Source organism: Chrysemys picta, chromosome 1, assembly GCF_011386835.1.
Source record: "Chrysemys picta bellii isolate R12L10 chromosome 1, ASM1138683v2, whole genome shotgun sequence".
Taxonomy (NCBI): Eukaryota; Metazoa; Chordata; order Testudines; family Emydidae; genus Chrysemys; species Chrysemys picta.
In genome coordinates this window covers 142,062,205-142,133,526 of record NC_088791.1, presented here as the reverse complement: position 1 = coordinate 142,133,526, position 71,322 = coordinate 142,062,205, and the positions used below count along the sequence as shown (strand labels likewise).

Sequence of the window (71,322 nt, the reverse complement as noted above, 5' to 3'; positions counted from 1 at the left end):
GATGAGGTTCAACAAGGACAAGTGCAGAGTCCTGCACTTAGGACGGAAGAATCCCATGCACTGCTACAGACTAGGGACCGAATGGCTAGGTAGCAGTTCTGCAGAAAAGGACCTAAGGGTCACAGTGGACGAAAAGCTGGATATGAGTCAACAGTGTGCTCTTGTTGCCAAGAAGGCTAACGGCATTTTTGGGCTGTATAAGTAGGGGCATTGCCAGCAGATCGAGGAACGTGATCGTTCCCCTTTATTCGACATTGGTGAGGCCTCATCTGGAGTACTGTGTCCAGTTTGGGGCCCCACACTACAAGAAGGATGTGGAAAAATTGGAAAGAGTCCAGCGGAGGGCAACAAAAATGATTAGGGGTCTGGAGCACATGACTTATGAGGAGAGGCTGAGGGAACTGGGATTGTTTAGTCTGCAGAAGAGAAGAATGAGAGGGGATCTGATAGCAGCCTTCAACTACCTGAAGGGGGGTTCCAAAGAGGATGGAGCTCGGCTGTTCTCAGTGGTGGCAGATGACAGAACAAGGAGCAATGGTCTCAAGTTGCAGTGGGGAAGGTGCAGGTTGGATATTAGGAAACACTATTTCACTAGGAGGGTGGTGAAGCACTGCGTTACCTAGGGAGGTGGTGGAGTCTCCTTCCTTGGAGGTTTTTAAGGCCTGGCTTGACAAAGCCCTGGCTGGGATGATTTAGTTGGGAATTGGTCCTGCTTTGAGCAGGGGGTTGGACTAGATGACCTCCTGAGGTCCCTTCCAACCCTGATATTCTATGATTCTATGATTATATGATAGGGGATGAATTTCCTCTTGGAGGAAAAGCCCCTCAGGCAGGCTTGATCTGGGCGTGGGGGAAGGGGAGACAGCTTTGAGCTGGGCAAGCATTACTTTCCCAGGCATACTTTCCATAGGGGTTGGAAGCTCCCAGAGCCTCCATGGGAGGGGGCTGGGCAGCATCCGGGCTTGGGGAGGCTGCTCATTTGCAGCTGGGGCTGGAGTGAAGCCCCTCTGGACAGGTAAAGAAGGGGGAGGGGGAGAGTTGTGAGCCCCAGCCCAATTTCACTCAAAAGACACAAGGAAGAACTTTTCTTAAAGGAGCCATGTCCTTTGGTTTGTCCCCCTGCCTAGCACTAAGGGGGTCTGCAGCTGGTTTCTCCTGGCTGAAGGGGGAGCACAGGTCCTGGGGGAAACACCAGGGTGGGCTGAGACTAGCTGGCTCAGTCCTTGAGAAAGCCCCTGGCCCATACACTCCCCAGCAGTCCCCTGGAGCCAGCCCAGAAGCTGCCTGCCCGTCTCCCCCCAGCCCCCTGCCAAGAGGCTGCCCACCCCTCTGCAGCTAGCCCAGAAGCTGCTGTGCCCTGGCTGCTGGTCCCCCCCAGCCCAGCTCCCTCTACCCTGAAAATCAGAAAGACTCACTCACCTCTGCCTGCAGTCTCTGAGCTGCAGTAGGGGCAGGGGAAACAGCTGATGGGCAGGACTTTGTGCCAAACAGCTGATTGGCTGCAGCCAGCCAAAGAGCTGATGAGGGCTGCTGCAGCATGCTAAATAGCTAATTGGCAGTTGCCAACAGCTGATCTCCCCGGGCGTGCTAAGCAGCCTCCTCCTTGTCCTCCTCCCCGCTCCGAGCCTCCAGCGGGGGCGGGGGGGAGGAGCAGCCTTCCCAGATGGAGCTCAGGCATGATTAGGGTGTGCCTGGGCACACCCGGCACACCCTGTGCGCACGCCTATGCTTTTTACTAGGATATAGAGAATCCCCATTAATAGATTCTTCCCTATGGGATGTCTCTGTCTGAACCACCTGTATTTGCTCCATTGCACCTGTCAGCTTTCTCCCACCCCTTAGTTTAAAAATGCTTTTAGGACCTTTTTAAATTTACTTGCCAGCAATCTGATTCTGTTTTGGTTTAAGTGGAGCCCATCCTTCCTGTATAGGCTCCTTCTTCCCCAGAAGGTTCCCTAGTTCCTATTAAACATAAAACACTCCTTCCTACACCATAGTCTCACTCAGACATTGAGAATCTGCAATTCTGCCTGTTTAAGAGGCCCTCCATGTGGAACTGGAATATTTTCAGAGAATGCTACCATGGAGGTTCTAGACTTTAATCTCTTACATAGCAGCCTAAATTTGACCTCCAGGACCTCTCTCCTACCTTTCCCTATGTCGCTGGTACCTACATGTACCATGACCACTGACTCCTCCTCAGCACTGCCCATAAGTCTGTCTAGATGTCTTGAGAAATCCACAACCTTCACATCCAACAGGCAATTCACCATGTGATTCTACTGGTCATCACAAACATAGTTAACTCTCTTCCTAATCTCTTTCTAATGATTAAATCCCCCATTACTATTACCTGTCTCTTCCTAGTAACTGGGATTCCCTTCACTGGAGAGGTATCCTCAGTGCAAAAGGATACCATGATATCTTCTAGAAGGAGGGTCCCAACTATGGGATCATTTCCCTCCTCTCCAGTTTGATGTTATCCTTCCCCAACAACACAGAGGCTGTCAGAGTGGGATTGGGAGCATTCTACTGTGTCCTGGAAAGTCTCATTTCTGCTCCTCTCTGTCTCCCTTAGCTCTTCTGTTATGAGAGAAGTGAACTTAGCGTAACCTGCAGCCATCTTGTGTACTCAGCCACCATAAGCTGGAAACAAGAAAACTGCAGAGTCAGAAAAGAATTGGCCTTGCTGAGGCAGATTAAAACAGTACCTGCAGCTGCAGAGTGTTACCAACAAGGATGCATACAGTGAAGTGAGAGATTTATGGGAATGGAAGAGAGTGTGGATACCTGACCTTGAGTCTCTTTAAGTATCTTACTGTGTGTCTGTAATTATATTTTTTTTGCTGAAGTTGTTTTCCTGAAAAGGAGAATAATGAATTATTATTTGCTCTTGGTAGGGTAATTGTTTCAGCCCATGAGGGATTTCTTTGAGTTATGTTTTGATTTGAGTTAAATATAAAAGAGATTAGTTAGAGCAGTGGTCTCCAAACTTTTTTGATCGTGCACCCCATCAGTAAAAAAATTTTGATCATGAACCCCCTGCTCCCGGCTGAACTGTCAAAGCAAAAAACCCCACTTTGGAGACCGCTGAACTAGATAACAAGGGACAAAGAATGTAGAAATGAGGTAAAGAGCAAGTCAAAACATGATCAGTGTGTGGATGTACAGTAAAGGCAATACGATGTGTAATGTATATAAAGGAAGACGATTTCTGTGTAACTTTGGAGCTGTACTTTCTTTGCCCTGCACCCATCCTCCCTACATTTGAGTCAGACCAACTAAGTGTAGCACTGTTGTATGTAACTTGCCATTTGTATAGACAATATTTTTGTTAGTATAATTCTTATGGGGAAATTGGATCAGCTTAACATAGTTTCACTTAAAGTTGCATTTTTCAGGAACATAACTACAACGTTAAGTGAGGAGTTACTGTATCAGTCATAATTTGGGGTCAGTTAATGTTGCATTCTAGCTAAAGCACATGTTATTCAAAACAATTTTGGCTAGTGTCAAACTACCAATATTGAATTCTGACAGCAATATTTAATACATTGGTTATTGTCCATTCTAAAAAACAGCATCTACAAAAAACAAAACAACTACTGGTGTATCACAAATCAATGCAAACCTAAAGATCACTGCACCCATCTTTTTATGCCAGGAATATTGTTGACATCGCAACTCCAGTGGCCACAATAATTCAGGCCAATCCAATTGATCAAAGAAGCTAGCCACCTCTGTCTCCCGCTCTGAGAAGCTTATCAGATGGTAACAACCAGCAGTAAGGGCAACCTAGAACTTGGCTGGACAGTACTGTGCAGTAAATTTATATATGAAGGCCTCATTTGTTATGTCATTATTCCAAATTTCTGTTTTACTCCTCATGTACATAAAATTGTGAAATATATTGTAATAGTGCCTATTTCAGTTTTTTTAAATGGTTTTAAAACTACACCCCTCAATCAAAGTCCCAGACCTAACATTCCCAGGCCCACAATAGAGGACTAAAATCAATTAACTGAAAAGAATTGTCCACAGGTTGTATGAGGGAATGTGCAGACAGGGCCGGCTCCAGCAGCAAGCAGGTGCTTGGGGCGGCCAACGGAAAGGGTCGGCACGTCCGGCTCTTTGGCGGCAATTCGGTGGTGGGTCCCTCAGTCCCTCTCGGACATCATAAAGGTTGGGGTGTGGGAGGGGGTGCGGTGTGCAGGAAGGGGCTCAGGGCAAGGGATTGGGGCAGAGGAGGTATGCGGGGTGTATGAGGGGGCTCAGGGCAGGGGGTTGGGGTGCAGGAGGGATGCGGAGTGCAGGAAGGGGCTCAGGGCAGGGGGTTGGGGTGCAGGAGGGGTGCGGGGTGCAGCAGGGGGCTCAGGGCAGGGGGTTGGGGTACAGGAAGGGGTGCGGGGTACAGGCAGGGGGCTTAGGGAAGGGGGTTGGGGTACAGGAGGGTTGCGGGGTGTGACTGGGGGCTCAGGGCAGGGAGTTGGAGTATATGGGGGTGCAGGGTTAAGCAGGGGGCTCAGGGCAGGGAGTTGCGGTGCATGGGGGTGCAGGGTGCAGCAGGGGGCTGGGGTGCGAGGTGCAGGCAGGCGGCTTAGGGCAGGAAGCTGGGGTACAGGAGGGGTGCAGGGTGCGGCAGGGGGCTTAGGACAGGGAGTTGGGGGTGCAGGATGCAGCAGTGGGCTCAGGGCAGGGGGTTGGGGTGTGAAGTGCAGGCAGGGGGCTTAGGGCAGGGAGTTGGGGTGCATGGGGTGCAGGGTGCAGCAGGGGGCTTAGGGCAGGGAGTTGGGGTGCAGGAGGGGTGCAGGGTACAGGCAAGGGGCTCTGGCCCGGCGCCGCTTACGTGCAGCGGCGCGCTCCCTGCCTGCCTGTCCTGGTCCCACGCCACACCGCTTACCATGTCCCTGCATGGCCCGGGGGGGGGGGCACAGGGCTCCGCGTGCTGCCCTTGCCACGCCTCCAGGTACCTCCCATGAAGCTCCCATTGGCCGCGGTTCCCCGTTCCCGGCCAATGGGAGCTACGGGGGGCGGTGCTTGGAGCAACACACGGAGCCCTCTGCCCCCCCCCCCCCCCGGGACTCCAGGGACGTAGTGCCAGCCACTTCTGAGAGCTGCGCGGGATCTGCAGCACCACAGGGGACAAATCCCGTGGGCCAGATCCAAAGTCCTGAGGGGCTGGATCTGGCCCGCAGGCATTTGGGTGTGCCTGGGCACACCCGGCACACCCTGTGCGCATGCCTATGAATGTGGTAGAGAGAGAGAGAGACATCCTGGAGCATTGGGCCTGGTAGAAGGTCTGAGGCTTCATTGACAATAAACTTGGCCAGCCCCTTTGCCACCAAACCGTGCCTGTGGTCTTCCTTTATAAGTAACATCAAAGTCTGCTGAATGAAAATGCTGCACTATCTACTAACAACATTGCAGATCCAAGAACAGAAGCACTGAACAGCCTGAACAATGTCACTAAGGCCTTCAGCACTTAACATTAGGTAGTACTCTCGAGGTCTGCTAAACCAGCTATCTGTACAGAGCTGGACAGCACACAGAAAGAACACAAACATGCAAGCCAACTGACAACACCGTGGGCACAATGATGGAGATGATATGCTAGGGACCATGTCTTTGAGATAATATGGGACCAATTGCCACATTGGAGGCATTTGTCTCGATAACAAAGGGTCATGCCAGGTTGGGATGGACCAGGATTGGGGCAATGGTAAGGGTCGTCTTGAGACAGACTAATGCTTGTTAGGCCTCTGGAGACCAGGTGAAGGTGGTTCTTCTGGAGAAGCACTATTAATAGGGCAATTTGGCATGAAAATCTGGAGATGAAGCATCTATAAAAGTTAGTGAACCCCAGGAAGCATTGTAGCTTCTTGCCGTTTTTTGTGGGGGTGCACAACTCCATACTAGATCCACCTTCTTGGGGTCCATTCAGAGCCCACCGGTGGACAGGATGTAACTCAGGAACTCCATGAAGCCCTGGTCAAAACTCACTTTCCCAGCTTTGATACAAACCATGTTGGTGGAGCCATTCCAGGGCCGACTGACCGGACGTGCTGGGGGTGTTGCTCAGGATCCTCAGAAAAGATGAGGATGACATCTAGGTAGACTATGATGTACAAGTGTAGGATGTCAAGGAAGACCTTATTCATGAAGTTCTGGAATGTTGCAGGGGCATTTGTGAGACCAAATGGCATTCATAGTGGCCGTACTGGGTTCAAAAAACCTGAATCAGGTTGCAGGTCAATTTTCATGAATACCTGGGTTGATCATACAGTAGTTCTGGAATGAGTGTAATGAGTGGAAGCGGGTATTGATTCCTGATGGTAAACTGATTGAGGGCTTGGTAGTCCATGCATAGGTGCAGGGTTCCATCTTTCTTTGTAACTAACAGAACTGGGACCCTGGCAGCAGAGGTAGACAGATGTATAAAACCCTTGGCCAAATTTTCCTGGAGATAGGAATGCAGGGCAGCCAGCTCAGTTCCAACATCACATAGATACAGCCAAACAGCATCCTAGCCCCTGGTTGCAGCTCAATCCCAGCATGGTGGTAGGGTGCCAGCATTCTTCTTCTCAAAGACATCACCATAGATGCTGTACTGGGGAGGGCGGTGTTGAAGTAAACTCTGATCGTTTTCCCACCTGACTCACAGCCAGGGACAGGGGGGTGCACCTTTTTCTTGTGTTCATCAGATGGTGTGCAGGCAGACTTGCTCACAGAACTTGGAGTAGAAGCTAAGCAGGTGCTCATGCCAAAGGATTTGCAGATCATGAGCCACCAGCCATGAAATGCTAAGGATTATAGGGAAGAGTGATGGGTGGATTATCCTGAGCTGAAGACCTCCCTGATGGTCCTGAATGACAAGTTCCAGAGGCACTTTTTCCTGGATCACTGGCCCTGATGACAGGAGTGAGCCATCTTTAGTTTTCACTAGGTGAGGGACAATGTTTGGTTGAACCAGAATACCGAGGGCTTGGGCTGTATCAGCTCTATGAAGTGGTCTGCTGCCCTGGAATCCACCAGTGCCCACTGTGGCAGAATTTGGTAAGGCTCCCCTGGAACACAAAGGCAGACCTAGACTTTAAGGTGGGTGAAGGGTTCACCATGCCGAGGGCATGTCTTGGTAAGGAATAGCAGGGCCGCCCAGAGGATTCAGGGGGCCTGGGGTCTTCGGTGGCAGGGGGCCCCCGCTGCCAAATTGCCGCTGAAGACCCGGCACTTCGGCAGCGGGTCCCGGGGCCTGGGGCAAATTGCGGCCCTGAGGAGTAGGGGGGCATTATTTCAGGGCTCACCCTGACCAACTCCTTCTACTGGGTTTGGGTGTGGTTGTTTCCCAAATTGCATAGTACTAGACCTCAGGGTGGCCAGTTGGCAAGAGCATGGCTGGATCCTCCACAGTAAAAACACAGCCAGTGGTGGCAGTGACGCTTTTTCCCCTCAGAGTGGTCGCTATACAGCTGCATGCATTCAGGGTCCGGGTTGGAGATCCATGCTGTTCCGTGGGCACTTCCTGGATTGCCCTGTCGGTTTATATAGTGTAGAGAGCCAATCAGGAGCCAGGAAGCTGCTGCCTGACAGACTACTGGCAGGCTAGTGGCAAGTGCAGCATGGTGAGAACTTGGATTCCATTTACAAAGACCCTGTGCAAACTCACTTCCTCTGTGCACATCCCATCTGCTCAGGCTATGGGCAGAGATTTGACCTAAGGGCAATAAAGATAATGTTTCATGTCTCAGAAGTAGCAACCCCAAACTCCCACTGAAATCAGTGGGAGTTAAGAGCATTTAGCACCTTTCAGGATATGGCTCCATATGCAAGGAATAAATAACATCATTCTTACCACCTAATGTCCTCTTCCCTTCTTATTTCTAACCTTTTATGGTCCCTCTTTTGCCATCTCTTTTTCTGTCACTTTTTTTATTACTATTTTGCTCATATTCCTCCACTGGTATTTCACATTTGATAAAAAAATCACCATTATTAATATTTAATTTAATTAATAATTAATTCTCAGGTTTCATTACTTGACATGCTCCCTGCTTGGAGAGAGTGAGCTGAACCAGCCCTTCTTTGGAATGTGGACTTCACAACCTGCAGCTTATGGAAATAATCATTTTTTCATGTAATCTAATGTATGCCTCACTTCTTATTCCTATATATATATATTTGGAGAGGCAAGAGACGGGCACAGGCATTTCCTTACTGATGTAAGTATGCTATAAACTTGGTCCCCTGGACATTTCTTTCTCCTGTTCCTCTTCCTCACCAGCAAATATCTTCTCTTTGGAATGATTTTATGTCCTAGGCGCACCCAGGCAATATTCAAGGTAGCTCCTTGTGACTTATGTCTTCACCTAACTTGTCTCCTGAGTTTCTAAACTCTTTTGCTGACTTCCTTAAATTACAGATCCACAGGAGGCCTTGTGGCTAACCCTGGACCCATCCTGGACCACAGTATCAACTAAAACATCAGCTCAGATGTCTAACTGGGACATCTCCCATGTAGAAGTAGCATACTATGGGCCAGGTCCAGAGCTGGTTCACCTCTTCCCATGGAATTACCAGGGGGAAGGGGCTCAGGGTGAGGAAAACTCTACAAAGGTCCCCAACAGAGTCCTCCCAAAATCTTTCCATGAAGGGGACAGGATTTGACACCACAAACATATGTGAAGAATGAGCCTTCATAGATTCATAGAGTCCAAGGCCCGAAGGGACCATTGTGATCATCTAGTCTGACCTCCTCTATAACACAGGCCACAGAACTTCCCTGAAATAATTTCTAGACAATATATTTCTAATTAGTAGAGCACATCTGTGACATTGAGCCAGAAAGGGTTAAGCAACTAGCAGGCTAAATAACCCAAATTCAACCTTTAAAAACATCATAGAAAAGTGTATGAATGTTAATTAGGGCCATTCCATGTTAGATAGACTAGAGCTTTGAAATGCAAACCTATACTGTTAGAGAATTAAAGGTAATACTAATTGTATGTGTTTACTTAGATCTTGTTAGCTGTTAACCATGTAAACAAACAGTTCCTGTCTGTTACTATGTTTATTGATTCAGAGATCAAAAGGGAATATTAATATTTAGATGAAACTTGGGTGTAATAATTTCGTTGTCTAGATCTCTCTTTGAAGTTTGTAGTAAACTGTCTACGCACTGCTTAATGGATAATTACCTTATACCAATGAATGCAAATAGTTACCTGTATATGCTTAGGAGGTCTACTTGAAAGCTAGGATAATCGCCTGTTGTTTACCCAAGGACTGCACGCTGTCAAGAGGCTGCTAAACAACCATAAAAAGAACTCTAGGGCCCTGATCCTTTCAGCTCAGATCTGCTTAAGTTTCATCAGGGGAAGTTTGAGATGCAAGACTGTGGTCTCCAGTCTCATCTAGATCACTCTGATAGTGGACATGGAACTGTAACCTATGGACTAATTCTGAAAGGACTTTTTGCAACTCTAAAGTTCACCATCTCTATAATGAAACTGACCCAAGAATTCTGTTCACATCTGTATGTATAATGATCTTTTAACCAATACTTTCTCTCTCTTTTCTTTTTTAATAAATTTTAGTTTAGTTAATAAGAATTGGCTGCAAGCGTGTATTTCATAGAATCATAGAATCATAGAATATCAGAGTTGGAAGGGACCTCAAGAGGTCATCTAGTCCAACCCCCTGCTCAAAGCAGGACCAATTCCCAACTAAATCATCCCAGCCAGGGCTTTGTCAAGCCGGGCCTTAAAAACCTCCAAGGAAGGAGACTCCACCACCTCCCTAGGTAACGCATTCCAGTGTTTCACCACCCTCCTAGTGAAATAGTTTTTCCTGATATCCAACCTGGACCTCCCCCACTGCAACTTGAGACCATTGCTCCTTGTTCTGTCGTCTGCCACCACTGAGAACAGCCGAGCTCCATCCTCTTTGGAACCCCCCTTCAGGTAGTTGAAGGCTGCTATCAAATCCCCCCTCATTCTTCTCTTCTGGAGACTAAACAATCCCAGTTCCCTCAGCCTCTCCTCATAAGTCATGTGTTCCAGACCCCTAATCATTTTTGTTGCCCTCCGCTGGACTCTTTCTAATTTTTCCACATCCTTCTTGTAGTGTGGGGCCCAAAACTGGACACAGTATTCCAGATGAGGCCTCACCAATGTCGAATAAAGGGGAACGATCACGTCCCTCGATCTGCTGGCAATGCCCCTACTTATACAGCCCAAAATGCCGTTAGCCTTCTTGGCAACAAGAGCACACTGTTGACTCATATCCAGCTTCTCGTCCACTGTGACCCCTAGGTCCTTTTCTGCAGAACTGCTACCAAGCCATTCGGTCCCTAGTCTGTAGCAGTGCATGGGATTCTTCCGTCCTAAGTGCAGGACTCTGCACTTGTCCTTGTTGAACCTCATCAGGTTTTTTTCGGCCCAATCTTCTAATTTGTCTAGGTCCCTCTGTATCCGATCCCTACCCTCTAGTGTATCTACCACGCCTCCTAGTTTAGTGTCATCTGCAAACTTGCTGAGAGTGCAGTCCACACCATCCTCCAGATCATTAATAAAGATATTAAACAAAACCGGCCCCAGGACCGACCCTTGGGGCACTCCGCTTGAAACCGGCTGCCAACTAGACATGGAGCCATTGATCACTACCCGTTGAGCCCGACGATCTAGCCAGCTTTCTATCCACCTTACAGTCCATTCATCCAGCCCATACTTCTTTAACTTGGCGGCAAGAATACTGTGGGAGACCGTATCAAAAGCTTTGCTAAAGTCAAGGAATAACACATCCACTGCTTTCCCCTCATCCACAGAGCCAGTTATCTCATCATAGAAGGCAATTAGGTTAGTCAGGCACGACTTCCCCTTCGTGAATCCATGCTGACTGTTCCTGATCACTTTCCTCTCCTCTAAATGTTTCATAATTGATTCCTTGAGGACCTGCTCCATGATTTTTCCAGGGACTGAGGTGAGGCTGACTGGCCTGTAGTTCCCCGGATCCTCCTTCTTCCCTTTTTTTAAAGATGGGCACTACATTAGCCTTTTTCCAGTCATCTGGGACCTCCTCCGATCGCCATGAGTTTTCAAAAATAATGGCTAATGGCTCTGCAATCTCACCCGCCAACTCCTTTAGCACCCTCGGATGCAGCGCATCTGGCCCCATGGACTTGTGCACGTCCAGTTTTTCTAAATAGTCCCGAACCACTTATTTCTCCACAGAGGGTTGGTCACCTTCTCCCCATGCTGTACTGCCCAGTGCAGCAGTCTGGGAGCTGACCTTGTTCGTGAAGACAGAGGCAAAAAAATCATTGAGTACATTAGCTTTTTCCACATCCTCGGTCACTAGGTTGCCTCCCTCATTCAGTAAGGGGCCCACACTTTCCTTGATTTTCTTCTTGTTGCTAACATACCTGAAGAAACCCTTCTTGTTACTCTTAACATCTCTTGCTAACTGCAACTCCAAGTGTGATTTGGCCTTCCCGATTTCACTCCTGCATGCCTGAGCAATATTTTTATACTCCTCCCTGGTCATTTGTCCAATCTTCCACTTCTTGTAAGCTTCTTTTTTGCGTTTAAGATCAGCAAGGATTTCACTGTTTAGCCAAGCTGGTCGCCTGCCATATTTACTATTCTTTCTACACATCGGGATGGTTTGTTCCTGCAACCTCAATAAGGATTCTTTAAAATACAGCCAGCTCTCCTGGACCCCTTTGCCCTTCATGTTATTCTCCCAGGGGATCCTGCCCATCTGTTCCCTGAGGGAGTCAAAGTCTGCTTTTCTGATGTCCAGGGTCCGTATTCTAATGGCTAATGGCTCTGCAATCTCACCCGCCAACTCCTTTAGCACCCTCGGATGCAGTATTTGGGTAAGATCTGAAATATTCATTAACCTGGTGGGTAATGTGTCTGATCCTTTGAAATTGCTAGAACTTTTTTATATGATGAACAGGATTTTCAGTAATCCCCTCATCATATTTGATTTGGCACTCTAGGTGGGAGCTCAAGGTTGGGTTGCTTTAAGGGAACTATATTTCTGGCTTCTGGGTAACCAGTAAGGTATTGTGGAAGCTGTTTTGTTGTAAGCTTGGTGAATCTAAGTATTAGAATAACCTCCATTTGGGGGGGATTGTCTGCCCCATTCTTTGCAGTTTGCCCTGATTGCCCATCTCAGAGTGGCCCCCCCTGGAACCCCCGTCACAACACCTATGTTTCTTTGTACTGGCTCAAAGTTCCCTGGTTCCTCCCTCCCCAGTTCCTGGCATCACAGCTCCATTGGAACTGCATTCCCATGACCTCTCATGCCTGAGACTGCCTCTGTGGACAGTTGTAGAAAGATGTGGGAGGAGGAGCCCCTGTAGTGCAATTCCAAAGAGCTGTGATTATCCTAGCCTAGATTAATTTTTCTGACTAACCTCCATGATCTGGAGGGGTCATGATGAAGCCCCATCTCCAGATACACCTACTCAAACCTGTCCTGCGATCCCCACCCCACCCCATGCATGCAAGGAGTGTAACCTTCTGCCAGGAGGAGTCAGCAGCAACAAAGGCCAGGTTCAATATCTTGGGGTTCCTCTTAATAATATAACACAGAACCAGCTCAAGCCCTCACCGGGTAATCTGGGAAAATGTCACACGACCCGTGGGCACCTCTAAGAGACAATACTTCCCCACTCCCAAGCACTGAGTCTGTGTTAACAAACGAGAATATTTATTAAAAGGGAAACGGAACCCAGCATTAGTTTGTTAAAATGCCACAACCACATTCAAAAGCATGTGACCATAAGCAAACCCAACCCCACAATGTGTTGGGTAGGGTCCTTTGCCTCAGTTTCCAATCTTGTGTGTGAAAGTCCAACAAATGATTTAACACATCACTCCCCTCTCCCTCTGCTGCACCCCACTCACAGTTGCTGTCCTTGGTTAGCAAAGACCCAGAGTTCAGAGGTGTGGTCACAGGGGTTCACCTCCCACCCCCTGCAGGGAGGGGGATCAAACAATGCCTCTGCTGCTCCTTCTGCAACTGGCTCACAGCTGCCACTGTCTCTCTACCACTGCTAGCCACTGCCACTATGCTGCCACTGGCCACCACTGCTTGCTGCTATCCTGATGTCACCGTCTGAGGTTCCACCACTTAACATGGCTCTTAGTGAATTCAGCAGAGAATGGGGAACCTCACAGTCAGTGAAGTCTCTGTGTTGTCTTTCACAGTCCCCATGCAAGGACTAAGGATTAGCTTCTAGACCCATTCAGCAGTGATGTCAGCACCAGGAATCACCAACCAGAAACAAGGGCTTTTAATTGAGTCTAATTAGCTCTGCTATTAACCACTAGAGAGGGGCAGGTCAAAGAGTGTCTAGAACTCTTTAGGTAGAGACCACACCCACCCGGAGGAACACCTGTCCCCACCCACTCTCAGCTTCCCTGGAATTTGGCATCCCTTCACTTTGCTTAGCAAGTGAGGTTCAGTTCAGGATGACCCCCTTAATCAGGGCAGGCCAAGCACAGTTCTACTGCCCTTTACTCAGACAGTAAGCATGACAACATTTCATTACCTCTGCATTCAAATACTAGAGTGATTTGTAATCTAAAACCAGCCAAAATTGATCATTTTGGCAAAGCATCATGCTGCACCTAGGCATGTCTATGAAAACACAGTCTGCTCTTTAAGTCTTTTCCCCCAGAGCGTCACTAGATGTCAGGGGAGAGCTCATTCAGACTCTGCTTACAGGAGGAAGAACAGTTCATGGAGGAATATGCTTTAGATCTAGCATAGATTAATAGAAGATTAGGTTGGAAGAGACTTCAAAGCAGGACCAACCCCAAATAAATCATCCCAGCCAGTGCTTTGTCAAGCCGGGACTTAAAAACCTCTAAGGATGGAGATTCCAGTGCTTCACCACCCTCCTAGTGAAATAGTGTTTCTTAATATCCAACCTAGACCACCCCCACTGCAACTTGAGACTGCTCCTTGTTCTGTCATCTGCCACAACTTTGAACAGCCTAGCTCCATCCTCTTTGGAACCACCCTTCAGGTATTTGAAGGTTGCTATCAAATCCTCCCTCACTCTTCTCTTCTGCAGACTAAATAAACCCAGTTCCCTCAGCCTCTCCTCGTAAGTCATGTGCCCCAGCACCCTAATCATTTCCATTGCCCTCCACTGGACTCACTCCAATTTCTCCACACCCTTCCTGGAGTAGGGGGGCCCAAACTGGACGCAGTACTCCAGATGTGGCCTCACCAGTGCCGAATAGAGGGGAATAATCTCTTCCCTTGATCTGCTGGTAATGCTCCTACTAATGCAGCCCAATATGCCGTTAGCGTTCTTAGCAACCAGGGCACACTCTTGACTCATATCCAGCTTCTTGTCCATGGTAATCCAGGTCCTTTTCTGCAGAACTGCTGCTTAGCCAGTCAGTCCCCAGCCTGTATCAGTGCATGGGATTCTTCCGTCCTAGCAGATCTGTATTTTAAGCAGATTTGGCTGTATTTTAAAGAGTCCTTATTTAGGTTGTAGGAACAAAGCATTCCGATGTGTAGAAAGAATAGTAAATATGGCAGGCGACCAGCTTGGCTTAACAGTGAAATCCTTGCTGATCTTAAACACAAAAAAGAACCTTACAAGAAGTGGAAGACTGGACAAATGACCAGGGAGGAGTATAAAAATATTGCTCAAGCATGCAGGAGTGAAATCAGGAAGGCCAAATCACACTTGGAGTTGCAGCTAGCAAGGGATGTTAAGAGTAACAAGAAGGGTTTCTTCAGGTATGTTAGCAACAAGAAGAAGATCAAGGAAAGTGTGGGCCCCTTACTGCATGAGGGAGGCAACCTAGTGACAGAGGATGTGGAAAAAGCTAACGTACTCAATACATTTTTTGCCTCTGTCTTCATGAACAAGGTCAGCTCCCAGACTACTGCACTGGGCAGCACAGTATGGGGAGGTGGTGACCAGCCCTCTGTGGAGAAAGAAGTGGTTCAGGACTATTTAGAAAAGCTGGACGAGCACTAACCCATGGGGCTGGATGCACTGCATCCGAGGGTGCTAAAGGAGTTGGCGGATGTGATTGCAGAGCCATTGGCCATTATCTTTGAAAACTCATGGCAATTGGGGGAGGTCCTGGATGACTGGAAAAAGGCTAATGTAGTGCCCATCTTTAAAAAAGGGGAGAGGGAGGTTTCAGGGAACTACAGGCCAGTCAGCCTCACCTCAGTCCCTGGAAAAATCATGGAGCAGGTCCTGAACGAATCAATTCTGAAGCACTTAGAGGAGAGGAAAGTGATCAGGAACAGTCAGCATGGATTCACCAAGGGCAAGGAAAGCTGGCTAGATCATAGGGCTCAATGAGTAGTGATCAATGGCTCCATGTCTAGTTGGCAGCCGGTATCAAGCAGAGTGCCCCAAGGGTCAATCCTAGGGCCGGTTTTGTTCAATATCTTCATTAATGATCTGGAGGATGGCGTGGACTGCACCCTCAGCAGGTTTGCAGATGACACTAAACTGGGAGGAGTGGTAGTACACTGGAGGATAGGGATAGGATACAGAGGGACCTAGACAAATTAGAGGATTGGGCCAAAAGAAATCTGATGAGGTTCAACAAGGACAAGAACAGAGTCCTGCACTTAGGATGGAAGAATCCCATTCACGGCTACAGACTAGGGACCGAATGGCTAGGCAGCAGTTCTGCAGAAAAGGACCTAGGGGTTACAATGGACGAGAAGCTGGATATGAGTCAACAGTGTGCCCTTGTTGCCAAGAAGGCTAACAGCATTTTGGGCTGTATAAGTAGGGGCATTACTAGCAGATTGAGGGACGTGATCTTTCCCCTCTATTCGGCATTGGTGAGGCCTCATCTGGAGTACTGTGTCCAGTTTGGGGCCCCACACTACAAGAAGGATGTGGAAAAATTGGAAAGAGTCCAGCGGAGGGCAACAAAAATGATTAGGGGGCTGGAGCACATGAATGATGAGGAGAGGCTGAGGGAACTGGGAACTTTAGTCTGCAGACGAGAAGAATGAGGCGGGATTTGATAGCTGCTTTCAACTACCTGAAAGTGGGTTACAAAGAGGATGGAGCTAGACTGTTCTCAGTGGTAGCAGATGACAGAACAAGGAGTAATGATCTCAAGTTGTAGTGGGGGAGGTTTAGGTTGGATATTAGGAAAAACGTTTTCACTAGGGGGATGGTGAAGCACTGGAATGGGTTACCTAGGGAGGTGGTGGAATCTCCTTCCTTAGAGGTTTTTAAGGTCAGGCTTGACAAAGCCGTGGCTGGGATGATTTAGTTGGGGTTGCTCCTGCTTTGAGCAGGGGATTGGAGGTTCCTTCCAACCCTGACATTCTATGATCTGTCTCTGGCAAGCATGGGCCAGCTGAATGAGATGCCTTTCAGTGAGTGTGAAGGCTGCAGGGGGGAGTTTTCCCTCTCCAGCTCCCGTAGAAAATGTGATCAGTAATTGAAGACATCAGGCTGTCTCTTCAGCTCTGAGCTGTTAGAGCTGCAGAACCATAAACTGACCAGAAATTCTTCCGGAGTTCAGTCTCTAGAATCCTTCAGAATTCTGTTATAAAGGAACACAAAGTTATAGCCTGGTCCATAGTACAAGGATGGATGTGCATTAGTAATCAGGCTGTTGCATTCTCATCTGACCTGGTTATAGTAAATGCAAGCAAGCAGCACCCACACAGAAGCAGCTTTTCTCACCTTTAACTATGTGTAAATGATGTTTGTGTGTCTACATCCACCCCACTGTCTAAAAAGGGATGTCTCAGTGTATGCTGGGAAAATCTAGGTACAATCCCGTAGTGAGCATGGAGTGCACAGAGGACAGCACTAGCACCACATGGAGCAATGCACTCTGGGATGTCTTCCTACTCATGCAGCAGGGTAGGGCTGGTTGGGAAATGCCTTTTTTCCATTAAACATTCTGACAAAAACACAGTTCTTCAAAATGTAAAATTTTCCTTTGTGCTGAAAAGCTGTTATTGGCCAAAAAAGTTTTGATGAATAAATTTTGACCAGCTGCAGGGACAAGATAAAGGAGGATCAGCCAACTAGGTTTCACAGACAGTGTGTGTGTGTGGGGGGGTCCATTAAGACAGCAAAATAACAAAGTGATGAGCCATTTACAGGAAGACACATATGCCCCCTTCTATACCTGCTGTTCTTGCTTCTATCCCTTCTACATCTGTCCCCACTCCAGTCTGTCTTGGTCCCCCTCTACTGCTATCCCGCCTCACCCAGCTTCTCCCCTTCCCACCACACCCCTGTTGCTAACCCCTCTGCATTTCAATCATGTTCTTTCCTCCTTCTCTTCCTTGCTGCCAGGGTGCCAGAAGGGGGTCACTGAGTGCACAACAGAGACAGGATCCCTGGTCTCCAGCCCAGCATCTAGCCTCACAGCAGCCAGGAGGACCAATTGCAGAAAAAGTCCTGCTCAGCCCCAGGCTAAAGCATGCTCAGTGAGCTCTGGTGGGGAAGAAGGGTAAAAGAAGTTTTGGATAAGAATGCTGCCAGCCTCTACTCAGCAGGAGTGAGCCTCCCAGCCCAGGATGACAGACTTGGGATGATGGGGTTCGCACTAACTCTCTAAAAATAGCTGTGTAGACAGTTCTTTGAAGTTGCAGGCCAGGTTGAAGTTTGGGCTCTGAAGCCAAGCCCCTGTTCCTAGCCTTCAGAGCCTGAGCCGCAGCCCAAACTTCAGAGCGCTCTCTACAGAGCTATTTTTAGAGCACTAGCATGAGCCCTGCTAGACCAAGTCAGTCAACCCAGGCTGGGAGGCTCGCTTCTGTAAGCTGTGTAGACATACCCTAAGAAACCACATGTGCAAATGGTGGTTTCCAGAGGTGTTTAATTTGGGTGGATTTTCACAGGGCTAGCAAAGAACAAATCCTTCTCACTATATTGACCCCTTCCCCCCCTTTCCTGCTACCTAATTTCAAGTCCCTGCTTTAAAGCATGGAGGCTACTAATTTTACACCAGTGTAATGCCATTGTGTCACTCCTGATTTCCAACAGTACGAGAGCAGAATCAGGCCCCATTCAAGGTAAATTCAATAATGCCTGTAAAGTTCTTTGAGGTTCAGAGGTTCTATAGAAACACCAGTTGTTATAATTAGTAGTAGTAACTTCTATTGCTAAGTTTCCAAGGTCTCTGTAACTCTGACAGCAGCCTAAGGACCCCAGGCTGAAGGCTGACACAGAGCCAGATAACAATAAGTCAGGTTACTTCCCATAGCCAACGCTTTGCATGAGACATTGGCTGTGGTCACAAGCCACTACTTTGGGGGTGACTGCAGAGCCGAATGGCAGGAAGTCAAGAGAGTGTCCAGCACTCGCACTCTGCAGAGGTGATATAAGCCGCACTAACCGTGGTCTGGAGTCCCTGCTCACACATCTCTCCTGGGGCACTGTGAAGAATTAATTTGGATAATGATATCCACCTTGAGATTCCTCCTACTCTGCCTTCTCTCTGACGGAGACTTCATGGCAGAGGGTGAGTCTGCAGCTCTGATCAGCCAGTTACACTGAATGCAGTGCTTGCTAGGGAAGCATGTTGACTTCTCTGGTTTCCTTTCAGAAAAGGGGGAGTTATAATTTTAGGATGAAAAATTCCCATTGGGTGGGAAATGTGTCAGTTTGGAAGAGAGTGGCCTTGTCTGCATGAGAAAGCTGCCTGGGTTTAACTTAACATATGATTTAGTTAAACTGGTGCAAAGGGCTCTTATTTCAGTTTAAAAGTGGTTTATTTTAGTTAATCTTAAATCAACTCTGGTTGCTGAAAACCAAGAAAATGTCAGTTTTGGAACGTTTGTTGAGAACTCAAAAAAATTTGTAGCAAATTAAAAAAAAATGTAATAAAAAAGTTGATGGGGAAAAAACATTTCACAATTAACTCTACTGGACATACTCCAGTCTGAACACTGAACTGCCCTATTAAGCTTTTTATTGAAAACAAAGATGCATTCACTAAGGTTATGCTTCCTAATTCACTCAGTTCTAATTGCTTTTGATATTTTGACCTTTAAATAGTAGGGAATGTGCAGGGGTCCGGAAACTGTGTGGAAAATTGGAAAGAATTTTTTTAGGATATTATTATTTTGTAAAGATTCTATTTGTTACTTTTTTAAAATGGTTGCCTTTCCTCTTACAGAGAGGACAATATGATGGATTATATCACAGTTACAATTTTATGCTGGTCTTGTTTCTCTAACTTTTATTCACTTTTAAATCAGACAGTAATCCAACCCCTATCCTCTAACCATTTTCCCCGAGACAACTGCTGGCAGATTGTGTCTGACTCCTAATTCTGAAGCTGTAAACTCAAGGTGAATTAAATGGAATCCATTAGAATCATAGAACTGGAAGGGACCTCGAGAGGTCATCTAGTCCAGTCCCCTGCACTAAAGGCAGGACTAAATATTATCTAGACCATCCCTGACAGGTATTTGTCCAACCTGCTCTTAAAAATCCCCAATGATGGAGATTCTACAACCTCCCTAGGCAATTTATTCCAGTGCTTAACCACTCTGACAGTTAGGAAGCTTTTCCTAATGTCCAACCTAAACCGCTCTTGCTGCAATTTAAGCCCCTTGCTTCTTGTCCTATCCTCCGAGGTTAAAAAGAATAATTTTTCTCCTCCTCCTTGTAACAACCTTTTATATATTTGAAAGCTGTTATCATGTCCCCTCTCAGTCATCTCTTCTCCAGACTAAACAAACCCAGTTTTTTCAATCTTCCCTCATAGGTCATGTTTTCTAGACCTTTAATAATTTCTGTTGCTCTTCTCTGGACTTTCTCCAATTTGTCCACATCTTTCCTGAAATGTGGCGCCCAGAACTGGACACAATACTCCAGTTGAGGCCTAATCAGCATGGAGTAGAGGGGAAGAATTACTTCTCGTGTCTTGCTTACAATACTCCTGCTAATACATCCCAGAATGATGTTTGCTTTTTTTGCAACAGCGTTACACTGTTGACACATTTTTAGCTTATGATCCACTGTGATCCCCCAGATCCCTTTCCACAGTACTCCTTCCTTGACAGTCATTTCCCATTTTGTATGTGTGCAACTGATTGTTCCTTCCTAAGTGCAGTGCTTTGCATTTGTCCTTATTGAATTTCATCCTGTTTACTTCAGACCATTTCTCCAGCTTGTCCAAATCTTTTTGAATTTTAATCCTACCCTTCAAATCACTTGCAACCCTTCCCAGCTTGGTATCGTCCGCAAACTTTATAAGTATACTCTCTATGCCATTGTCTAAATCATTGATGAAGTTAAGTCTAAAATCAGAAAGAAACTCACATCCAGTGATTTGTTGGTTTTAAAGAACTAACTTTTGGACCTTAGAGATCCAGCATCAGTTTATACAGTATGTACTTAGATTGTTAAAAAATTACAGGATGACCCTACCTCCAAAATGTTTTATTTTTATCCTTTAAAAGATAAAAGAATCTGGTATGATTCCGATGGGTACAATATTCAGAAACAGCTTCAGATCATTGCAAAGGCTGCCAGAAAGAATGATTCCCCAGTTTCTATTAAGAAATTAGTTTATCCTCAGAAGGGAATATTAAAAAATGCTGAATAAGGAAAAATTGGAACACCCAAAATTGGAAGTAACCTGAATTTGCAATCACAGAGAAAAATTCATCTTTATTTTGGAAGTTGGTGGCAATGGGCTTTGACAAGACAGGAAGGGGATTTCATCCCAGCAGAAGTTGTACGGACAATTTGATTGGTGGGCCCCTGTGTGAGCAAAACTTTTTATTAATATAAAAAATACAGGAGTTTTCTCCTCAGATTGGTCCACAGGTATTATTGTTCCACTTTATAAAAACAGTGACAGAAATGATCCTGGGAATTACTGCCAGTTAGCCTCTTACATGTAGTTTTTAAAATTTACACTAGATATCTCCTGGGGTGAGTAGAATATTGGGCAGAGAACTGTAATTTATTTGCCCAGGAATAAACAGGCTATTTGCCAAGGAATAAGCCTGAATAGCCACTCTACCATTGCTAACTGCTTTGTCCTCTCATTGATTCACAAATATTGTTCCTTCAAGCAGGGAAAATGTTATGCAGCCTTTGTCGACCTGAAATTGGCTTTGGATTGACAGAGGTCATCTCTTGGAGAAACTTGCATGAGCTAGTATACTAGCTAAGCTATTTTATCTCCTGAGAGCCCTGCACAGCCAAACTTTTCATGATGGTTAATGGGACAAACATATAGATGTTGTAAAGAAGAAAGCCTTAAATTCTATACAAGCAGTGCTATGTTTCCCTGAGGTCTATGGGAGCAAATCTAATCACCCCAGTTGTAGCGTTTTCATGGCTAAAGTCTGTGCCCAAGTACTATATCGCATGGGAATTTGGGGCTGGAAGAGTCTTAGGGAGTCAGGGTTGAGCAAAACAGCATTTTAAAGAAAATGCTCCAAATTACACCCCTGCTGCTTTACCCAGGGCAAAGGTAGGGGAATGTGCTATTTCGACCAAAGCCTTTATATTAATTATTGGCTCTGCATTTGTCAAATGAATCTACAGTGCCTTCTAAGTTTATGTCTAGAGGAACAGCTCAAGAAGATACATATTCTAAAGTTCGCTTGGCTGTTTTCAAATTCACTGTTCTCTCCATTCTTTGGGCTTTTCAGAACTAGACTTAGGACTGTCGGCAAAAGTGTGGAAACTTTAATTAAGCTTAGAGCAAAAGATGCCTGCAAACAACTGGATGTGGCATTTGTTCATACAACAGATATGTCTCCTTGGCTTTTTCACTTAAAGAATATTTTTGATTAAAAGTATTTGCTCTGTAAAAAAACCAAAAGAAATTGTATTTTTCAATTCACCTAATACAAGTAGTGTACTGCAATCTCGTTATCATCAAAGTGAACTTCCAAATGTAGAATTATGTAAAAAACCTGCATTCAAAAATAAAAATGTACAATTTTACAGCCTGCAAGTCCACTCAGTCCTACTTCTTCTTCAGCCAATCGCTCAGACAAACAAGTTTGTTTACATTTGCAGGAGATAATGCTGCCCGCTTCTTGTTTACAATGTCACCTGAAAGTAAGAACAGGTGTTCTCATGGCACTGTAGTAGCCAGCATCAAAGATATGCACGTGCCAGATGTGCTAAAGATTCATATGTCCCTTCATGCTTCAACCACCATTCCAGAGGACATGCGCCCATGCTGAGGGATTCTGCTCGATAACAATCCAAAGCAGTGTGGACCAACGCATGTTCATTTTCATTATCTGAGTCAGATGCCACCAGCAGAAGGTTGATTTTCTTTTTTGGTGGTGCGGCTTCTGTAGTTTCCACATTGGAATGTTGCTCTTTTAAGAATTCTGAAAGCATGTTCCACACTTTGTACCGCTTAGATTTTGGAAGACACTTCTTAAACCTTGGGTCAAGTGCTGTAGCTATCTTTAGAAATCTCACATTGGCACCTTCTTTGCGTTTTGTCAAATCTGCAGTGAAATTGTTCTCAAAATGAACAACATGTGCTAGGTCATCATCCGAGTTTACTATAACATGAAAGATATGGCAGGATGCGGGTAAAACAGTCACAAATTTAATTAATGCATAATAATAATGTTTAGCATATCTGGCATGTAAATACCTACAAAAGTGCCATGTAAATGCCTGTTCTCACTTTCTGGTGACATTGTAAATAAGAATCAGGCAGCATTATCTCCTGTAAATGTAAACAAACTTGCTTGTCTTAGTGATTGGCTAAACAAGAAGTAGGACTGAGTGGGCTTGTAGGCTCTGAAGTTTTACACTGTTTTGTTTCTGAGTGCAGTTATGTAACAAAAATATCTACATTTGTAAGCTGAACTTGCATGACAAAGAGATTGCACTACAGTACTTGTATGAGGTGAATTGAAAAATATTATTTATTTTATCATTTTTACAGTGAAAATATTTATAATAAAAATAATATACACTTTGATTTCAATTACAACACAGAATACAATATATATGAAAATGTAGAAAAACATCCAAAATATTTAATAAATTTCAATTGGTATTCTATTGTTAACCGTGTGATTAAAACTGTGATTAATCACGATTAATTTTTTTGAGTTAATCATGTGAATTAACTGCGATTAATCGATAGCCCTATTATGTTCTTATACAAGAGATTTTTTACTTAATTTCAAAACACTTTACAGTAGTGGATAAACATAATTATCCCATTTGCCAGATGCACAGAGTGGTTAAGTGATTTGCCCAAAATCACACCTTGATGGGAATGGAACTGAGGTCTCCTGACCACCAGTTCTGTGCCACTGGAGCAATAGTTTGAGATGTATGTGAGCATAAAAGGATGGGAGTGCAAGACACCAAGTGATCACATAGTGGCAGCAGACAGTGAGGAAATGTGGCTGCCAGCCCTGAGAACTACTTCAGTTCAGGTCACCTATGTATAAACTGATAGGTCACTGGTACATAGGAGAGTGTGAGATTTCAGCCCTTAGGGTAGGTCTATATTTACCTCTTGGTCCGGCGGTAAGCAATCGATCTTCTGGGATCGATCCCAGAAGTGCTCACCGTCGACGGGGGACCCGCGTCTGGACCCGCGGTAAATTCAAACTAAGGTACTTCGACTTCAGCTACGTTATTCACATAGCTGAAGTTGTGTATCTTAGTTTGAAGTGGGGGGCTAGTGTGGACCAGGCCTTGGAGAGGAGCACATTGACTCCTCTCATTGCTTCTCTTCCCATAGGTATTTCTAGTGTGCGACTGGTAGGTGGGAACAACCCCTGCGCTGGGCGGCTGGAGTTGCTGCATGAAGGTACCTGGGGCACAGTGTGTGATAAGCACTGGGATGCTCACGACTCTGCGGTAGTGTGCAAACAACTGGGGTGTGGATCTGCATTGGAATCTCCATGGTTCAGCTTTGGACCAGGCTCTGGTCCTGTGTGGCTGGAGGCCACATTCTGCCGTGGTATTGAGCAATCTCTCTCACAGTGTCTGAACCATGGGATGGGGCAGAAGTCCTGCAGTCATGCTCAGGATGTTGGAGTAATATGCTCAGGATCAGGTAACTCCATTCTTTGCTATTAAACTCATATGGTTTAGTGCAGACAGCCATGAGACAATTCTCCTTCCAACTTGCTCACCCTCCAGGAACCACGAGTGCTGCTGTGGAGGCTGAGTCTGTTCCCTCCTATGGGTTAGAGCTCTGCACTGCCATGCAGAAGATACAGATTTGGGTCATCTGTGCCAGGTCTCTAGCTTTCCCTGGCCAGGGCCAATGGAGGTTGGGAGTGCCAAAGCAGATGGGCCTGGGGGACCTAGAGTTGGGCACTCTGAGCTGCCTTATGGGAGATCAGGATTCATTCAGCAATTCTAGCCTCCTGCTGTCCTCCTACAGCTGCAGCAGGTGTTGGGAGAGCTTAGAGGCTGAGTTGGCTGCCTCCTAGAGACACATGATGTTGGAGACCAGGGCTCAATTCCCAGTCCTGATCTCTCACTTCCCATGGAGAAAACACTGCAGCTGCTCCCTACTCTGACACAGGGCCAATATCAGTCTGCAGTACCTGTCCCCAACCTTGCCCTTTCTTCTGCAGATATCTCTGGTGTGCGCCTGGTAGGTGACCAAGGCCCCTGTGCGGGGCGTGTAGAGGTATTTCTCCAGGGCAGGTGGGGCACTGTGTGCAGCCTGGGCTGGAGCACCACATCCTCCTCCATCCTCTGTGGCAGTCTGGGCTGTGGACCACCTCTAGAGACATCATCTATGCCAGCATCAGTGTCAGGCCACTCATTGGCACTCCATGGCCTACTCTGTGGCCCTGCAGACCGCAACATCTCTCAGTGCAGCTCGTGGCTGTCGGACAGGAAGCTCCACGCTGATGCAAATGCCGTGGTGGTGGTCTGCTCAGACACAGGTGTGACACAAGGATTTGTCTTGATCCCACCCCAGAGCTCTGTGGTTGAGGAACCCCTTATTATCCTCAGTCCAAGGCAAAGCGGGCTTGGGGAGGGTAATGGGGGAGAAGGTCGGAATGAGTTCCTGAGTCCGATAGCCACAAAGAGGGGAACATAACCAGGATAGTAAACCCTTGTGGGGGGCATGTCCCTCTCCTTCCTGCCTCTCACCAGTGTCAGAAAGCCTATGGATTTAGTGTGTGGGTGCTGAGTGGTGCTGGTGGCCTGTGATCTACAAGTGGTCAGACTAGATGATCTGGTGGTCCTCTATGACTCTATGGGAGGACTCTAGGGTAGCAGAGTAAGCCTGGGAGAGGGGAATCTTTGGGGAAGGGATCTGAGAGCTGGGGGGTGGGGGAGTTGTGTGATTGGGAGAATGGCTCTAATATTGCTCTTCACAGCCCTGGAAACCCTGTGGTTTGGGTTCTTTGTATGAAGCGCCAGGAGGAGGAGGGAGTTTTAAAGGAGTGACGGCTGAGTTTGGGGACTGAAGGTTTGCCAGGGCTGAATTTTTGGATGCAAATTTTGAGTTGAGTGAGAAGAATTATGGGTGCAGTTGAAATTTGGGGTGAAGGTTCTAGTTTTGGAGTGACGGTTTTGGCTTAGTTTATTCTTGCTTCCACCCTGTCCCTGCTTTCTTAGATGGACTTTTCAAAGTGAAAATATTTATCCTGTGTTAGTGTGCATGGAATGCTAACTAATGGCCCTTGGGTTTGTCCTGCTGACTCCTGTTCCCCTTTATGTTTCCCCAGAGGATTTGTCAGTTGGTCCATCCCACCGCCATGTCTTCTACTTTTGGAGCTCCTGGATTTTCCGCCTGTTGATCGCCATGGCTGTGTTTGTGTCCATTCATCTTGGGACCCACCTGCTGCTTGTCTCCCAGAAACAAAATTAAGATCACAGTCAAAGCTCCTGGGGGGACTGGATGACTCAGAACACCCAGGGGATGGGATATGGAGCTTTTCATCTCTTGGTCCCCTGTTTCGCTGTAGCCTCAGGTCAAGAAGTCTGAGTAGTTCAGTATGATTACAGAATGGAATATGACTAAACCATTTTGCTTGGAATCATGGGAGCCTAGGTTAGTAGAGCTGCTCAGGGACTAGAATTTTTGCTCTGTGAAAAATTTTAAAATTTGTTCTCATTCTAAATCAGAATTTTCCACAGAACACAACGAGAATGTTTCATTTCAATAAAATCAAAAAGTTTTGTTCAAATTTTGACTTTTAAAACAAAATAAAATAAATTTTGATACAAAACACTGTTTTAAATTAAAAAGTCAAAACATTTCATGTAAAAGCATTTTTACATTTTATTAAAATGAAATTTTGTCCAAACTGACATGTTTCCACTGGAAGTTTCAATTTTGACAAAATAGCATTTTAAAATAGAAAAAATTCTAATGGAGAATTTTTGACCAACTCTAATCATGGGTAAATTCCCTCAGCAGCCATTAGATTCCTATAGGCCTGGGTACCATACTGTGACCGGGGTCCTAGTGGGGGCCAGCTGTGGTCACTCAATTAGGGTGAACTGCAAAGAATGGGGCACACAATCCCCAAAAAGCTGGTGGATATTCCAATACTTAGATTTACCAAGCCAGCATGAAACAGCTTCTTTATTATCCTACTGGTTACTCAGAAGTCCAAACAATACAGATCCCTTATAGTGACCCAACCTCAGGCCTCCATCAAGGTACCTAAGTCAAACATGATGATTTCTGAAAATCTTGTTTCATCAAATAAAAGAAAGGGTCCTACCAATCCCAAAGGATCAGACACATTACCTCCCAGGTTAATGAATGTTTCAGATCTTACCCAAATACACGCTACAACCAATTCTTATTAACTAAACTAAAATTTATTAAAAACCAAAAGAGCGAGAGAATGGTTAAAAGATCAATATACATACACACATGAGTTCAATCCACTGAGGTTTAGATTCATAGCAGAGATGACAGGTTTCAGAGTAGGAGCCGTGTTAGTCTGTATCCGCAAAAAGAACAGGAGTACTTGTGGCACCTTATTGACTAACAAATTTATTTGAGAATAAGGTTTTGAAGAAGTGGGCTGTAGCCCACGAAAGCTTATGCTCAAATAATTTTATTGCAGAGATGGTGAGCTTTATAGTTTCAAAGAGTTCCTTTAGAATTCAGTTCATAGGTTATAGTCCAATGTCCAAATATCATATTCAGGGCATACCAGCATAATTGAGACCTCAGTCTTGTGACTCAAACTTCCCCTAATGAAGCTTAAGCAGATCTGAGATTAACAGGATCAGGACCCAAGGGTCTTTTTAGACAGTGTTCTAGCATCCACTTGACCACACAGTCCTGGTTAAACAATAGACTTTTGATGTAACCTTTTGATTTCTAGATACCACCAGTAATTAGTTACACAAATTAACATAGGGCAATTTATCCATTAGGCAGTCTATCACAAACTTCAAAGAGACATATAGACAATGACATAATTGTACCCAAGAGACATCCAAATGTTAATATTCCCTTTTGATCTCTGAATCCATAGTTATAATGGCAGACAGGAACTGTCTGTTTATGGGTAGCATTTAAGATACACACCATTAATATTACTTCTAAAATATAGGTTTGCATTTCAAAGTTCTAGCCTATTTAGCATTAATGGCCCTAATTATAATTTGCATACTTTTCTAACATGACTTTAAAGGTGAGCTTTAGGTCATCCAGCCTGCAAGCTGTTTAACCCTTTCTAGCCATGCGTCACACATATCATTAGCAAATATGACGTTTCTGGGTTTGGTGAGGCCAGCTGGAGGAAGCAGAGAGTGAGAAAGGAGGGATGTAGTTTCTAAAGATAAAGAGGGCTACTCCAGGAAGCCAACGTGTTTTGTGTGTTTATCGTGATTAGTAGAAAAGACACAGGTTCTCAGAGCAAAGACTATTGCAGTTTTATTCACCATGGCCAGATATCCCAGTCTGCAGCATCACAACTCTAGCAGCCCAGAAGCATAAGAACTGGTGGCCTTGTAATTGTTATTCTAGCTAATTTAACTGCAAGTGCTGTTCTTTCTATGTTTAAATCAATGTTGACTCTTCCTAAATTAATTGCCTCTCCTACTGTGAGTTCCTTAGGAATATTATACTAAAAATTGATTTCCTTTTCCCCGTTTTCAATGTGTCTTTTCATTGTCAGTGGTGTCTTACTCTTTTGCTCTTTTTAATATTTTAACTTTATCAAAACTCCTCTTAGTCAAGTTCTTTCCAAATTAAACTGTTGTGCTGTTAATCTGTTAATCCTGACTCCTTTAAATCCCCCCTGGCATACATATGCACATGCAAACACATCTCTCATTTTTGTTGCCCTTCTCCAAGCCTGTTTTATTTCTACTATATCTGCTTTTTCTAAGAAGAGAGCAAGCCTGGATGAAGTATTCAAAGGGTATGACCCTAACTCCTTCCAAAGTCAATGGGAGGTTTGACAAGGAATTAAATGGGTGGAGGTTCCATTTTAAAGTGAGGATACATGCTACTGAGGCCTGGTTTTCAGTTTGCTCTTAAATGGACCAGCAGTTACATTGGTGTCATTTTGTAGGTCACCTCCATTGGCTGATCCTGAGAGCTGGTGAGCACCCTCAATTCCCATGCACTTCCATAGCAGTTGGGAACACTCAACAGCTCTCAGGAGGTGGTCAACATCTTGCAGAATTGGGCCCCAAATGAGTGACTTTCCCCTACAATTTTGCTGCACCCAGAAAAATTTTAAAAATCCAGTTGTTGAATCTCCACTTGCACTGTATGTATATGCAATTGTTCCTATTTTGCAAATGACAGAATCTCTGGGCCCAGTTCTCCTCTCAGTGACACCAGCATATCTGCTTTGACTTCAACAGAGTTATTCCAGATTTCCACCTGTATACTGCATATCCTTTGTTTCCTACAGCATCGTTTCTCAGAATGTCTCAATCCAGTTAGTTATACCGGAGTTATAGAAATATTGTTCTTGTCCTGCTTTCAACTTCCTGTGCATTTACTAATTTTTCAAAAATCTTTTCAAGGGAACAAGTGTTTCAAGAAAACAATTCTACTCTGAAAAGTGACTCCCTGTAAATGGCATCATGGGGCTTCTGGCCAGATGCAACTGTAATAAAATAACTGGAGAGTAGACACTACCTTTTAGGACTGTGGGTAGCTCGATTTTTAGCATATATTTGGGTAGATGGTATACTCTGGAGGACTAAAAATGAGGTTGCAAGGAAGGATTCCTGAGTTCTAATGCAGGTCTTATGACTGACTTGCTGGCCTTGGGCATGTCATTCACTTCTCTGCCTCAGTTTCCCTATATGTAAAAAGAGGATAATTATTCTTACTTACATCACAAGTATGTGTGTGTAGCTTGAAACCATGATGTCTTTAGTTTCTGTGTAATGTACCTTTAAATTTGTGAAATATGTGCATTACACAACAGCATCCATTTTGTATTTCGAGTGATTCCAGCCTATTATAAGGGAGATACATACACTGTGCTCTCCTTTGCAGGGATCTTATTTTTGTTCTACCGTGTTTTGTTTTCCCATAATCTAAAATAAAAGTCATTCAAGGTTTGCTTTTTTTAATAGCAAAGCAGCACCCCAGAGTAGTGTTGGCAGAATTTTATAGAATCATAGCTATCATAGAAATGTAGGGCTGAAAAGGACCTCAAGAGGTCATCAAGCCCAGCCCCATGCTCTGAGGCAGGGCCAAGTAAACCTAGAGCATCCCTGACAGGTGTCTGTCCAACTGTTCTTAAAAACCTCCAGTGATGGGGATCCTTTGGAAGCCTGTTCCAGAGTTCAACTATTGTGACAAAGTTCTGTCCTTAACTCCATGGGTCCTGCATTTCCTGACAGATTTTTGCTAGCCTCAGAGGCTCACTGTGACCCTCCACATAGCCCTTCTCTCTCTAGAGGCAAGGGTCACAGTCTACTGAGCCATTTTCATCATAAGCCAGCAAGGGAGGTGAGGAGAAACAACCCTCCCTCACAAAGTCTCTGTTGTCTCCCAGTATCAGTGATTAATCAGGGAGGGGAGCCCAGGCCCACCCTCTACTCCAGGCTCCAGCCCAGGGACCCTAAACTTAGCAGCTATGAAAGCTGACTTTTTGGAAATAGGGCATGTACAATTCCCTGGGCTACTTTCCCACAGCAGCCCCCACTCAATATCTTCTTCACAATTACCTCAGGGCCTCCTTCCTTGCACCTGATATGGATTCATACTACTTCAATCCTCCAACAACACAGCTCACTCCTGGCACCCACCCCACACTGACTAACTGAGAGGCTTTTAACTAGTTCCAGCCAGTCCTTAATTGGCTTCAGGTGTCCCAATCAATCTAGCTGTCTCTCCTGCCTTCTAGAGGATCTTAATTGGCCCCAGGTGTCTTGATTAACCTGGAGCAACTGCCATTTGGTTACTATGGTACCAGGGATTTGTTTAGCCTGGGGCTAACATACCTGTTCCTCACTACTTTACTGTAGCCATCTGGCCTTGCCCCATCACACTATCCTTATAGTTAAAAAGTTTTTTCCTAATATCTAACCTAAATCTTCCTTGCTGCATATTAAGCCCATTACTTCTTGTCCTACCTTCAGTGGACATGGAGAACAACTGATCACTATCATCTTTATAATAACCCTTAAGACATTTGAAGACTGATATCAGGTCCCCCGTCAGTCTTCTTTTCTAAGACTGAACATGCCCAGTTTTTTAACCTTTCCCCATAGGCCAGATTTTCTAAATCTTCTATTATTTTTGTTGTTCTCCTCTGGACTCTCTCCAATTTATCCACATCTTTCCTAAAGTGTGGCACCCAGAACTGGATGCAGGATTCCAGCTGAGGCCTCACCAGCCCATGTCGTACCTATGACACTCCCTTTAATTCACCCCAGACTATTAGCCCAGAGGTCCCCAAACTGTGGGGTGTGCCTCCCTAGGGGGGGCATGAAGGAACATCCAGGGGGGAGCAGTGGGGCCTGTGCCAGCCCCCATAGATTCCCTTATCCCTGGCCGCGTCCCACCTCCCCCAGAGCCGTGGCCCCGCTCTCGGCCCCTGCTTTGGGGAGGGTGGGGGAGGCAGGAAGGGGTTAAGGGGGTGCAACCCTCAAAAGTTTGGGAACTGCTGTATTAGCCTTTTTGCAGCTGCATCTCGTAATTAGTACCTGAACACAAACAGCACTATACAAGCTCTAAGTATTATGATTAGCTTGAGTCCTTATAACGTTTTGTGGAAAAAGTTTAAACTCACTATCACGTTTGTGAACTCACGTATACACAAACAAGAACTCACTAGATCTAGCCTGAAGTGATGTTATAATTAAGACAGATTCGCTCTCAGAAACCTTGCCCAATGCAGCAGTAAAACCAGGCATTAAAGTTCTCAGAAAGTGATGAAAGGCATTCTCGGTAGGCGGAATTATGCCCAGGGAAAATGACAATAACAAGAAGAGGTAGGTGCTTTACAATTTCTATCCAACACCTTCTCCTACTACCTGACCTTTGATCTCCTGCCTCTTGGCTTTCACCTCCAATCCTCTCTATTCTCCTGCCCTCCTTTTCCTGAGGCCCTGAATACCCTGATTTTTCCTCCCCATGATTATCCACCCCTGTTCTCTTCCTGGCTCTCATATATCTCCTGCTCTTTTCTCTCTGCATTACTTTCCTTCTTCCATTCCTCCTGTTTCCCCCCCTCCCCCATCCAGGATTACCCTCCAGTCCTTTCCCCTCTTTCCTGGCTTCCCATGATCTCCTCCCCGCCCCTTCTCCATTTTCACCCTTACTTTTGATTTCTCTCCTTTCCATGGATATCAGGCTCCCTGATCCAGCCTCTGCTTCTTTCATACAAACTCAGCTTCCTGGCCTAAGTGTGCTCTGGCTCCAGACTGGATTGGCCATTTCCTTCTCTTCAAAGGGCCCACAGAAATGACAATATTCCACCCTCCCTGCCCTAGTTCTATTGTAGGCTTGTCTGCCACCTCTTCTGCTATGAGCTGGACTATCCCATTATCCCTCCCTGGCTTGAATGCTAGAGTTCCCTTCCCCTTTTCCCTGCCCTGGTGGCTGAGCTTTCCTGCCATTTGAGCGTGGGCAGCCTCACAGGTTTTCTGTCCCCATTCATGGTTGGCGATGAAGAAGCAAGTGGAGGAATGAAAGTAGAAGAGATAGCATACATAAAGAGGGAGGAAAGGTATAGATAATGTGAGAAGCAGGGTGCCACCAGTGTGTGTCACTGAGTCTCCATCAGCACTTTCTGCCACGGATGGGCTCTGCCAACCATTGGCTGGTCAGAATGGAGTGACAAAAGCCCTGAATGGCATCCTCACTCCTAGTCTATGGGTGAGAGGTGAACTCACCCTGCCCATAGGGTCACCCTCCCAGCCTCCACAGTGTGACAGCCTCATGCTGTCTGTGTGCACCGACTCTCCTCACTCTCCCCACTCCTCCCTTCTCCAGCTGACAATGGGCTGGTCAGCACTCTTGCCAGCTCTCACAGTGTTTCGTGTTTTGCTCTATGTCTCAGCTCCTAGATTCAAGCAATTACTGGAAAATCTCAGCTTTCATATAAAAATAGAAGGAAGTTTCTAGCTTTCATGGTTGCAGAGAAAAGTTTGAAAATGTGAACCTAGTGACCCCGAAAGGCTCCAGAACCAGAAGACAAAGAAACCAACATTTAAAAACAAACAAGCAAACAAAAAACCCTCCTGTTTTTTATGGCAAACTCATGGTTTTGTGTGGTGGGAAGAGTACTGTTGTATTTCTGCTACCCAGTCCCTCATGCCAATGGGCACAATCCTTTCCCCTGACATGGACAGGCTACAGCATTGTAGCAGAGCAGAGAGCATTCTATGACATGGATTATATTAGCACAATTCAGACAACATGTGACACAGTTTATTTTGCTTGCAGGACAGCCCTGCACTGCATCCTGGGGGCCCAGGGAGGGGATGGGAGAGAAAAGGAATGCAAAGCCCACGTAAGAGTAGAGTTCTGTACAGGGAAGAGGAAGAAAGCCAGTATTGCCACTTCTACAACTCCTGTCACAACCACGGGCCTCAAGAGATCAGAGCTGTCCTCTGCAGCTCACAGATAAGAAATAAGTCAGCTGATAAATGGTCCTGTGACGTCCCCCCCGACACCTCTGCCTCCATCAGTGACACAAGAAAGTTTCTAGGGAAAAGCATTTTGTCTGCTCTTTCAGTAGCTGATAAGGTGTCTTCGAAGAAATTCATGAGTTAGCAACAAAAACAACTTCACGTACACAGCACCTTTCCCCCTGAAGGATCCCAAGCTATTTGCAGGCTATATAGACAGTACAGGCATCACTCCTCCATCACAGTCACACTACACAACAGTATAGGTGATGAAGTGCAGAAGAGTTCAATATCCAGTGGAAATATGAACAGTCGAGAGAGATACATGGAGTTTGGCAAGGACACGGGGCTTAACATCCCCTACTCTTGGAGAAAAAACGCCATTGAATCTTTAATGGCCAAGAGTCGCTTTATATCACAGCTAGATGACTCGTGGCACCTTCCTATCGAATTACTAATCACTCTCCCTGCAATCCAGTACCATGCTAGGGCACACTAGCTCCATTCTGGGGCACTGGGGTCAGTGCTGACTCAGAGGAGAGAGCACCCCGAACTGAGCCACCCATACGCTACAGCACAGCACCCTCTAGTGCCATGCTGGTCATTGCAGTGAGCACTGACAGAGGGATGAGTGGTCTCTGTTGAGGAAATGGCACTACTTCTTGAAGCACCCTAGATCTCCATGAAGGTCTCCTATCCTTAGCTTGTGAGATCTGAAACAGCTCACACTCACCCAAAATGGTCTAGAATGGTACCATGGAGAATACATAGCAGGGTCATAATAATAGAATTACATTTCTCCCACTGGTGGGGCATACATTAAAAAAAGCCTATCAGTGCCTAGCATCTAGTTAAGAAATTCACTTAAACAGGTTAACTCCTGTCTCATTCTCTCATTGATGTTATCCAATGTTGATTGCTGGCCAATTCACATTTCACAGTAATTTTAAAACCAAATGTGTTTGGGGCCTCATTTTCAGAGGGTCTGAGCTGCAACAGCTCCCAAGGACTTCCATCAAAATTGCAGGGCTTAAATTCTCATAGATTATTTCCCAGGGCCACCCCCACACACACATGCTATAAAAACTCCAGGGCCCATCAGGGATGGGGGCACATTTGGGGCTCTTGGCTTCAGCTCCTGGGCTTGGGGGAGCTCAGGGCTTCTGCCCAGCAATGGAGTAATGGGGCTAAAAGTTTCTGCCCTGCAGTTCAGCGGGGCTCTGGGTTTCACCTGTGGAGCAGAGTGTCTCAGGGCATTAGCCCCATGTGGGGTGGCACTGGGTCTCATGGCTTCAGCCCATTGAGAGACACTGGGCTTGGGGCTTTAGCCCTATTGAAGGTGCTGGGGCTCAGGGCTTCTGCCCCACGAGTTTAAAAATATTTACCAGAGCTCCACTCTGGACACCTCTGGCTGAATTTGAGCCCTGCAAAGTTGTAAATGTTCAGCAACTCTGAAAGCTGGACCCTGCTTCCTTTACTCTGTGTGTGTGTTTTAGATGGTTTTTGTTGGCATCTATTCCTCCATCTGAGCTTCCAACGTATTTATCAACATTTTGTTTTTCAAGGGTGTGGGTGAACTTCAAGGAAAGGAGATAAAATGTTCTTTAAAAGATAGTTAGGGCCTAAACAAGCATCAAAATTTCTGGGTCAGGAAAGCAGAATCTAGTTTGCTGAATAGCAGGAGAATTGATCCTATTTAGCAAACCAATTTATTTTAAATTGTATCATGCCCAAATCATTCTAGACACTTTACATACAAAAATGGAAATAAGATCTGTGCCTCAAAGAGCATACAAAGCCCAGCCCCTGCTAACTGAAGAGGAGAGAGGTAAATATTACTTTATGAGTACATTCCTTAGTTTTAGGAGGCTCTCAGGTACCTCAGTTACAGGAAGCATTTAAATAGCTAGCTAGATATGTAAACAGTCAGAATACGTTTTCTTCTATCCTCTATTGATGAACTGGGGGAAGAGACTTCAGAAGCAGACTGTATTTGCATAGACACACCTGAAAAGCAGAGAGACCTGCTTTGCCAAAGTAATCAATTTTGGCTGTTTTGGGTTAAAATTCATTTTAATCTTGGACCCAGGGATAATTAAATGTTATTATCCTGATTGTATGACGAAAGGGCAGCAGAACTTAATATGCCCTAATTAAGGGGGTCACCCTCACTTTAATCTCACTCTCTTACCTTATTCATTAAATAGGGAGTAGTGATGCCAAATCCAAGTGAAAGTTAGAGAGGACTGGAATGGGTGTTCCTAGCTGCTGATGTGACATTGTTTAAAAAGTCTGTACCAGTTGATACTCTCCTTCAGTGTCTAAAGACAGAGTTGATCAGACTCAAAGGAGAGTCCTTGTTTCTGCTTACTAATTAAGGACTAGAGGTAAAATCACTGATGGGAAGGTCTAGGGCAGCATTTCTCAAACTGGGGTCTCTGGACCCCTGGGGGTCTGTGAGGGCACTTCAGGGGGTTTGTGGGCCCCACTGATCAACTCCTCCCCCTAGTGCCTCCTGCACTCCGGAGAACAGCTGTTCAGTGGCATGCAGGAGGCACTGGTAGGTAGGGGGGTGGAAAAAGGCAGGGAAGAGGAGTAGCAGGGGTGGAGTGGGAGGTGGGGCCTGGGGCTGATTGGGGGGTCTGTGAAAATTTTAAAATTAAAATGGGGGTCCTTGGGTTGCTAAAGTTTGAGAACCGCTGGTCTAGGGGGTTGAACCTTAGACCTTGTGTAGGGACAGTATTGCACTGAAATACAACACAAAGGGTACAGCAGCAGCAGCAGTGAGGTTCCCCACTACCCAGTGAAATGGCTAAGAACTGGGCTAGGTTGAGGAACCATCACAGTTAGATGCAGAGGTGGCAGACAGCAGCATAGACAACAGTGGTAGCAGCGAGCAGCAGAAAAGGCATTGCTCAATGCCCCCCTCAGGGGCGGGAGCTGAACCCACATGAAAGCACCCCTGACCTCTGGGACTTTGCTGACTTTGGACAACTGACTGTGAGTGAGATGCAGCATGTTAAAGGGACATTTGTCTGTCAGGCTTTTACTCTACCCGGTGAGAAACTGAGGCAAAGGACATTGCCCAAGATATTGTGGGGCAGATGTTCACTTGTAGTTTGCATATTTTTGAATCATTATTATGGTATTTTCCAAAATTAATGCTGGGTCTCCTTTCCCTGGCAATAAAAGTTTTCTTTTGTTATTCACAGACTCCGTGCTTGCAAGAGGGGAAGTATTGCCTCTTAGAGGTGCCCAGGGGTGGTATTTAGTTTTACCAGATTTCTGGGTGGGGGCTCGAGGCATTTCTGTTTTGCAATATTAACAGGAACCTCTAGATATGGAACCTGGCCCTTGTTGCTGTCAACACCACCAGGTGTAAGCAGGGGTGCTGGAACAATTTGTATAGTGGGGGTGCTGAGAGTCATTTAGCCAAACTGTAAACTCTGTATATAATGGAAACCACTTCAAGCCAGTGGGTGCGGCAGCACCCCCAGGACCCCTAGTTCCAGCACCTATGGGTGCAAGGGTGACAGAGGGACAGAGTCAGAGAGCAAATAGCAGTGAACAAATTTGGCCAGTTTATTCACAGATGCTTATAGGTGTCATGGAAGATCTATGTTTTGAGAAAGGATTTGAAGGAGGAGAGGGTGGAAGGGGGACCTCTGGATGAAGAGTACGGGAGTGTGAACCCTATGGTAAAGGCACAGAGACAAGTGTGGCACAGGGACATGAAAGGATCAGCTAGATGCAGCTTGGAAGGGGCAGGGAGCAAAAATAATCATGAGCTGAGCATTAGGTAGAAGTTAAATTGTGTAGGGCCTTGAAGGCAAAATAAAGAGCTTGAATATGAATATAAATACTGCTGTAATTCATCTTGCCAGTTGTCTGAGAGAGCACATGCCAAAGTGAAGACATGGGCATAAGGGTCCAGGCCATCTGTCAGGAGAGCCTTATCAGCCAGTCTGAGGACAAATTGAGTACCTCAGTACCTCACATGATATAAATCACTTCACAGTTATTCTCCCTACACTGGTTGGGGACAATAGTTTATGCTGCTCAGGGGATGACAGAGGCTGTGCTAAATAAAGCAATCATGAGGCTGAAATGAGTTACCTATTCCCATCCCCTTATTCAGGATCCTGGTTCATTGTTCAGGGGCTCTTAATTTAAATAAGTAACTGGTCGTTTGACATAACATCTCTCAGGTCACACAAATCATATGTCCCTGTGTCTATCAAATGGTTCTGAACATCCTGGGACATGATGCTCTCAGTCTCAGAGACTTGATTTGGGGTGACCCAAGAGCTATTTTCTCATACACAGCTAGTTGCATATTCGAGGAACATTTGTAAAATGGAGCCTGAGCTGGGGGTGACACAGGGTAAAACACTGCACAAAAAGAAAACTTCTAGAGGGAACTCCATGTTCCAGGCTGTTCAGAACCATCAGATGGATATGGAGATGTATGACTTGGGGTGACCTAGAGGTATAAGGACCTGGGGATAAGTAATTGACTTCAGCTTCATAAGGGATCAATATCCTTATCTCATAATTATAAAACTATGAATCTGCATGTGCACTTCACGGATACACAAATAACCTCACTGTTAGATGAGGGGTGGGGGCTAATACTTGGGAAATATCTGAACGCCTGAACTGGAATCCAAGCCTATTTGTACATCCCAAAAGCAGTGTGGGAAGACAATGGCACATTCATCTGGAGAGTCTGTCAGAGTGGAGTGGTGAGGGAGGACCCTGCACTGGACCCCTGCTCAGGTCTAACCTTTCTGTAAACTCTCACCCTCCAAATAGGTCCCAGCCAGGGCCGGCACAACCCATTAGGCGACCTAGGCAGTCACCTAGGGCACTGCAATTTGGGGGGCGGCGACTGCAGCGGTATTTCCGCGGCGGGACCTTCCGCCACCTCTGGGGAGGGTGGCATTTCGGGGCGGGACCTTCCGCCATCTAGGGCAGCAGAAAAGCTGGCAGTGCTCCTGGTCCCAACCACCCCTCTGTAACGGTCCTTCCCTGTCACTGAGCTTTACGGGTCTTGGGGGAAGTAACCTAGACTCCCACTCCACTTATGAAACCTTCAAGGGACCACCAGCTGGTTTCTCAAAGCGGAGGAACCACGCCTCTTAAATCTTCCCAGGAAGGGACTTCAGGGAAGTGGGCTGTTGCTATTTTGTACCAAGCTGGAATGCACACGGGGTGTACCTGCCACCCTGGAATGGATTCTGGGTGCAGAAGGAAGAGAATCAGAATTCCATTTCTGTTCCTGCTGGAAATAGATTTTGGTGCTGTTGTAGAAGCAGCAGGAGAAGCACACCTGGATTTTTGCACCTTCTGGGGGAAGAGGAGCACCAGACTCCGTAACTCTCATTATCTTGGAGGTTAACAGAGGCCTCAGGGCCCAGAACAGCAGGTTCAAACAGGCAGTTTGAATATCAGAGCAGGCATGTGGAGTGCAGGGAACAGCAGGGCAGCTGGGGTAGGAAGGAAGAAGTGGTGAGTTGGCCAGGGAAAGAATTACATATTTGTGACCAACATGGGTTCCTGGCATGGTGGGGAGGGGGCAGGTGCACAGGGTAACTCAGACAGATAGATAAACTGTGGTAGAACCTTGCTCTCCCAAAGGGAAGTAGAAAGCAAAAATGCACTGTCAGGGGAGGAAGGGGTGTCAGAAGGAGAAGGTGGGCGGGGAGCTGCAGAAATGTATCCATATCTCTCTCTCTCTCTCTGCCTCCTGTTTTCTTTAAGGGTGTTTTTCAAAGCCCTTTTTCCCATCTCCTCCTCCTCCTCCGAGCACTCAGCCAAGGTGGGAAGGAGAGACTATCTGTGATGTGAACTGTGTTCTTTACCAGCCCTCGGGGAGGAGTAGGGCATAAACAACCTAGCAGCAGCAGCAGTAACCACACAGGGAACAGGAGAGTCTCCACAATGAACAGCATAAGGACTCCTCAGCAGGTAGGGAAAGAATTCTAGTTCCCTACTCATATCATTTAACTCAGTTGTGCTCCCTCTCTTTTCCTTCCTTTCTATGTCTCTCTTTCACTCTTACCCTGCTCTGTGCCCTCAGGGGGTTGAACAGCTGGACTCAATTGCACTTGAGAGTTGGGGTACAAAAGAACTTGCACAGGGCCCAACACTAGGGGTTCAGGTTCCAGCACGGGGATCTACGAAGTTTGAGTTTCAACTTTGTTTAGACTTGCCTAATGTACACATAGATAACTCCTGGCTTCCCCTCCCTGCTGCCGGTGAGACAAGATATCAGAGTTTTCTGACTCTATATTTATCTGTATCCCCTGCTTTGCCCACATTTGTCTTTAAGAGTCTTTCTTTCCATATCTCTGTGTCAGATGAGTAATTGCTGGGGGAGGCTCATTTTGCGCTATTCCAGTTGGTAACTGCTGTTAGAACCACCAGCTACAGTTCAGGGTCATCCCAGTGAGCAGTTTTGTCTTGGAATTGCTGTCCACAGTTAAAGGTTTTAGAAAACCGGTTCCCACTGGTGGCCATATTTAGGTTATGCTGAGACCTAAGTGAACAATTTGCAACAAATAATGTATCTGATGCGTTTTTTTTTATAGTATCCACAAATTGTTCACACACAAATTTCAGAATTCCAGATGCCCTCTTTATTCAGAATTATTTGCAATTTTTTTCAACTTTTTTTTTTTAGTGTGGAGATCATTCTTCAATTGGAAATATTTGCAAATTGAAAATCACGTTGTATTGGCTAATTATATGTCATGTGGTTTTGTTTCTCTTTCCTGACTAGATGGCTTATGTAATTAATCAACATAACTGCAAATTTATAATCAATTGTACATTTGCCAAGTAGTGCTAATTTGGTTAAATATATAAGATCCAAATGGAACAGAAACAATACCATATGAGTTATGTAACTAATCAACATAACATGATTTTCAAAATATCTATTATGTTATAATTAAAGCTATTGAATACAGCAAAAGGTAGTGTTCATAAGCCTTTGTTTGTATTCTGAATTGCTGTTCCATTTGTTCATGTTCATACCCATTTTTATTTTCTGTTCAGGCAAATGGGCATGTATATTTGGGGAATGGCTGTTTTACATACAAATACTCATATTCTCATGAGAACAAGAGTAGGTGTCATTCATTATTTTAAATTTTTATTGGCTGTTTTTATGCTTCACACTTTTCAGTCTTCCAGGCCAGGGTTCAGCAAACCATCTCTATTCAGCAAAGCACTTTAGTATGTACTTCACTTTCAATGTGTGCTTCAATCCCATTGGTTTTCTAGGGAGCCAAGCAGAGCCCCAAGGGACAAGAACCACTGCTTGGGGGGGGGGGGGGGGTGAATGTGAGGCAGGCTTGTTCTCCAACCCACCCACTTCACCCACCTCCCATCTGTCTTGTGACAGTATTAGGATTGTAGTGCTGAGGCGGAGGGTGCTGCTGCTTGTGGGCAGTGCTCCCTCATCAAGGCAAGGAGGAGGAGGCATTGTGCACCCATTGAATTGGGAGACTACATCCACCCCTGCATGTGATTACCATGGCAAGTCACACTTCAGGCCCACTGAATAGCAAATGATCAAAGTGAACAGTTTGTGAACAACCCAATGGCTGAAAATAATTCATTCAAGTTATTTAGAGAATACTTACAAATAATAGCCCTGATTCTCCGCTGCCTTGCATCTTTTGTTTCATCATTTACACCCGTACTAACTGAGTGCAAATTAGACGTAAAATGCTACCATTCTGCTTTGGTAGTGTTTTACACCTGCTTTGTGCTCATTTTGCACAAGTGTAAATGTTAATGACAATGGAGAACCAGGCCCAGGGAATGCATAGGCAGAAATCTGTCACAAACAGAAAAAGGGCTACATTATTTGGAGAATTTATTTGCAACAAATAATGCTACTAGCTCTAACTGTAACAGTCTCAGTTCAGGTCCTCTTAGTTTATAAGTCACATGGTTCACATCCCTGAGTGGATGACTTATGTAATTAACCTACACACTATAAATTCCAAATTGTGTATTTTACTCTCAAATAATCAGTTAGAAATTAGCTTCCAGTGCTATTCAAGCATTTGGACTGAAATGGCAAATTTGACAAGAATTGGTGTTATAGTAAAACTTGAGTGCCTGAATATTCGTGGAAAGCAAATAGGATTGTGAACATGGTTGAGTCGAAGTACACTTTCCACTTCATACTAATATTCTTAGAGAATTGTCTCCTTGCTTTGTTCACCTCTAGATATATATTTGCTTAAGATGCCAATTCTCTCTCTCTTTCTCTCTCTCCCCTCCCTCCAACCACCAAGAATTTCTCCCACATTCAGCACTTCAGAATCTGAGCACCTTGCAAAATTATCATCACCACAAGGCAAAAGCCTCTTCCTTAGACACTCTGGGTTGTTTTTTTCAGCAATTTCCTCTCCTCCTCTATCATCCCCTTTATTGCAGATGTGGGGAAAGCTCAGCTGAAGAAGCAAGTTTTATATTTTGCTCTAAGAGCTGTGAGCTCTGAGCTTATTTTTCATGGGAAGTGAATTCTATCTCTTGAGCCAGCTGCTGAAAAAGCTCTGCTTTCTTCTCTCCCAGGGTTAATTCTCCAGACTAACATTTTCATAGTTCCTGATTAGACATCTATGGAGACGGACAAAGATGTTTTCTAGCACCGCACTGGTTGAAATTATGGTCAAAGATTCAGCAAAAAAATTAAAAAGAAAATGAACAGTTTTGTTAAAAAATTTTCACATTGTTTTCAATTTTTGAAAAAAAAAGGGAAAAGAAAATTAATTTTGAAAAAAATTGTTTACAATTTCTGGATCCCCTCTCACTTATATCAATTTTTACTCCTGCCCAGTTTTTTAAAAAGGCAACGGGGTGTAAAAATGGGGAGGGGGGGGGGATTTTCTCTGACTATATACACTTATTTTCATACATTTCTTGTAGTGAATAATTTAAATAAGAGATAGTGGGTTTTTCCCCCTTATTTCTCTAACTTCTTTACCTTTCCCATCCCCCTTTTTCAGGGGAAGAAAGTTGGGAAGTAAGTAAAATAGAGAGAAACTGGGAAATTTCTAACTATTTTGAAATAAAAAATTCAAACATTTTAAGAGTTTTGGATATTTTAACATTTTTGTTTAGAAATTTTTCTAAACAAACAAGTCATCAGCAATGATATATTTATTTATATATTTATTCACAAAAAATATTTTAATTAAACCCTATTTTGGGGGGGCCACATAATTTTCTTTCTTTCTTTCTTTTTTTTTTTTTTTTTGTATCTGCCCAGGTGGTTACTTGACTTGGCTTGATTCTGTGTCTAACCTTAAAGACTGAAACAGAAAATTTGAATTTGGCCATTTGTTCTGTGAGGAGCTCATGAAATAAGCAGAGCTTTGGGGAGATCTGCTTTTGTTGACACTGGAGCCTGCCTTAGCCCTGCTGCGCCGCCAACCGGACTTTTAACGGCCCGGTCAGCAGTGCTGACCGGAGCTGCCAGGGTCCCTTTTCGACTGGGCGTTCTAGTTGAAAACCGGATGCCTGGCAATCCTATCTGTATTAGCATATGTAACCTATAAATGACAGGGTTCATACCCCATTCACCCATGTCCATCCCCTACCCTGGAATATCCAGTCCCCACAACATGGAGAAGCACTAGAAATGCTGACCCACTCCTCGGTCTCCTGTAAACCATTCAGACTCCACACTCCTTCATGAATTGAAGCTAGTGATGGCTTGGAGGTAAAAGGCTCTCTATCCTCTTCCTCAATCTCCTCCAACCATACTGCCAGTTTACTCACTCACTCTTCTCTTATCTGAGGCCAGGTGGGGAGGGGCAACCTGCACATGATAGGCTCCATATCCCATTCCTCAGTCTTGTGTAAGCCATCCAACTGTCTTGCTCCCCACAACTTCAGGCCAGATTGGAACAAGATGTAAAAGCCTCCATATCCCATTGCCAAATCCCTTTGAGTATCCAGACCTACCTGAGCTGAGACCAGACTGAAGCCAGACTATTTGAAAAATTCTGTAGATCAGTGGCACCCCTTCCTCCCTACAGTCCCCCAGAGCCACGGTCAAGGATAGTTAGTTTGTGTTGGGCCATGTGTATCTAGCCATGAGAGGCAGAGGAGGCATTCCCCCATTCTGTATCTTCTTCCCACAGCACTAAGGGAGGAGATCAGTGTCCTTCCGAACAGACCCAAGACATTGTTATTTCAAAAGTTGAATGTCATTCCTTCAAATCCAACATCAAAAACAGATAAGCTAAATCCAAAGGCTATTATTTAGGAAATATGAAGTGTTTTAGGAACATTTGTTCTTGTCATGTCCCTCATTGCACAGACCCTAACATCTCAGCTTCCTTGCATTGTTCAGAATTGTACATTTGGAGGGAGCACTCTAAATGTCTGTTTTTGTTTGTTTGCTTGCTTGCTTCTTTGTTTTAATCACTATTATTTAACAGAGGCATTATTTAACAAGGAAAATATTAATACACTGTGTGTGTAGAGTCTACTTTGAATCATAGCTTCCACCGGAAATGAAAAGTCACATCTTGCTGCTTCCTGTCTTCTTATACCACAACTTTCAGCATTTGAGGAGGAGATATAGGTACCCTTCAAAGAGCACAAGACCAGGGTAATCCAGGATTTTGAACACCTTGTAATCAGGCTGCAAACCTGAAAAACAGGGAAACATATTGCAGGGGCAAAGAGGGGGCACAAGGGATGGTTTTGGAGGGAGTTAAGGAATTGCACACAGAAGAAAAGGGTACCCACTCCTCTCTGTTCTTAAGCCATGCAGATTCTCCCTCCCGTTCCACCCCTTCCCTGAGACTGTCTTCACTTTCAGAGTAAAACCCAGTGTGTGTTACCATCACAGTGGGATCAAAGGGTGGAAGAAAACCATTTTTCTCCCTTTGTTGTATTCTGTCTGGTCACTTTCTATGTTGTCTACCCTACATGTGCAGGCCCAACTTCTGTCTATTTGATTTCCTTTCTCCTATTCCAAATCCTGCCTTAATTAGTTGGGGGCAGATTTTCAAAGGCACAGTTATGCACCCATTGAAAGCCACTGGGAACTGGGCACATAATATAATATAATATAATATAATATAATATAATATAATATAATATAATATAATATAATATAATATAATATAATATATGGAGATATACCTATCTCATAGAACTGGAAAGGACCCCGAAAGGTCATTGAGTCCAACCCCCTGTCTTCATTAGCAGGACCGTACTGGAATGTCTGTCTTTGAAAATCCCACATTAACGATTGTGCTGCCTTTCGAGGATGTAAAATACTAGGTGTGCTAAGCATTATGGCCCAGATCCATAAAAATATTGAGGCAGGTTCCTAAATTCCATTGAAATCAATGGAAGTTAGAAGCCTCAATACCTTTGTGGATCTGGGGCTATAACACTGCTTTTTGCTCTTCTCCATCTATTCTATTCAGCTCTGTATAGGATCTTATATCACGCTCATCACTGTAGTGTGTGAGCAGCTTCCAGCAGATGTATGAGCACCTTCCAGTAGTGCATTAAGCAGCGTGACTAACGTCTGTCATGTCTGGTTAGTTCTCTCATACTCTCCCATGGGGAGAAGAGTGTTGCACGAGAGTGTTCAGTTTGGTAGAATTTTTTGTTTAGTTTTGTGTTGTCGTTGTTGTTGCTTAAATATACTTATTGCTCTGTGTTTATGGTAAAGAAGGCAGGCTGAATAAGTGCACCTTGCACTTGAAGCAGAAGGTGGTGAGGTTTGGGATGGTCCTTAGTTTCTGGAGGAGTCCATTCCACACTCTCAAATCAGCTCCTGAGAAAGCTTTGTCTCCTGCACTGATGCATCCTTCTTTTTCTATACCATCTCCACATTCCTCCTTTCCTGCCTGGGTTTTCTGTTCTTATCTTTTCTCTGCTTTTATTATGATTATTGTTTATTATTAATCATGTTTATGGCAGTAGTGCCCAAGGCCAACCAAAATTGGGCCCCCATTGTGCTGTACAAACACAGAGCAGCAGATGGTCCCTGCCAAAAAGAGCTTACAGTCTGAACAGACCGGAGAGACACAGGGTGGGGGCAAGGGGGTAACACACAAGCAGAATGAACAATGGGATGGCAGCATATTAGTGCCATGATTTTTGGGGAGGAGTTGGGAGCTCAGCTAAATGGAAAGAAAGGGAAGGATCGCTGCAGCTGGTGAGGAAGAGGTGCAGAAACTGCTGTTGAGGGTTCTGCAAGGCATGGATAGAAGCAGCTGGGGAACTGGTACAATTACTAATGTCTCTGGTTACCAGCCCTCCTGTATCAATACTGGTAGACGGGTGGAGCTGGGAGGGCATGTGACCTGGCATAACTTTAAAAGGAATGTTTCTCTCTTCATCGCCTCTCTTTTCCTAACTCCCCCTTTTCAGCCCTGTGAGGAGGATCCAAGAGAGGCTGCAAAGAAAGGAAGATGTCTCCGGGGGAAGAGCCTGCTCCTGTGTGCTCTCACGCTCAGTACTGTCCTTGGGTTTGCATTGCTTCTTGCCTACACCATCCTACACCAGGGCCTGGGTACAAGACATGACAGTCTTTCTCCCTTCCCTCGCACCCGACCCACCAGTGAGACCCCTTCCTCTCTCTCCTCTCCCTTCATTGCCTTTTGGGCTGAGCATCTACATGAGGCCCAAGCCCTGGAAGATTCCTAAGTCTTAGGAAAACATAAATGTCTGAAGTAAATAAATTCTAATAAAGAGATATTGCCCTACCCCTCTCCAAGCCTTCCCTGCTATGTGGAGACCGCCTCACTCCCAAGCTTCCTGCCAACCTAGTGTGGCCTGGCCCAGCTTCCATGAAGAGCAGCACTGCACTTTCTAAAAGCTATTGTATTACAGTACTCTCATCCCCTCCCTCTAACTCACAGCTTCTGTATCCCTGAGCAGTATTGGTCTGTCTGTAGGTGACCCAGCAGAAATGTGGATAAGTCTAGAATTTGGGGCTGGGGCTTGGAATTGCCCCTCCTTTCCATCCCTGAATTCATAGGCCCGTCCTAGTTTTCACGGGTCCAACCAATGGAATCCTTGTATTAATAAGACAATTAGAGAGTTCCTGTCAGTGGCAGAGCTGGAAATAGAGCCCAGGAATCCAGATCCACAAGCAGTCCACTTTTCTAACCACTAGACAGATCTCTGCTATAAGGATCTATAAATATGAAGAGGCCAAGTCATACACATCCTCTTCCCCAGTTTACTTATTTTCCCCTTAGCAGGCATTTCCCTTTAACTCCTCTCCTGTCCTTTCCCCATTTGTGAGGGTTGGGGAGCCCCTCACTATAAACCCCTAGAAGTTAGAGACAGAAAGGCTATATTAGTTCAGATCTCCACCTTTTCCCACATACATCATACCAACCAGTGAAGTTCTGAGCCCTACTTGTATATTATACATGACTTTACTTAGGCCAGTTTTCTGTCTCAGACAATGGCCCTTCCACCCTTCACCTTGAGACACCTTGAGACATTAAGCCGCAGCCTATGGCCTTGTCTAGACACAAACTTCCAAGGGTTTAACTAAAGATGTATTATTATTTTGACTGAAGGGTGGCTTATTTCAGCAAAAAACAGACTTAACTGGAAACCAACACAAACCACTCTCAAAACAAAATAAGAGTGTCTACCCAGGAGTTTACACAGGCTTAATTAAATCAGTTTTTAAATCAACATAAGTTGGACTGGTGCAACTTTCCTTTGTAGAAAAGGTCTGACAGATGTCACTTTTGAAAAATGCTTCCTGAAATATCATTGTTCAGGTTTAGCTCTTTTCCCCTAGCTATGCCCTTCTCTTCCTTTCTGGTGTTTACACCCTTCCTAACCTTGTAGTGGTTATCATATTCCCTTGGGGTCATTACTTGGCCAAACACACAGTGAATGTAGTAAGAAGATGAAAATAGGAGGAGAAGTTTGTTGATAATCAGCTTTGTGGCCATTTGGGTTGTGCCAAGATGGGACCTTCTCCCTGGGGTGACCATTCATCCTTTATTTTAATGGCTTCCCTTAATTGGTACTTATTGACATCCATCCATAAAGTCAAACACAGGATACACTTTATCCTCTGTTCAGCAATAATTTTTCAAAGAATCCAACACTGTGCCAAAAGCATAGAATTTTTACCACAAATAAAACTTCAAAATAACCTCTCTCCTATATTTTCATACAGTTGTCCTGAATTTCCTTCACCCTGCTAATGATGGCTCCTGTCTTTGCTTCTTGCTCAGAACCTTGTGACACAGAGGAGTGTCTCACGCTCCTGGCCAGACTCCTGGAGGTGAGAAATGCCACCATAGACCCCTGTGAGGATTTTTATGGCTACGCCTGTGGCAACTGGGAAGCCAACCACTTGCGCACGGGGACTATGGAGTCATCAAATGTGTTTGATGTCCTGCTGGAAGAAAACCAGCTGATCCTGAAGAGGCTCTTAGGTAGGGAGGGGAGATGGATGGTGTATGTACTGCCAGCATGCTCTTCAGTCAGAGCTCTGATTACTAATATACAACAGTGCAGCCACTCCCAACAGGGACCAAACCCAACCCCTGTCACCTCTCTGTCACTGCAACCACAACCATGAATCCCAGCATGCACCAGTATGGGACCACACCAATGGGAATAACACCATCCCCCTGTCACTACAACCCCCAACATGCATCACTACAAACTTCCCCAAAATATGACCAAACCATTTCAGTCACCATAGCCAGAGTAACAACCACATGGTCTCTCACTTCAGCCCCTTAAGTCCAAATCATTTTCCTGCCATCTCACACCATCACCACTGTGGAAGTAGCCACATCAGTCGGGCAGCAATACAACCAACCATGCACTGACACACAACCACCCCCATGTTATCTCCCTGTCACTGCCACCAGAGCTATAACCATCCTAGATGAGAAAATAAAGCTCTCTTGGGATTCTCCAGTGCTGACTTGTGACTGTATCCCTCTGTCTCCTAGAGTCTGGATGTGATCATGTCTCTCGTTACTCTCTGGGCCCCTAGAAATTATAGCAGAAACCTCCTTGCTCACTGCTAAAGCTACTATTTTGGTTTAGATGATTGTGGGTTGTACCTTTTAGTGTGGAAGATCCAGATTTGATCTGTACTGGTGACCATGGCGTTTATCTATGCAGCTTCAGTATGCTACATTTAATCAAGGATTGTCAAACAAGCTGTAGTTCCTGCTTCAGGATGCACATTACCTCTTACCAACCCCACCTCCTCACCTGATGCTATTTCTTGGTCTTCTTTAATTTTTGGCCCATTAATGTTTTGTGTGATTTCCTTTTCTCAGAGGTTCCACAGCTCAGGGTTGGAAGTTCAGCCAAGGAAAAAGCCATCCAGTTCTACCACTCCTGCATGGATACCCAACAGATAGAAGCAGAAGGGGCTCAGCCCTTGAAGGAGCTTATAAATCAGGTGATCATTGTTCACACAATACTATTTCTGAGCATATGTATACCCTTACACTTCAGAAAACAGTTCTACCAGGAAAAGGATAGAAAACAATAGGGAGAAAAATAATAATCTGCTTCATTATTTGCTCCTTCATTATTGCACTTGCCAGCACCAGGTGACTAAGGTGTCAGTGATGGCAAGTTGATGGCTTCTGCCCATGGAATGAGCATAATTTGTAAATGAGGAGTCACAGCCTAATTTATAACTGACGAGACTCCATGGCACAAACAGCATTTCCCTAATAGATATGATGGGATCAACGCTCATATTTGGCTGCCTGATTTCAGGCCCTGAATATGTATTTAGTATACCTTAATGTCCATTCAGGCACGTGCAGCCTTGCAGTTTTAGAATTCCTCCCATCCTGCAGGCAGGGATATTTTTCTTAACAGGAACTCATGTAATTCAATAAGATCCAGTCTGCAAGATAGGAAACTCCCTCCAAAACAGATGGAATTTTGGGGCCCAAGGAATGCACCTAAATCCCCAAGTATGAAAAATGAGCCCTAACTGCCCTGCTTGAGGGTCACAGTGAAGTGTAGACACTTTCCTTTCACCCCCCTCTACCTTCTTATGTCACCTGTGGACCTCAAGTGACTTCCTCTCATCCTCTTGCCCTCCTCTGCCCTTTATAGCAATTTTATGTCATTCCATAAAGATAAAGTGACAGGGTCACTTTAGGGTCACACAGCAAGTGTGAAGATTTTCATGGGTTCTTCCTAGTCTTCTTAATTATTTGTACTGATCCTGAAGCTTGGTTGTCATATTCATGGGGGGAGAAAGCTCAGTGGTTTGAGCATTGACCTGCTAAAGCCAGGGTTGTAAGCTCAATTCTTCAGGGGGCCATTTGGGTATTGGTTCTGCTTTGAGCAGTAGGTTGGACTAGATGACCTCCTGAGGTTCCTTCCAACCCTGACATTCTGTGATCATGTTCCATGGGGGGTGGGTAGGTGGAGAGAAATTTGGAAATCAGTATCTGGCAGCTGTTCCCATTTCTCTTTCCACCAATGGTAATCAGTAAGTTCTCTCTGTTTGTCACTCTTTTTCCTCAGGTTGGTGGCTGGAACGTCACAGGCCCCGAGAAACAGACCGATTTTAACCAGACCCTGCAAACACTCATGGGCAAATACAACACTTTCCCCTTCTTCAGAGCATATGTGGGACCCAACTCTTCTGACCCCAGCACCAATATCATCCAGGTGAGAGGATCAGCAGGAGATGGCAGTCGGAAAGGACAAAGTCAGGGCAGTACCTGTGGGCCTTTAGGATCAAATAACTGCTTAAGCTACTGGGAGAGGCAGTGGAAATTGGACATATTTTATGAGTATTATAAACATATTCGCTCCTTAAAAAGATCTCTGCAAATCTATGCAATTAAAATAAACAAGAAGAACTGTTTTGCCATGCAGTGTGTAATTAACCCATGGAACTCACTGCTGCAGGATGTCATTGATGTTACTAGATCAGGGAGACTAGAAGAGGATTAGGCACTTCCATGAACTGAACCAACACCAGCTACGTAGGGGCCAAATTGTTTTGGTCATCAATCCTCGTGAGCTGGGAGGCCTAGGAGTCCTCCATGCTCCAGTTTTATAATATTACATAATGAGGTATGTTGTGGATATTTTAAAGCCTTTGTCTGTCAGAGACTGGAGACCAGATGCTATTTTATATCAGTTCATTTTCTTACATTTTCCACTCATTTCTTAATTCTGTAATTACTTTTTTAAACAATAACATAATCTTTATCATTCATTTCTGGAAATTGAGCATATGGGGAGTGGGTTAGGGTGAGCACAGGCAGATAAAGTTATTTTCCTTTCTCCCACCCTTTATCTGCCCTTGTCTAGTTAGATAGTAAGCTGTCTTGGAAGGGACTGGCTCTTGTTATGTGCATAGCACAATGGGGCCCTGGTCTCAAATGGGGTCTCTTGGCATCACTTAAATAAAAATTCATACGTTGTTGTTGTTATGTATTATATGTAATAATAATAATTAGGGCTGTCAAGCGATTAAAAAAAGGAATCATGATTAATCGCAATATTAAAAAAATTAATTGCATGATTAATTGTGCTGTTAAATAATAATAGAATACTATTTATATAAATATTTTTGGATGTTTTCCACATTTTCAAATATATTGATTTAAATTACAACACAGAATACAAAGTATACAGTGCTCACTTTATATTTTTTTATTATAAATATTTGCACTGTAAAAAGAAAAGAAAGTATTTTTCAATTCACTTAATATAAGTACTGTAGTGCAATCTCTTTATCATGAAAGTTAAACTTACAAATGTAGTATTTGATGTACAAAAAATAACTGCATTCAAAAATAAAACAATGTAAAACTTTAGTGCCTACAAGTCCACTCAGTTCTACTTCTTGTTCAGCCAATCGCTCAGACAAACAAGTTTGTTTTCATTTGCAGGAGATAATGCTGCACACTTCTTGTTCACCGGAAAGTGAGAACAGACATTCAAAGGGCACTATTGTAGCCAGTGTTGCAAGATATTTATGTGCCAGATGTGCTAAAGATTCATATGTCCCTTCATGCTTCAACCACCATTCCAGGGGACATGCGTCCATACTGATAATGAGTTCTGCTTGATAACAATCCAATGCAGTGCAGACCAACAGATGTTCATTTTCATCATCTGAGTCAGATGCTACCAGCAGAAGGTTTATTTTCTTTTTTGGTGGTTTGGGTTCTATATTTTCTGCATCAGAGTGTTGCTCTTTTAAGACTTCTGAAAGCATGCTCCACACTTCGTCCCTCTCAGATTTTTGGAAGGCACTTAAAATCTTAAACCTTCGGTCGAGTGCTGTAGCTACTTTTAGAAATCTCACATTGGTACCTTCTTTGCATTGTGTCAAATCTGCAGTGAAAATGTTCTTAAAACAAACAACATGCTGGGTCATCATCTGAGACTGCTATAACATGAAATATATAGCAGAATGCTGGTAAAAACACAGAGCAGGGGACATACAATTCTCCCGCAAGGAGTTCAGTCACAAATTTAATTAACGCATTATTTTTTTTAATGAGTGCCATCAGCATGGAAGCATGTCCTCTGAAATGGTGGCCAAAGCATGAAGGGGCATACGAATGTTTAGCATATCTGTCGTGTAAATATGATGGAATGCTGGCTTCAAAAGTGCTATGCGAATGTCTGTTCTCACTTTCAGGTGAGGTTGTAAATAAGAAGTGGGCAGTACTGTCTCCTGTAAATATAAACAAACTTGTTTGTCTTAGCTATTGGCTGAAGAAGAAGTAGGACTGAGTAGACTTGTAGGCTCTAAAGTTTTACATTGTTTTGTTTTTGAGTGCAGTTATGTAACAAAAAAATCTACATTTGTAAGTTGCGCTTTCACGATAAAGAGATTGAACTACGTACTTGTACACCTTGTACTTGTATAAGGTGAACTGAAAAATACTATTTCTTTTATCATTTTTACAGTGCAAATATTTGTAATCAAAATAATATAAAGTGAACCTGTACACTTTATATTCTGTGTTGTAATTGAAATCAATATACAGTGAAACCCCGCTATAACGTGATGATTGGGGTTCAAAACATTCGATCGCAATAAATGCGGGGTCGCGGTATAGCGGGGTCAGTTTCAAGCCGGTCCATTTCTCTTGGGCAGAGAGCAGGGGAGATGTGCAAGGGGCAGAGGAAGAGTGAGGAGCAGCTGGGGAGGAGAATGGCTCTTCCTGCCAAAAGGAGAAGCAGGGGTAGGGGGGAAGAGGCAGTGGGGAAGGCACATTCCTTTTTTTGTTTTTTTGTTTTTCTTTTGCGGCGCTCCGGTCGGGGTTTTTTTGTGTGTGTGCTTTTTTTTTTTTTTTTTTTGTACTTCGGCGGCGCTCCGGCCGTTTTTTTGTTTGTTTGTCTGTTTGTTTACAGCAAGCAGGGGAGATGTGCAAGGGGCAGAGGAAGAGTGAAGAGCAGCTGGGGAGGAGAATGGCTCTTCCCGCCAAAAGGAGAAGCAGGGGTAGGGGGGAAGATGCAGTGGGGAAGGCACGTTCCTTTTTTAGTTTTTTGTTTTTCTTCGGCGGCGCTCCAGCTGGGTTTTTTTGTTTGTTTGTTTATTTTGTGCTTCAGCGGCGCTCCGGCCGGTGGTTTCTTTTTGTTTTTTTGGGGGGGGGGTTTGCGTGCTTGGGGTGGCGAGAGCCACCTTATGATCACATTATATCCGAATTCGCCTTATCGCGGGGCGTGTTATAGCGGGGTTTCCCTGTAATTGAAAGTGTAGAAAAGCATCCAAAATATTTAATAAATTTCAATTGGCATTCTATTGTTTAACAGTGCAATTAAAACTGTGATTAATTGTGATTAATTTTTTTTATCACAATTAAGTTTTTGAGTTAATCATGTGAATTAACTGTGATTAATTGACAGCCCTAATAATAATAGAGATCTACCTATCTCATAGAGCTGGAAGGGACCCTGAAATGTCATCAAGTCTAGCCCCCTGCCTTCACTAGGCAGGACCAAGTACTGATTTTGCCCCTGATCCCTAAGTGGCCCCCTCAAGGATTAAACTCACAATGCTGGGCTTAGCAGGCCAATGTTCAAACCACTAAGCTATCCTTCCCCCTCCTGCTACTTTCTTCTGTATCCAGTGAAGACTAACCAATGTAGCTTGAATTTAAATGTCAAATACTCACAGCAAACTTCTTGCAAATGAGCTGGAGACCAAAAATTAAGCCTAGAACTGTTTGGGGGACACTTCTCAATAATAATGACAATCATAAGCTGCTTGCAGACAAATTATTGAACAGATAAAGAAACAAAAGTCATTGAATAAATTATTTCCCCATCTCTAGTGTTTCTGGCATTAACTAAGTGTTTTTCCTTTCCTCAGATTGACCATCCTGAGTTTGAGATGCCACCAGAGAGTGACTACAATGAAAAAGCAAATTATCCCGAGGTACCCTATAAGAGGCCTACTGGGTTCAGGGATCTACTTTGAAATGTCCCCTGATTTGGATTGGTTTGTGAGTGGTGATCATCAGTGTCTGATGAGATCATGGGGCTATTCCAGGGCTTGTCCACACTAGGACAGGATGGGGGGTTGGAATATTTTTAGCTAACAGGTTTTTAAGTCCTGGTGTAGGAAGGGCATGTTGCATTTTTTTAATGTGTTAGCTTGTCAAGGGGAACGTGGTGTACAAAAAACTTGTCCTGATTATAGTAGGACTTTATAACCTGTTAGTTAAAATGTGACACATTTCATTCTAGTGTGGATGAGAGCCCTTGGAATCACCTTTGAATTCAGTCCAGAAAATCCAATTCCGTTTAGTCATCTCGTCTTCTTCATCTTTCTGAACTGGATCAGCTGAATTGGCTGCAATTTACTGACTGTGGGTCTTTCAGAAGACATCTGAAATACCAAAGTTCTGTCTTCCCACCATGGATGTTTAAGATCCCCTGATAATCCAAGTACAACCAGGAGTCTGGTCTGCTATCTCTGTCCAAAATTTCCATTATGTTTGTCTCACTCTCTGGATTGGCTCAGAACTGTCAGAAAACAAGGTACATACCCCAAACTGGTGGTGTATTCTATAATTAGATTTTACCAAGCCAGTAACAAATGTGCACTCCTGGATCACTACATCATCCTTACCATGGAGTCATAGCCTCTCCAGTCTATCTTGCCACCCAGACAAACTAAACTTAGTGATAAAAGGTTATAAGTCCAAAACGATAGCAGTTGATATAATAAACTGCTAGTTGCCCAAAAGTCTTTTCAGGGAACCCAGATGTTTCTGGGGATCGTCACTTTGCATTTGGCATCTTCCCTCTAAAAGTCATAGAATCATAGAATATCCAAAAGTCCAAACAGTCAGAGATGACGATTATTCCTTTGAATCGGTATTCATAGTTTCTGCTCACAGAAGACAATCTGAATCATAGAATCATAGAATATGAGGGTTGGAAGGGACCTCAGAAAGTCATCTAGTCCAACCCCCTGCTCAAAGCAGGACCAATACCCAACTAAATCATCCCAGCCAGGGCTTTGTCAAGCCTGGCCTTAAAAACCAATAAGGAAGGAGATTCCACCACCTCCCTAGGTAATCCATTCCAGTGCTTCACCACCCGCCTAGTGAAAAAGTTTTTCCTAATATTCAAGCTAAACCTCCCCCACTGCAACTTGAGACCATTACTCCTTGTTCTGTCATCAGGTACCACTGAGAACAGTCTAGATCCATCCGTTTTGGAACCCCCTTTCAAGTAGTTGAAAGCAGCTATCAAATCCCTCTTCATTCTTCTCTTCTGCAGACTATACATTCCCAGTTCCCTTAACCTCTCCTCATAAGTCATGTGCTCCAGCCCCCTAATCATTTTTGTTGCCCTCTGCTGGACTCTTTCCAATTTTTCCACATCCTTCTTGTAGTGTGGGGCCCAAAACTAGACACAGAACTCCAGAAGAGGCCTCACCAATGCCGAATAGAGGGGAATGATCATGTACATCGATTGCTGGCAATGCCCCTACTTATACAGCCCAAAATGCCGTTAGCCTTCTTGGCAACAAGGGCACACTGTTGACTCAGATCCCGCTTCCCATCCACTGTAACCCCTGGGTCCTTTTCTGCAGAACTGCTGCCTAGCCATTCGGTCCCTAGTCTGTAGCAGTGCATGGGATTCTTCGGTCCTAAGTGCAGGACTCTGCACTTGTCCTTGTTGAACCTCATCAGATTTCTTTTGGCTCAATCCTCTAATTTGTCTAGGTCCCTCTGTATCCTATCCCTACCCTCCAGCGTATCTACCACTCCTTCCAGTTTAGTGCCATCTGCATGTCTTCACCCACCTGGGCCAGTGAATTTCCATTGTCAGATACAATGGCCCTTGCTTTGAAATTAGCACTCTTCTTCATTTACATTTCCAAGGCTCCAATCACGTTTGATGGGTAATTTAATTACAGGGATATACATAATGTAAAAGGTAATGTAATAGCAAATAACAATCCTTCATTAGTTTTCGTGAAGTTTACACATCAAGTACATTCTCATTTTAACACTAACATTTTTGATCTAGGGTTATCTAGTTACAGAGATATACATAATGTAATGTGATAGCAATCAACAGGTTATAGATAAGCAAAGGCAATACCACTAACATTTCCTTTGTGTGTTCACAAATGAATTGGCCTGATTACACTACAATACCTTTGACACTGCTTTGATTTCTATTAACATATGACTGAATTAGCCTGCAGCCCTGTCCTGAGCTGGCACCAGGGAAGACATCATCACACTGTTCACTGTTCACTACTGCTTCGTGCAATTAAACAGCTGCCTCCTCCCACCCCAAAAGTAGCTGCATTTCAGTGCTAAAATGATCCGTATATTTAAACCATTTGTAAAGTGTGAGGGAACTATGAGCTATTATTTCTCATTGATAATTCAGTTTTGTTCACAGATCCAACAGCCCTATTCAGCAAACCTTGCTCCAGGCAGATACACAGGAACATTGGGATGAAAGGGGTGGTTTGTGTTGGTGAGATGGTGGGGAGCAACCCCTGAAAGATTGAGGGTTGTGTGGGATGATCCAGGTGAATGGCTGGGCGGGTGGGATGGCTCAGATCCCAACTCATAGCTCTTCTACTGGTGATGGGTTTTAAATCACAGGTTGTCCGTGTGTATTTCTCATACCTGATGAAGCTGGGGACACTGTTGGGAGGGCCACAGAATGTTACCTCCACCTTCATTTCCTTCGCCTTGTCCTTCATCTCCAACCTCCAGAAGGAGGTCACCCCACTGCAGAAACGGCGGGAGAGAGGGATGCTGTTCTATCACACCACTATCAGGGAGCTGCAGGTGTGTGTCTTGAACTTCCAAATGAGAGAGAATGTGTGGAGCCACTTGCAGGAGCCCGGCAGAAATTGCCACTCTCCTGCCTCCTAGAGTCCCCTCTGCCACTGAATTGTCAGTTTCAGAGGGGTAGCCGTGTTAGACTGTATCAGTAAAAACAATGAGGAGTCCTTGTGGCACCTTAGAGACTAGCAAATTTATTTGGGCATAAGCTTTCATGGGCTATGACCCACTTCATCAGATGCATGGAGTAAGAAATACAGTAAGCAGGTATAAATATACAGCAAATGAAAAGATGGGAGTTGCCTTACCAAGTGGGGGATCAGTGCTAATCAGGCCAATTCAATTAGGGTGGATGTGGCCCATTCCTAATAGTTGACAAGAAAGTGTGAGTATCAAAAGAGGGAAAATTATTTTTTGTAATGACCCAGCCACTCCCAGTCTTTATTCAGGCCTAATTTGATGGTGTCAAGTTTGCAAATTAATTCCAGTTCTGCAGTTTCTCGTTGAAGTCTGTTTTTGAAGTTTTTTTGTCGAAGAATGGCCACTGTTCGAAGAATGGCCACAGTCTGTTATTGAGTGTCCAGGGAGATTGAAGTACTCTCCTACTGGTTTTGAAGTTACAGTTCTTGATGTCTGATTTGTGTCCATTTATTCTTTTGAGTAGATACTGTCTGGTTTGGCCAATGTACATGGCACAGGGGCATTGTGCACATCTACCAATGTGATATATGCCATCATGTGCGAGCACTTCAGTCTCCCTGGAGACATTCCTATTTTCCCCATTCAGTCCTGGGGATAGGCTGGGAAGTCACATTTCAGCATTTCTGTTTGGCTTTACCTTTAGGAAAAGGCACCCGCGATTGATTGGCTGTCATGCCTCCAGGCAGCCTTCCATCCTGTGCAGCTGAACATCTCCCAGCCAATCGTAGTGCATGACATGGATTATTTGAAAGGCATGTCGCGGATTATTGGAAAATGGCAGAAGGGGAGGTAGGAACTGATGTCTGATACTGTAGCCATTGTGCCTTGAGAAGGCTGTGATAGCTTCAGGTATCAAACTAAACCCGAATGGACTTAGTCAGTGTTCAGATAGGAGATGGCCAAGGAAACACTAAGGCACTGCAGAAGCTCAGTGGGTGACCGAGCAAGGCTCTTCCCACTTGTAATCATTAAAGATCCTATGGCACTTTCTGCAAGCTTTGACCTGTTTCCTGGCCCAGTTCCAGCTCAGGCAATTATATTCTGCCAAACTAAATTCTTCCTGCAGTTCCAGACAGAAGTACTGTTAATCACTCCTTGTCTTCAGCTGTTAAGTGATATTGCTGTTTGCAGTTAAACAGCTGCCACAGTTTACCCAAGATATGGATGCATTTAGTACTGGCTGAAGTGATCCTTATATATTAGTCCCTATAAATGTGCTGCTTTGTGTCTTTTCCCCAGTGTCCTACAGATCTATATGATCCTCTGCTTGGTTGGAAACCTCTCCCCAGCCCTCGACAGCCGGTTCCAAGATGCACGCAGGGAGCTGTTTGAAAAGCTGCATGGAAAGACAGGAGAATCTGGGATGGTGAGTCAGCTTCCCTTCAGTTCCCCCAGCTCCCAATGCAGCTCTGTAGATGCTCTGCTCCGATGGCCACCCCCAGTGACTGCTGCCCTGATCTCTAGTCCTCGAAGTAATTTCTCATGTTGGAGGGACAGAGTGGAAGGACATGCTGATCAGGATAGCAGCATTACTTCCTATTTCCCAGCACTTTCCTCTAGTGATGATGCCATGGAGGAAGCCAGCCCTGTACCTGCTGCACCCATGGAGTCCAATCCACACTAAGAGACTTCCACAAGGACAGGGGTTGGAGAACAATATACAGATGGGCAGGTTTCCTTTTTCTGTCCCTTCCAGCCAGGATATGAGTCCCCTCCACTTGTGGAAGCGAAGAGGGTGAACCAGCCTTGAGTTCTATGGTCATGTTTTCTGAAATGCTCAAAGGCTTTTAGAGTTGATAAAAATCTAAGTAAAATAAATTAAATTCTTGATTATTTGCTATGATCATTACTACACATGTACACATATTTCTCTGTCCCTCTCTCTTTCTATGTGTTGTTCTGCCTTCCTCCTCTGGAACTTTGTTTCTCTCTCTCTCTCTCTCTCTCTGCTTCTTTCCCAGGTACTGGCCCATCGCTGGAGGAAATGCCTGAGTGACACCAGCACCTTCTTTGAGCCTGTGCTTGGGGAGATGATTGTGCAAGAGATTTTCCCTCAAGAGACAAAGGAACTCGTAGGTATTCTTCTTCCCCCACCCAAACACAAACTCAGTTTAATTTCCTTCTCCTCTTTCCATTCTCACCTGATACACTGTCAAGGTCAGGTCACTTCCTTATTCCTTACAAATGTCCCATCATTCTGTGGGAGTGAGGTAGGTTATTGGAGCTTCAATACACTTATTGCTAAAATAGTCAGTACTAGGACCGCCGTCCTTATCCTCATCCCTTCAGTAACAAAGCAGAGAGTGGGGGCCCCAGTACTCATGCATGACCCTACACTAAAACAAACCACTGTGTGCAGCCCCAGCACTCATACAGGACCCTACAATAACAGACTAGTGCATGCAGCCCCAATACTCATGAGTGATTTTATAATAACAAACCTGTGCTTGCAGGCCCAGTACTTATATGTGACCCTACAATAACAAACTAGTGCATGCAGCCCCAGTAAGTGCAGATCCAGCACTCATTAACCATCTCATAATAACAGACTAGCATGGATTACCCAGTACTTGTGAACCCAGTACTGTATTAACAAACCAATATGCCTGGGCTTCTGAGTGGGTCAGTAATAACAAACAAGTCTGCGTACCCTGGGGAAGGGGAACCTTTTTGCTAAGGGATCAGATTTCCATTTCCAAGGTTATTAGCACAAGCACTGAATTTATAAAGGGTTTGCACTGTGTGAAAAATGCCATGAAAAAATGACCCAGGGACATGGGACAATGAGAGAGATTAAAGAGGGAAGAGCAATGAAGAAGCAGAGAAGAGAAAGAGGGAAGAAGGACACAGGAGAGCATGTCAAACTACAGCGCTCATCTTCCTTGTAAGGTCATCAGTTAAGTGAATTTGCTGGGCTTCCTCCAGGGCAGAATATAGGTTCCACTGTGGGAGAAGTGTATGTATGTGTGCACATGTGTGTAGCGAAGCCCTGAACTGATTGACTGAATCCCCCTCAGACACCACCAGCAAAGAGGAGGGTCAGATTGTATAATAGAGGGAGCTGGAACTAAATACATCCTGAACTTTCCTTTAATTCAAACAAAGGGAAAGAGTCTAGAGTAGATCCCATCCCATGTTAGGAGAGGAGAAGTCTAGGACTCAATGAACAAGGGATTGTGTTCTCCTCTCACCTAAGCAGAGGCAATGAGGAGATGAGGAGAACAGGGTAGGGTTAGGGGAACAGTGTACAGGGACAAGCCCATGGCTGAACGGAAGTAAAGAACGAATTCCCTTCTCACTCCCTGGAAAGAGGGATCCTTACCAGGGCTGGGTTGTAGCTCAATTTGTGGAGCATAGATAGAGAGTAGCCCAGGACTGAATAAACATGGGCCCTGTTTGCTCCCCTCTCCTCTCAGAGCCAGATATGGTATTTCTTAAGGAGCAGCTGCTTTTCTGTAGCCCTGAGTGTATCTCTCTTTCTCCCTTGGCAGGCTGAGAAGATGTTCTCTGTGGTCCGAGATGCCCTCAACAGTCGGCTGGATCAGGTGGAGTGGATGGATGAGCAGACCCGACAAGAGGCCAAGGACAAGGCATGTGTGGAAGACACAGGTCACTGGGTCCTTATGTCCCAGAAGCTCCTGGGAAGGGATGGGTGTCTGCACCTGCACATACTTTGACATGTGTTCTCATGTACATGATCCTACATGGACACTTTTATACATACCTGCTCAACACCTCTAGGTGGATACACATATACCATCATATGCACATGGTCATACACTGACGTATATATGGAAAAGTTCAGTGTTTATCCATGCGCACCCACAGCTGCGCACATGCCAACATATATGAGCACCAACAAGCTTCCACATGGAGGGAGATAAAAAAGCACAAAGCTGCCCTGGTGTAAGCAGCTGCAATTCCATGGGCTTCATTAGAGCAGCTGCTGTTTATATCAGGGTTGCATTTGGCCTTATAGCACTGATTTGGGAAAGGAGAAGAGCAAGGGGAGATGTGTTACCTGGAGAAGTCAAATAGGACAGCTCTTATTTTTACAGAGCTAACTTATAAGTCCTATTTACCCTGCCCTGAAACACATTATAGGGACATTCAAAATATAAAGAATCCTCTTGATTATGTGTATTATTTTATTTTAATGATTTAAGGTTTCTAAGCTTCAGGTGGAAATTGGCTATCCAGACAGCATCCTCCAAACTGCTGAAATGGACCGGGAATTCCAGGATGTGAGTTATACAATGCAAACATACCTGTCTTGTTACTGGTAATATACCTGTTCCATACCCAAGGGCAACTTCTGCTGGAGGGGAAGGGAGCAGAGCATACTTCATACAACTAGCATACCTTCTCCTTTCCCTCCAATGTCTTGTTTTGAAAGAGGTTGGGTCGGGAGAAGCTGGGAGGTCCAGCCAGTGCTCTTGCGTCTTTGCCTACTCTGCCTCTTGTTGGGACAGGAGAAGTTGGGTGTGGCACAGTTCATCCCCCACAGAATGCGTGCTCTGCTTTGCTTGTGATAATATCTCCTGCAGTCCTTTTCCACATCTTAGGTTGGAGATTTTGAGGGTTGGGAGAGAAAAGAGAGAATATTTGATTGTTTGTTTTTTGATTAACCCCATTTTCTGCCCTGTTTGGTGTTGTCTCTTTTGCCCCGTCCTCTTTCTGATTCTCATCTCTCTCTTGTTCTTGCTCTCTCTTCTGTGTCCTTTTAAACTTGCTCTCATTGCCTCTCTCTTTCCTTAGCTGGAGATACATGACAATACCTTTTTGCTCAATGTGGTGGCCTGCCTGAAGGCTGTGAGGGAAAATTTCTCCCTGAGGCTCCTTCATCCCCACCTGCAGGATAAGTATGTGTCAGCTGACAGGTGGTGGGGATGATGTGTGGTAGGGGACTGGTTATAGGATGTATATAGGCAGTGGAGAGGAGGTATAGGAGCAGCTGATTGGACACAAAAGAAGATATAACAAAAACAAAAGGATTTGAGATATAGTATAGGAATGGGCCAAGACAGTGGGGAGGAAATTTGCTCTTGTGGTTAATGCACTGTGCAGAAAGTCAGACAAGCTGGGTTCATTTCCCTGTTCTGCTACATACCGCCTGCATGACCCCGAGCAAGTCTCTTAGCCACTCTGTAAAATGAGGCTACTAGCCGTGGCTTACCTGATAGTGGTGTGGGGAGGGTACATCCATGAATGTTTCCAAGGAACTTAGTTATGGCAGTGATAAGTGCCTAATAAATAAATAAAGGCAGATACAGTGTTTGTATTGAACACATGAGGCTCTGAATAATGTGAACCTCTAACTCTGCCTCCTCGCTGTATGGGATTGCACTGGGGAGTTCTTTCTCTATGTCACCACCATTCCCACAAAGGTCCAGTACGGAGAGGGATCAGGAGACGGTCCCAAGCCGTTAATAGTGGGTGTTCTCTCTCCTTTCTTTTTCTGCTTCTAGTTGGGAGGTCTTCCCTTGGTCTGTCCATTCCTACTACTCATTGAGGCGCCACGCCGTGGTCTTCCCCGCGGGAATGTTCCGCAGCCCCTTCTTCCACGCTGAGTTCCCCAGGTACTGAGGGGCTGCAAAGCCACCAGCATAAACCTCACCCCTTCGGCATGCTGAGTTTCCAGCATACTGTTTCACTGCAAAAGGCCAAAAGTGGGGAGGGAGGGTCCTGCTCTGACTGAACTCAGTGGGAATTTGTCCACTGGCTTCAGTGAGAGCAAAATCAGAGCCTAAGTGCTTTCCATGTGGGGCTGAGATAAGCCATCTCTCATCTGTCACTGAGTAACCTCGGGCTCTTAACCTGAGACTCAGGCTGGCAGTTTTCCTGTCCCTCCCATACAGGCAGAATATAATAGAGTAGAAGGAAAAAGACATGAGGCTCATCAAGACAGGCTAAAACGAAGACAGTTCCTGAGCCCACCTCGATATTGAGTCACTCAAAGATGGAGATAAATTGTTTTCTAGATTCCAAGACTAAATCCTGTGAAACCTTTAGGCAATCTCCTGTCCAAAGTGTCTTCAAATGGATCAAAGACAGCTCTGCTCCTCCTTTTTAAAAAGATCACCACTACTAAGCAACCATTTTTTAATTTTTTTTTTTTTTTTTGCATTATGAGGTTTATATGCGTTCCTGTGAACCATCGAACAGTACAATTCTGTTCCTCTGTTATAATGAGAGAATCTCAGTTGAGCAACCAGTGTTGTCATTAAATGGTCATTTAAGACACATCAAACATTGTTTGATGTCATTGTTTTTGTTCCCCGGGAGAAAGGTTTGTACAGGGAGAATAATCCCAGACTCATTAAATTCCTGTAAAAAGTAGGCTCTCACTAGGGGAAGGAATGAAACAAGTGGTCTGATCAATATAATAATTCTTTTTAGTCTATGGTGAAACTTACACCTCCTATCTGTAGAACACCAATATGCCCTTGATGACTCATAAAACTCATAACAGGATTAAGAATGGGACACAGCTGAAATGACTAATGGCAAGACAAATATACTTTTCTAATGCTATGTGCTTCCGCTTAATGAGTGAGTCACTTCTGAATCAGCAGATCTGCCCCCTGTATTCAGTTTGATCTGCTGACTAAATTGACTGTGAGGGAAATAAGTTTGTTAACACTGTTAGCCCAGCAGAGCCAACAGTTCAGAGAGAGAGAGAGCATTAGATTCAGGAGTCAGACATCCAGGGTTGGGGTTGATAAAAATATTTCATAAATTCATTTTGAATTCTCCAAGTTGTTTCAGTTGAAATAAAAACATTTTGTTTCTACATTTTTTAAAGCAAAGTTTTGATTTTTCAATTCTAAATGACTTTTCATTTTGAATTTTACTTTAATTTTATTAAAGAAACTTTAAAAAAACTGAAAATGAAACATTTCATTTCAGGTGGAACTGAATGTTTCATTCAATACAAAGCAGATATTTTTTTCAACAGTTTGCTAAAAAAAAAATTAAAATTAAATTCTGGTCAACCCTGAAACAAAAGTTAGTTTTGATTTTTCAGAATGGCCAGTAAACTGAAAAATCAGTTATACATCCAGCTGTAGTTGCAGATAACCTTTAAAATGTGAACTGAGTCTGTAGAACTATTAAAGCAGCCACTGTTAGAGAGATGTGAGTTGCTCCTATTCATTTCAGTGACCTGTTAATTCTGAAAGGTAGTGACGATCACTATGTACATGTCAATGTTCTTTGCTTTTTCATTATTGATCAATGCATGTAAGAAAGGAGAGGGATGATCATACTGTGGAAATTTGACTGTGTGTGGATTAATTCTGGTGTTTCAAATGGGTGGAGCTTGGTTTGTGGGTGGAATTTGTGGGAGTACCACAACTATTTCTAGTGAAACCCCTGATTAGATTACTATCTTGTGCATAATTAGCAGACTTGTTAACAAACATCCAATTGCAATTGTTCATTTGTACAACCCCATTATCTTTACCCTCAGTTACCATTTGTGCAACTCTTCAGCAGGCAATGGGGTTGCACAGATGTCACTAACCTGGCATTACCATGTCACTAACCTGGCATGAGGACAGTGGGATTCCACAGTTAATGAGGGCAGAATTTGACTTGCAGAATCTTTATTAATGGTGAAAGGATATGAGCTAGAAAGAATTCAGCTTGACTCTCAGAGTATGTCTACACCAGAATAAAAGACGTGTGGCTGGCCTGGGTCAGCTGACTCGGGCTGTGGGGCTAAAATTGCTGTGTAGATCTAATATTCAGGCTCAGCCTGGAGCCTCCAGCAAGCCCAAAAGTCTATACAACAATTTTGCAGCTGTTCAGCAAGCCCAAGTCAGCTGACCCAGGCCAGCTGTGGGTATTTAATTGCTATGTAAACATAGCCAGGGGGAATTGGCAGTGCTGATAGTTAGAAGAATCATACCTTTGCTTGCACATTTACTGAACATGTTGATCTGGAATAACAGAGACGATAAGCATGCAGCTCCTGATACTGGTTTTACACCATCACTTGGCAGAGTAGAATCACACTTGATGGAGCAGGGCTGTACAGAGAAACCCTTGCGTCCCCTGCCTCCTGCAGGCTTGGCAGCTGATACCTCTTTACATTCTGTGTTTTTCAGCGCTGTGAACTTTGGAGCCATGGGAGTCATCATGGCACACGAGCTGCTTCACGCATTCTATGATTACGGTGCGTATTGTGAACCATTCAGGGGTGCTGGAGCTAGAGGTGCCAAGGGTGCAGCAACATCCCCTGGCCTGAAGTAGTAATACATAACCAAATACATGGTTTCCACTTTCAGCACCCTGACTATAAAAATTGTTCCAGTGCCCCGAACCATTGCTGGTAATTGCTCACTGTCACAGACCTCAGGGGTGTGTTCCCCCTGGAGAGCTCAGGGGAGCTACTCCAGGACCTGCTCCCTATTTAAATGTGTAGTGCAAAGGTGGGTTTGGTAAATTCAAAAGACTCAATCCCAGACCATGCTCATTACTAATGGGAGTAGAGACTGAATCCCAGTGGACACTGGTACTGCATTTACCTTCCTGGATTTCCCTCTTCTCCACAGTGGTGCCTGAGAGCTGTCCTAGATGCAACAAGGATGCATTAGTGCGGGGTACAGACTGCCTGGTGGAACAGTATGAACGCTACTCTCTGCAGGGCCTGAGAATCAATGGCACTTTCACCCTGCTGGAGAATGCAGCTGACACAGGAGGACTCGCCATCGCTTACCAAGTATCACAAGCTACCTGCTGTTCTAATCTTGTAGTTTCACACAACTCTGCTAATACCCCTCAATCCTGCCCTGCCCTGCAATCCCCCCTTCTCTGGTCCTGTCTTGGTCCTGTATGAATCAATACCCATATCTATGAAGTTGAAAGTACTCTGTAGAAGAAAGTTCCTCTTCAGGGAAGTTATGAGGTTTAATTAAATAATGTCTGTCACATGCCTTCAGATCTTTAGATAGAAGGTACTAGTGATATGCAAAACATGGCAAGTATTTTTTGAGCATGGGTGACTCAAGTTGAAATGGTTTTCATTCAATTATAGTGCATCAAACTGCATCATCTTCTGACCCTCTGCTGCCACTATGTGGTATTGCCTTGAATGGGAAGCACAACAGTTAGGTTGATAGGAAAGAGGGCAGGGATAAGCCATCTCAGAGAGCAAGGAGATGGGATGGGAAAGAAAAGGATACTACACTTTCTCAGTGAGTGGGTGGATGGATGTCTGTGTCCCAGCGTAAGAGCTCTGGGGCAGCATCAGCGGACAGCACCAACATCCACACTGGGAGGATGGAGGCTCCTGATTTCAGCTCTCCGTTGTGAGTTAAACTTTAATGATATTTGTGGGACACAGTCTGAGATTTTTTATTTTAATTTATCTGTCCCTGTTTGCCCACAGGCCTATAAGAACTGGCTGAAAAAGCACAAACAGGAGAGGAATTTACCCGGGAGTGGACTCTCACACCATCAGCTCTTCTACATCAGCTTTGCCAATGTAATGAACACCCTGCTGATCTTATTCATCTTGTCTGTCTCAGCCCATCTGGCCTCTTTTAATGTATCTTCCTCTCATACTTTCTCTCTCTGGTTTGTGTGTCTGATCATCACCATCTCCCTCCCTCCTGGTCTGAGTCTCTCTCCCTACTTCGCAGCACTGGACTGCTCCCTAAATGCTGATCAAAGGCCTCACTGAAGACATACATCTTACACTGGGCTCTGAAGCAATATCAGACTGTCAAAGGGACCAAGCACAACAATCTATCTACTATCCATCATTTAAGATTTATCTAAGGCAGCAGTCACTGGAATATCTAAGCATCCTTGGTTATGATGACTGATGATAATGAAAGAAAAAAAAGAATGATATTTAACTTGCCCATCAAAAGATAATTTACTTACCTGGGAAGAGTGGGCAAGAAGAAATTTAGGTTTGCAGGAAGGAAAAGACAGCAAGAGTGAACCAGCACTGCCACCATGATGGGCTTTAGGTAGAGAGATGATCAAGTATTTTGGTGATGGGGGTCAAGTACATGGATGGATGGATGGAGTGAGATTTTTCAGGTACCTTCCTCTTCGCAAGTTTAGGATTTATACATAACCAAACTCTTGAGCTGCAAGTGAAGTGCACTTCATAGATCACTGGTGTTATGTTCTCATAGAGATTCAGGGATCATAGAGATCAGCCATTGTATTCCACACTAGCTGGAGCTTCAGGGTGCTTATTGATGGTAGGCTCCTGAGAAGAGTGCAGAAGAAGGTGATCCAATCCTGTGGCTACAAAGCGTTGGGTCACTCTGGTAAGGTCTGCATTAGAGAAGGGATGGGGCAGCTCTAGGACCAGCTGTCAGTGAATGCAGGCAGGATTAACCAGAGTGATCATCTGGGCTTCCAGCAACAGTGATGAGTCTAGTATGACCCAGACACTGCAAACCACCTGAATAAAGGCTGGACACTCCCCTCCAAAGAATGGCATATTCACAGCACTACCTGTCCTATAGGTGCTTCCCCTGCCAGCCATAGTGAAAAGTTTAGAACAGATAAATATGGATAGATGGAACTCTTGCCCTCTACCATGCACTAGGAAATGGCAGTATCCAGGTGTGAAGAGAAGAACATGTAGATCTGAGTGTCATCCTCTCTCCTGGCACTGTTGTCCAGCATATCTCTCTGTCTGCCCTGTCTCCTTATGCTCATGTTGCCCAGGAAGGATGACAAGCTGGAACCCTGCAGAACCTATGTGAGGGCTCGTGGGCAAGTGAGCCTTTGGGATCATTCTTAAATGCTGACATGGTTGTTTTGTTTCCCTCCAGGGGATGTGTGGGCACCAGAGCCCCGAGAGACTGCGAGCCTTCCTGCACAGGGACCCACACAGCCCACCACCACTCCGCGTCCGTGGGCCCCTCAGCAACAGCCAGGACTTTGCCAGGCATTTCCACTGCTCCAGCACAGCACCAATGAATCCAGCCTTCAAGTGCCACATCTGGTAATCCACATGGAGAAGGAGGGGGAGAGAGAGAAAGCTGGAGACTGGAGCTGTAGAATTCATCCCTGCTGAAGAATGGCCTGCCCTCACACAAAGACATTCTGGAGCCTAACCCATTCCTCCCCATCCCTTCTTCTCATCCTTTTCCCCTGCCAACAGGTCATGGTGGCAGAAGGTTCCAGTCCGGGTAGCAGGAGGGAAGAGAGGCTAAACATAGCAGCCAGTACAGTGTGTGCTACTCCTCAAATGCTCCCCATGCTCTGCCCCAATTAGGCAAAATTGTGTGGGGGCACAGGCTTGCAAGGTAAATAGACAAGCTACAATCATTAACAACTCTGGGGGAAACCTCACAAGTCCCCATGCACACCTCCCACCCTGGACCATCAGGGATAGAAGAACCCGGATCTCTCACTCTGAAATCAAATGGGGGGAGCGACTCACTGGTTACCACTTCCAGATGGGAAGATGAGACATTTAATTAATGTACATTGCTAAAAACCCCACCTAGATATGTCATGGCACACCTGTCTTAGTGCCCCCAATATGAGTGGGATGGTCCTGGGATTTTATCTTATTTTCTGCTACTTAGCCTAGTGTCCTGGATCTGACTTGTCTAGCTCTTTGGGATTGTTCCTCCCCCTCCCCCCGGTTATTCTTACCTCTGACCACTAGGGCCTGGCCAGCTTGAATGGAAAGCTCAGTCCCATTAACTTCACTGGACTTTGGATCAAACCCTAGATACCACTCCTCCGATGCAGCAGTTGCCTCTCTTTTCTAATTGCTCCCCCTGCTGACTTCTGCTGAGAAGGAAGTAGCAGCAGCAGCTATTCTCAAGCTTTTTCGCACTCAGAAGAAGGGGAAGAGCATGCTCTGGCTGAAGGAGAAGAAAGGCTGAAACGGTAGAACCCCTTCTGTGGAGAAGAGGAAGGGGGGAAGCAATGCATGGACAGGACAGGGAGTGGAATCTCAGGAGTCAGTGACGTATAGTCAGTGACGTAGCTATAATGTTGCAAGTAATGAAGTTCCACCAGAACCATTGAGTTATGAGGTTCTGAGGGACTTCCAGATGGAATGGCACTCCAGCACATCACTTGGCCCATAGGGTGGCAATGCCGCTCACACAAATTTGGCTCTCACCCTCTTTGGTGGCACTTCGGCAGCAGCTCAAAGAAGAAGAGAGGGACTGAGGGACTCGCCGCCAAATTCCCTCCAAAGATCCTGCCTAGAACCAGCCCCGGTCAGGAGGCAATGGGGTGTGGGAGGGTGTTATGCCCCCCCCCCCAAGATGTTAGAGATTCCTACTAGTTGCCCCCAGTCACTCCATACGGAGATAACAGATAAGTCTTGTTCCCTCTCACAAAAAGGCATCAGGTTAGGGTGACCATATGTCTCATTTTGGCTGGGCCAGTCTCTTTTGGCCGCAGGTGGGTGGCAGAGGGGTCTTGGGCTGGCCCCACACATGTGGGAGAAAGGGAGGCCTCGGGTTGGCCCCACATAGGAAGGGAGGAGGGGGTGCCTTGGGTTAGCCCAATTGGGAAAATATGGTCACCCTACATCAAGTTAGCTATGGCTGGGGCCTGTTTAAGGAAAGGTTGGGATGGTAGGGGATGGTTTCCAGGGTTTATGGGAACCTCCAGAGGTCAGCCTCCAGATTTTAGAATGCTTCTCCAAATACCAAACTGCTTTTCAGGAATTTTTGCTAACCCGATGGGGTAGTTTTGCTGCTGTTATGTTTTTGTGACATAGTATTATTGTAACCAAATGTCATGTAGTAATGCAGTGTAGGGGGGGAAAGAGTAAAAGATGTAGTGGATTTCAGGAGCAGCAAGAAAACTGGCATATAAGAACATTTCTATATTACTAAGAACAGCCTGAAAACTATCATTTTGGAGGCCCTGATAATTAGACCTATATTTAAAAAAACAAAAAACCTAAAATTCACTAGAATTGGCAAGACAACCCTCCTGCAGCTCACAGGCACCTGTTTCTTTGTAAAGCTGTCCCTGGGAAATTTTTTAAATGGTGGGAGCTATTTTATTCTGACCATTATATTACCGGTGTGGTGATTCTTTGGGAGTAGATACTGGTATTGGGAATGAGCATCAAAATTAAAGCTGGAAAAGACCTATTAATTGTCTTACTTCCTCTCACTGTGTCAATTAGCCAGGGTTGTGGAGAGTTCTAAATCTTTGGCAATTTTTAAATTAAGACTGGATGTTGTTCTAAAAAACAGGAATTATTGGGGGAAGTTCTATGGCCTGTTTATACAGGAGGTCAGACTAGATGATCACAATCATCCCTTCTGGCCTTGGAATCTATGAATCCAGTGCCAACCAGTATAGGCCAACACAGTATATTCTTCAGGAGCACTTCTTTTACTTTTTTTTCTGTCAGTTTTATTTTCCAGCTCTCAAGCACTGCTGTAATATCAGAGTTGCAAATGCTGCCGGAGAATGTTTAAATCCAAACTACAATCTGTATTCCTTGGAGTGAACAAAGAAAATCTTAGAAACATTTCTACTAGTTTTAAGAAAATGGTGTATATCAAACTCACAGTTTGATATAAGTAATAGCACCTATGTTGGTGATTTTCATGCGCTATACAAAGAGGGTTTAGATATCATTATCTTTATTTTACAGATGGGGAAACTGAGGCACAGAGACACTAATGACTTAAACAAGTTTACACAGCAGGTCAGTGGCAGAGATGAGAGAATAAACCATAGGTGAAATCCTGGCTCCCTTGAAGTCAGTGACAAAACTCCCTTATGACATTAATACGGCTGGATTTCACCCCATGTCTTCCAATTCTTACTCCTGTGCTTTATCCACTGCATCACACTGACTCCCTTTAAAAAAACAACCTAATATTATATATTTAAGATTACTTCCAATGAGAAAAATTTGGATTTGTGGGGTTTTTCTTTTGTTTGTTTGCTTCCTGAAAGTGTTGGCATTGCCTCCTCTGCCCTCCTCCCCCAATATTTTTTCCTTTTTTTTTTTTTTTTTTTTTAACATTGGAAATTCAGGTCTTGTCAGCCATGCTTTTCTTGGAAGTCTCTTGGACTACCAGAGAGCTAGGATCTTTATGACATCAGAGAAATCATGCAATTCATTGATATGGAAAGAGTTTTTTTTTTTTTTTTTTTTTTACTCTAACTGTTTTAAACGATTTGTTTGGTTGTTGGCGGTGATGCTTTTGTTTTTTAAACATCTATTTAACTAATTAAAATGCCTGAATAATCAGTGTGAAGCAAAGCTCTTGTAGATAGGGCACACCTTGCCTTTCAAGTATGTGCTGTGAGATCTGAGAATCCACATATCCATGTCTTCCAAGAAAGACCTCCAGCAAAACAGGAAAAGCAAGACTTTATTTTCCTGGTATTTCTAAGGTTAAAAAAAAAAAAAAAAGGTGGTGAATACCTTACAGCTTAACTACACATAGAGTTACTCAGGGACAGCTATTATTGAATAACTCCATGTGCTGACACACCCTTACTTGGATTGTAAACTCTTTAGGGAGGGCTCCCGTTTTGTTCTGTGTCTGTACAGTGCCTAGCAATGGACTCCAGGTTCATGACTGGGCGCCACCTTAACAAATCCTGTTAGGCTTTTTTTTGTCCCTCATAAAGAAGAGCACAAGCCCAATATTGCTATCCTTTGCAGGTCACTCTTAAAGTGTTTACTGATTCCACACCCAAACTTTTCCTCTTTGTTCAATTTTGTTCCACTAATTCCTAGTCCAGTCACCTCAAGAAAGTCTCCCTGAAGAATACTCCTCTTTC

General features: G+C 44.7%; 2 protein-coding genes across 9 annotated transcripts; both read left to right on the top strand.

The window, feature by feature from the left end:
• The first annotated feature begins 17,128 nt into the window (after positions 1-17,128).
• On the top strand, positions 17,129-28,026 carry LOC122174162 (scavenger receptor cysteine-rich domain-containing group B protein-like). Its single transcript, XM_065584963.1, has 4 exons — positions 17,129-18,497; positions 23,733-24,050; positions 24,580-24,897; positions 25,690-28,026. Exons 1-4 carry the CDS (start codon positions 18,434-18,436, stop codon positions 25,830-25,832), a joined length of 843 nt encoding a protein of 280 aa, XP_065441035.1. The 5' UTR covers positions 17,129-18,433; the 3' UTR covers positions 25,833-28,026.
• A 10,708-nt stretch (positions 28,027-38,734) lies between these two features.
• KEL (Kell metallo-endopeptidase (Kell blood group)) lies at positions 38,735-69,665 on the top strand. 8 transcript variants are annotated; one of them, XM_005281661.5, is made up of 18 exons: positions 38,736-39,007; positions 45,464-45,653; positions 47,302-47,505; positions 48,370-48,494; positions 49,586-49,732; positions 53,406-53,471; positions 56,173-56,361; positions 57,203-57,348; positions 57,799-57,925; positions 58,521-58,631; positions 60,051-60,149; positions 60,726-60,803; positions 61,318-61,421; positions 62,028-62,138; positions 64,671-64,738; positions 65,118-65,284; positions 65,954-66,049; positions 67,365-69,665. In XM_005281661.5, the coding sequence occupies exons 1-18, from the start codon at positions 38,981-38,983 to the stop codon at positions 67,539-67,541; spliced, it is 2,232 nt and encodes a 743-aa protein (XP_005281718.2). In that variant the 5' UTR covers positions 38,736-38,980; the 3' UTR covers positions 67,542-69,665. The 8 variants fall into 8 exon arrangements, with proteins under 8 accessions (XP_065440992.1, XP_065441017.1, XP_005281718.2 ...); XM_065584920.1 differs by having other exon boundaries at positions 38,735-39,007; positions 65,954-67,371; XM_065584952.1 differs by having other exon boundaries at positions 45,464-45,561; positions 65,954-67,371.
• The last annotated feature ends 1,657 nt before the right edge of the window (positions 69,666-71,322 follow it).

Coding starts and splice junctions, on each gene's coding strand:
- KEL (XM_065584920.1), top strand. CDS start 38,981: ATGAACAGCATAAGGACTCCTCAGCAG. Junction 57,349..57,798: donor GGAAAATGGCAGAAGGGGAG/GTAGGAACTGAT, acceptor TCTTTTCCCCAG/TGTCCTACAGATCTATATGA. Junction 61,422..62,027: donor CATCCCCACCTGCAGGATAA/GTATGTGTCAGC, acceptor TTCTGCTTCTAG/TTGGGAGGTCTTCCCTTGGT.
- LOC122174162 (XM_065584963.1), top strand. CDS start 18,434: ATGATATCCACCTTGAGATTCCTCCTACTCTGCCTTCTCTCTGACGGA. Junction 18,498..23,732: donor CGGAGACTTCATGGCAGAGG/GTGAGTCTGCAG, acceptor CTCTTCCCATAG/GTATTTCTAGTGTGCGACTG. Junction 24,898..25,689: donor GGTGGTCTGCTCAGACACAG/GTGTGACACAAG, acceptor ATGTTTCCCCAG/AGGATTTGTCAGTTGGTCCA.